Consider the following 72,089-nt stretch of genomic DNA (forward strand, 5'->3'; position numbering starts at 1 on the left):
GTCTACTCCTCTTCCGAAAAAGTAATTTGTTGGCTATTTGGGGGCCCGGCCTGTGGGTCCCCCCTTTTTTAAACTTTTTATTTGTTTTTGGTGGTGTTTGAACAATTTGCTTTTGGTCTTATAAGGCCGTAAACAAAATATTTAAAATACCCTTTTTTAATAAGGGTTTAAGTTAACAAAAAATAAATACCCCTTCTTGGATAAAGGTTTAATGCTAATAAATACCCTTTTTTGGATAAGGGTTTAAGTTACCTTATGCGTGCATGCTTTAGTGATTTTTCGAACTCCCCCTGATCTTTTCTGAAAAACCTTTTCTCTGGCTTGTTTGTCTTTCTGAACCTTTTTGTTTTAAGGATTTTTAGGACAGCTTTCTAATCTTTTCCTGGGTTTTTCCGATCTATTTTGTTATTCCTCGTACTCAATTTTGTTTTATTGAGTTTTTATGACTTAGGCTACTTTTGTGATTCATTTTTGTTTTACTCGGTTTCCCATTTTGACTTATGAGTCGGAATGTTTCCGAGTTTATCATGATCAACCTCTGTAACCTCTTTACACCGACTTGTACCTCGTCGTTTTATCCTGACGACCATCTAGGTCGGTTCATGGGATTTTCACGTTTTGTCAAGCTTAAGTCGGCGCGTTTCGTCGAAAGAAAGAGAAAACGAAGAAGGAATTTATAAGATATATTTGCAAGATGAAAAAGATCTTTGTTAATTGGGGAGGTACCTTATTGCTACTAAGGGTTTTTGACAATCTATTTCCCTTAGCCTCTACTATGATGCCTCGTTAAAAACCCTTCTCCAGAAAAAACCCTTTGATTTTTGGGAAAAAATCATGAAGTTGGGAAAAGAGTACATCAGGGAGTAGAGTTCGCTTTTAACTGTAGTACCTTTTCATATTACAAGCATGCCACGACCTCGGTAACTCGGTTCCGTTCAGGTCGGTTACTTTATAATAACCTTTTCCTAAGACCTCATTGACTTTGTATGGTCCCTTCCAATTTGCAGCGAGTTTTCCTTCCCCTGATTTGTTGACTCCAATGTCGTTTCTGATCAAGATCAAGTCATTCGGGGCGAATGCTCTTCGAATGACTTTTTTGTTGTACCTTGTAGTCATCCTTTGCTTCAACGCTGCTTCTCTTATCTGGGCTTCTTCTCGGACTTCGGGGAGCAAGTCGAGCTCCTCTTTGTGCCCCTGTATGTTTTCGATCTCGTCATGGAGAATTATTCTTGGGCTTTGTTCGTTGACTTCTATTGGTATCATGGCTTCTACGCCATAGACTAGTCGGAAGGGCGTTTCTCCAGTGGCGGACTAGGGGTTGTCCTGTAAGCCCATAGCACTTGTGGGAGCTCCACTGGCTACTAGGTTTCTAAAGGTAGAGTCGGTGAACTGGGTTCCATTATCTGTAATAATGGAATAGGGCATCCCATATCTTGTGATGATATTTTTGTAGAGGAACCTCCGACTTCTCTGTGCGATGATGGTGGCCAATGGTTCTGCTTCTATCCATTTTGTGAAGTAATATATTCCCACTATCAGATATTTGACTTGTCCTGGCGCCTGGGGAAAAGGACCTAACAAATCCATTCCCCATTTCGCAAAGGGCCATGGAGAAGTGATGCTGATGAGCTCCTCCGGGGGTGCCACGTGGAAATTTGCATGCATCTAGCATGGTTGACACTTTTTCACAAATTCGGTCGCATCTTTCTGCAAGGTCGGCCAGTAGAATTCAGCTCGGATCACTTTCCTGGCTAATGACCTTGCTCCGAGATGATTTCCGCAGATCCCACTATGAACTTCCTCTAACACCTCGGTGGTTTTTGAGGTCGGTACACACTTTAACAATGGCGTTGATATCCCCCTCCTGTAGAGGATATTTTTCACCAAGGTGTAGTGTTGTGCTTCCCTCCGGATTTTCTTAGCCTCTTTTTCCTCCTTCGGGAGGATGTCGAATTTCATGTATTCGACTAAGGGGTTCATCCATCCGAGGCTTAATCCGACTACCTCAAGGACCTCTTGTTTGTCTTTTTCTTTTACTACGGAGGGTTCCTGGAGAGTTTCCTGGATCAGGCTTCTGTTATTCCCTCCTGTCTTGGTGCTTGCTAACTTGGATAGGGCATCTGCTCTGCTATTTAGATCCCGAGTTATGTGTTTGACCTCGGTTTCTGTAAAGCGCCCAAGGTGTTCTAGAGTTTTTTCCAAGTACCTCTTCATATTTGGGTCCTTTGCCTGATACTCTCCACTTATCTGGGAGGTCACCACTTGCGAGTCGCTGTATATCATCACCTTTGTAGCACCGACTTCTTCCGCCAGCTTCAATCCAGCAATCAAGGCTTCATACTCTGCCTGATTATTTGAAGCTGGGAATTCAAATTTGAGGGAAACCTCTATCTGAGTTCCTCTTTCATCCACCAATATTATGCCTGCACCGCTTCCTGTTTTGTTTGAGGATCCATCTACATAGAGTTCCCATGTAGTTGGTTTTTCCTCTTGGTCTCCTGCGTATTCTGCAATGAAGTCGGTGAGGCATTGGGCTTTAATCGCCGTCCGAGTTTCATACTTCAAGTCGAACTCGGAGAGCTCTATTGCCCATTGAACCATTCTCCCCGCAACATCCGTCTTTTGGAGGATTTGCTTCATGGGTTGGTTCGTGCGAACTCTTATTGTGTGAGCTTGAAAGTAAGGTCGTAGCCTTCGTGAGGCTACTACTAAGGAGTAGGCAAACTTCTCTAGTTTGTGGTACCTTAGCTCAGGGCCTTGTAGGACTTTACTGATGAAATATATCGGGTGCTGACCGGCCTCGTCTTCTCTTATCAGGGCCGATGAGACGGCCTTGTCCGCTACAGATAAGTATAGGACGAGGTCTTCTCTAGCTATAGGTCGGGTCAGAATAGGAGGTTGGCTCAAGAATCTTTTGAACTCCTGGAACGCCTCCTCGCATTCAGGAGTCCATTCGAACTGACATTCCTTTCTCAATAAGGAGAGCAGTGGAAGGGATTTTAGTGCTGATCCTACCAAAAATTTGGAGAGGGTTGCAAGTCGGCCATTCAGTTGTTGGACCTCTCTTAAACAAGTCGGGCTTTTCATCTCCAAGATAGCTCTACACTTATCGGGATTTGCTTCGATCCCTCTTTGTGTCAGCATAAACCCTAGAAATTTTCCTGCCTCTACCGCGAAGGCACACTTTGCGGGATTTAATCTCATCCCGTGTAACCTTATGGTGTCAAAGACTCGTGAGAGATCTGACAAGAGGTCGACTTCTTTTTCGGTTTTCACCAGCATGTCGTCGACGTATACTTCCATTAGGCTTCCAAGGTGAGAGGCGAACACCTTATTCATCAACCTCTGGTATGTGGCTCCTGCATTTTTCAATCCAAATGGCATGACCACATAGCAGAAGTTAGCTCTGGGCGTGATGAATGATGTCTTCTCCTGGTCTGGCTCATGCATCGGGATTTGGTTGTATCCCGAGTAGGCATCCATGAATGACAAGTATTGATACCCCGAGCTAGAGTCTACAAGGGTGTCAATGCTTGGGAGTGGATAAGGGTCCTTAGGACATGCCTTATTTAGGTCGGTGTAGTCGACACACATTCTCCATTTGCCATTTTGCTTTTTGACTAGCACTACATTGGCTAGCCATGTTGGGTATTTGACTTCTCTGATGAAGCCGGCTTCTAGAAGTGCCTGCACTTGCTCTTCCACTACTAGACACTTGCTCTTCCACTACTAGAGCTCGTTCTGGGCCGAGCTTACACCTTCTCTGTTGCACAGGTCGGGACCCCGGGTAGACCGAAAGCTTGTGAGACATGAGCTCGGGGTCTATCCCAGGCATGTCGGAGGCCTTCCAGGCGAAGAGATCGGAGTTATCTCTTAGGAGCTTAGTCAATCCTTGTTTTAGGGTTTCCCCTAGGTTGGCTCCTATGTGAGTATTTTTCCCTTCCTCTTCGCCTACCTGTATCTCCTCGGTTTTTCCTCCCGGCTGTGGTCGTAGCTCTTCTCTAGCCCTTGCCCCTCTGAGCTCTATTGTGTGGACTTCTCGGCCTTTCCTTCTCAGGTTTAGGCTTTCATTGTAGCATTTCCTTGCCAATTTCTGGTCTCCCCTTACCGTTGCTATCCCCGCTGAGGTCGGGAATTTCATACAAAGGTGGGGAGTGGATACCACCGCTCCGAGTCGATTAAGGGTAGCTCTGCCGATTAAAGCATTATATGCTGACCCTACATCGATGACTATGAAGTCTATACTCAGAGTCTTTGATTTTTCCCCTTTTCCAAAAGTGGTGTGAAGGGGCAAAAATCCCAGTGGTTTTATTGGCGTGTCACCTAATCCGTACAAGGTGTCGGGGTAGGCTCTTAACTCTTTTTCATCCAACCCTAGTTTGTCGAAAGCGGGCTTGAAAAGAATGTCCGTTGAGCTTTCTTGGTCTACTAGGGTTCTATGGAGATGGGCATTTGCTAGGATCATAGTTATTACCACTGGATCATCGTGTCCAGGGATTATTCCTTGCCCATCTTCTTTTGTGAATGAAATGGTAGGGAGGTCGGATGACTCTCCTCTGACCTGGTAGACTCTCTTGAGATGCCTTTTGTGAGAGGATTTGGTGAGTCCCCCTCCCGCGAACCCCCTTGAGATCATATGGATATGTCTCTCCGGAGTCTGCGGTGGTGGGTCTCTTCTATCCATATCATCTCGCTTTCTCTTCCCATGACTGTCCGATCTTTCTATGAGATATCTGTCAAGCCGACCTTCTCTAGCCAGCTTTTCTATTACATTTTTAAGGTCGTAGTAGTCGTTTGTGGAGTGACCATATATTTTATGGTACTCACAGTAGTCGCTGCGGCTCCCCCCTTTTTTATTTTTAATGGGTCTGGGGGGTGGCAGCCTTTCAGTATTACAAATCTCTCTGTATACATCTACTATAGAGACCTTTAGAGGAGTATAAGAGTGATATTTTCTTGGTCTATCGAGACCGAGTTCTTCCTTCTTTTTGGGTTCCCTCTCCCTCTCTTTTGTTGAGGGGAGATGCCCAGGTCGCAACTCGAGTCTCTCAGCCTAGCATTCTCCTCCATGTTGATGTACTTTTCAGCTCTTTCATGTACATCACTTAAGGAGGTGGGGTGTCTTTTTGATATGGACTGTGAGAAGGGACCTTCTCTAAGCCCATTGACTAACCCCATTATGACTGCCTTGGTGGGCAGGTCTTGGATTTCCAAACATGCTTTGTTGAACCTTTTCATATAGGCTCGTAAGGATTCTCCGACCTCCTGCTTTATTCCCAGGAGGCTTGGCGCATGTTTTACTTTGTCTTTTTGGATAGAGAACCTCATCAAGAACTTCCTTGAGAGGTCTTCAAAACTGGTGACCGACCTCGGGGGGAGGCTGTCGAACCACTTCATTGCCGCTTTCGACAAGGTTGTCGGGAAAGCTTTGCATCGCGTAGCATCAGAAGCATCAGCCAGATACATCCGACTTTTAAAGTTGCTTAAGTGATGCTTTGGATCTGTGGTTCCATCATAGAGGTCCATATCGGGGCTTTTAAAGTTTCTTGGAACCTTTGCCCTCATTATGTCCTCACTAAAAGGATCCTCCCCTCCTAGGGGCGACTCTTCTCTATCGTCACGGGAGTTCCGACCTTTGAGGGAGGATTCTAACTTTAAGAGTTTTTTCTCTAACTCTTTTTGTCGATCCATCTCCTCTCTTAGGTGCTTTTCTATCTCCCTTTGTCGCTCCCGTTCCTGTTCTAGCTGTTCCAAGCGGCTTTGGTGGACATGGACTAATCCCATGAGTTCAATTGCGTGAGACTGTCCGTCCTTCTCCGATTCACGGCCTTCAGAGGAATTCACCTTCGGGGTTTTGACTCCGGAGGTACCCTCTCTGTGTTGATCGTTGGTTTCCTGGCAGAGGGTTAGGTCCACGTCGTTATTTCCGGTATCCAGATTCTCTTGTTCGGAATCTGTTTCTACATGACCCTCCTCAGGGGATCTGTCTGCCATCACTGGTTGATCTCTCGGGTCCCCGGCAACGGCGCCAATGTTACGATGGGTAACCGAAGATTAATGAGCTAGATGGTATTGGTTGGCCCAAACGTATGAAAGAGGAGACCTGCAAGTGGGTTGACACCTTGGGGGCCCCCGTCCGACTAGATTGTGAGAAGTGAGGGGGGTGGTACCTGCAAAGACACTCCGATGCCAAAGTCAGCAAAGGGAGCAAAACAGGTCTAGAGAGTATTGGAACTTGAGATACCTGAGGAGCGTCAGGGTATTTATAGTGGTGATTCAATAACCACCGTTGGAGTAGTGCCACCTTTTTAGGTGGATAACCGTCCCTTTATCTTAGGGAGGTTAAGATATGGCTCCTGGAAGTGGTTAGAGAGATTCTGGGGGCAGTTATCCTCTTGAGGGAGGGTTTATCTGCCAGCTAATCCTCGTACCGACTTCCTTAGAGCAAGTCGTGAAGATAGCCGACTTCGTGGTATCTGGTCGGTGTAGTGAAAGGCTTAACTCTTTTGTGTTGGGCCTTTTTTCTTGGATCCTGGGCCTTAGTGTTGGGTCAGGGTATGAACACCTTTATTAGTTAATTAAGAAATATCAGAAATAATGTTGAATAATTAATCAAATTAATTAGATACTTATTTCAATTTTTATTTATGTTTCTGTTAGAGCTAGTATTATTCAAGTGAAATAATAAATTTTAGAAAATCTTTAAAATTTATGTGAAACTATTTCATCAATTGGAGTTCATTTAAATTAAAGAATAATTATACTTCATAGTGTATATCATAGTTATAGACTCAAAAAAATATTGAAAGGGCCGTTAAAAAAGTAATGTATATTATTAAAACGGTTTAATTAGAAAAAAAAAAAGCACGTGACAACTTTCAATATATATAATCTCTTGGTAATAAAATATAGTTTGTGAAAATCATAAAAAAAATATAATTACAAAGAGAATTAATATTATATATATAAAAAATATACTGTAGTATATGAAAAGTGAAAATAAAAGAATATATGATAAATTTCTCTTTTAAAAAATTATGTAATTATTAAATAAAATTTTTTAATGTAATTAATGTAAATTAATAAATCTATTCTATTATATAAAAATCGGATTTCTACACTTAATCATGTAGTTGATGTGGCATGCTTCTGAAAATATTTTTCGATTTATTTCTTTTAACGCATTAAATACAAGTTATTACGATAAACTAACTATAGCAACTCATTGATTTGATTAGATATTTAAATATTATATAATTTATTATAATTTATATCAATTTGATTTGGTAGTATTTTTTAATTTATTTATTTTAATATTCTGTTAGTATTTTTTAATTTATTTCTTTTAATTTATTAAACTAAATTTATTGTGTGTACTAATTAATTAATTTGATTAATTTATTAGTCATTAAAATAAATAAATTTATGAATAAAATAGGCAACTGAGATCTTTTCAACTAATAATCAAATCAAATCATATATATTGAGCTAAATTCAGATCATATGAATTAAGGACTAAATTAAAATAAGATAATTTCTTACTTATTCAAGTTAAGTGCAATAAATACAAATTAATTTTGTTAGATAATCATAGTTGTCTGGTCTACTATATATAGATGGCCACACAATATTATAAGAATCGTAATTTTTATCGCTCTTGCTATTTCAACTCTTCTTTTCTTCTTTTTTTTTCTTTTATGTATAATTTATTTTATATATAAATGTATCCAAAATGAGAAAGTACGGATGAGTGTTTTATTGATTCTTTATTTGATGAATATATCTCAATTTAAGTATTCTACTACTGTGGATAGAAGTTGACCTATAGCAATTCAAAGTGGCCAATGTATTTTTTTTATAGTATTAGATAGAAGATATTTATTAAAATGAATATACTAATTGTAATAAATTATTTTTCAATTGTTATATTTTTATGTCAGTCGTGTAAATTCTTTGAAGGCACAAAATAATAAAACAGGTTGACTTTAAATTATTAGAAGCTAAATTTAAGGGTAAATGTGTAACACCCTACCACACTAAGCTTTACGCTTAAGTCGTAAAACAGAGGTGGTGTGGTATTACGACCTCTAAAATAAAATGAGTACATATAATAGTAGAAGAATTATAATATGCTAGGAGCCTTGAAGAATAGAGGAAACAAAAATCGCGACAAAAAAGCACAACGCTCAAGGAACGAGTTAACTTGCGTGCTAAGGAAACCATAACTATAGAACATATGATAACAGAAGTAGGAATAGAGTGCCAAAGATACAAAGTAACAAGCTCCTAACTCAGCCTGCGAAGTCAAGACTGGCCGGATAATATTTACACATATATACATACATATCCAAAACCCAAAAATACATATACACAATCCTGCCTCTCCATAAACCTCTAGGAGGATCAAAAGAACAAGTTATGCGGAGAGAAATTAAGTACATATATATACATCATATCATAACAAAATAACCCTGTAACCACTCCGCTTCAAGAGTCTAGATGCCTAACGAGATGCCTCTCGACCTGCAGCTGAAAAATAACAACATAGTATGGAATGAGAACCAGAGGTTCCCAGTATGGTAGAGGTGCTACACACATAATATATAAGGTCCTGGAAATGCCAGAGGCAATCCTAGAAGGCCACAGTCAGATTATAGAGCTTAAAGTATTAAACAGAAGCCATAAAAGGTGGTTTTCTAAAAATATTTAATCCTAACTTAACTTAACCTTAAATCTAAGTCCCATACTACCATTCCTCCATACCTCCAACTCCTTCATGCATTTTCACAGACAAATAGACAGATAAGACAAACACAGGAAGGTTACAGTTATTACGGGTAACAAATACACATTTAGCATGGCAAGTACATATAGGCACACCCAATTAAAGCACAAGCAAATAATTCAAGTATGCATATGATGCATGCCTGTCCTATGGCTGATGAAGCTCATCTGTCGATTATCCAGCCAACCTGACAAGTTTGAATTGTCCTTAGACTGTCCCCCGACGTGCATCCCCAAGAGTCTATGCATAGCTTTTTCTCAAGTAATCAATATTGCTCAATGGGGGTAACATTCTCGGGAATTTATATAGTGCCCGGTCACACTTACGTCGTAGGGTCAACAAAGTATCGAGTTTTCAACCTGGTACACGTGGTGGCAAGCCACGACACTTTGTCCAGGGAATCTCGTATCTCAGATTATTCAAATTCATAAGCCATATAAATAATTCAATTATAATTCATCAACATCCACATCATTCTCAATCGCATCTCATTCATCATTATACGTCAATCATATTCAATCCTCATCCTTCATTATCACACCTCCCATTCCGTCCATCAATAGTTCCAATTCAAAACATAATTTATTTTTTTCTAAATGAATCAAACTTAAAACATGCTCATTTTCTTAATAACTCTAAATCAAACCATATAACCTTTGAATCTAAATCTTTTAGATAATCATATAAACAAAATCTCTAATTTTTATAAAATTTCGGCAGCATCTCCTCTAAAACTCGGATTTTGCCACCCTTTTCGGGTCCAAACCTGCATTCTTTTCAATTCAACATACCCTTCCTCATCATCATAACATTCACCACAATAAATCTACCTCAGATCAACAATTAAACTCATACAATATTTAAATCCAACAACCAAAATTCAACTAAGAATCATAGTTCACAAATCATAGGCTTTTAACACAAAATACCTCATTATCACAACAACCTCAACAATAGTTATACCTCAAATCAATAATTCACCAAATCATTAGTTAATCAACAAGCACTAAACCAACCATGTTCATCAACAGTAACATTCAACCATAATTTTCTCCAAATTAACATAACAACATTCACCATCCAAAATTAATAACTAATTACCCAATAAACTTCAACCAAATATATTCATCGACAAATTACTAAATATTAAACATACACCTGCATTCCAACTTATCCTATGGTCGTCTAGCCTAAGTTTTTACAGAACATTATATATTAAATGCAAGAAACCTAAACCATACCTTGGCCAATTTCCACGTAATAACCAAAGCTATTTATTCAAAACCAAGGCAGCCCCTCAAAACTCAACTAATCCGCTTCCTCCAAGTTCCAGTATTCACAATTTCAAGCTCCAATTATTTATTCACAACCTAATACACATTCATAACACATATATATCCAATTTAATACTAAAATCTCAAATTAAATGAAAATAAAATAGAATTATCGTATCCTCACCTTACCCAAGTTTCACATAAGCAAGAGTGAACGTTTTCCTTAAGCTAATTGGATCCTAAAACATCAAAAATCAAAGAAATTTAACAAACTCGAAAATTAGGGGAAATGAAGGCTGAGTATAAAATAACGAGTTACCTATGAAATTGTTCTGGTAGAAACGTAGAGCTCAACGCGGTGAACGCGTGGCCGCAAACGATGTGGCAATCGGAGCTCAGACGGAGAAGTTACGGGAGTTGGAAATTAACGTAAGGGTTACGGGATATTTCTCGTTCTTAGCTCCCCTGGAAGCTGAAAGCTTCGTTTCTGTTGGAATGAAGGGAATAAAGGGCTTGGGTTCACTTAAAAGGGCTGGTCCGGTTGAAGTGACAGTCCGGTTTGGGTCCGGTTCAACCGGTTCGGTCCTTTCGGTCCAATTTTGGACCTTTTTTTTCGAAATTAGTGTCAAAATTCTCGTTTCGATGAGCTCTATCCTAATTTAATATAATATTCACATTTCTAATCCTCCTTATTAAAAACTAATTTATTGACTAATTATCTACTAATTTAACCGGGGTTTACATCCTACCCACCTAATAAAGAATTTTGCCCTCAAAATTCAAATCTAGTTACCTGAAAAGAGATGTGGATAGTCTTTTCGCATATCTGATTTGAGTTCCCAGGTATGTTCCTCAATACCAGCTCGACTCTAAGCTACTTTTACCAATGATACTTCCTTTTCGCGTAATCGTTTAATATTAGTATCATCAATTCTCACTGGAATTATTGGAAGTGTTAGATCTTCTCTTACTTGGATTGGTTCTGGTTCCAGAACATGACTTGCGTCAGGAGTATACTTCCGAAGCTGTGACACATGAAACACATTGTGCAAATTTGAAAGATACGGCGGTAAGGCAATTCTATAAGCCACTGGTCCAATTTTCTTCAGAATCTCAAATGGTCCAATATAACGGGGATTCAATTTCTTAGTCTTATAGCTCTTCCCACTCCAGTGGTTGGTGTAACTTTCAAAAAAACATGCTCCCCTTCCTCAAATTTCAAAGGCTTTCGCCTCTGATCAGCATAATTCTTCTGGCGGCTCTGGGCTATAAGCATTCGACTACGAATCTTCTTTATCTGTTCAGTCGTTTCAGCTATCACCTCAGGCCCTAATAAACTCCTTTCTCTAGTTTCATACCAACACAACGCAGACTAAAATTTCCTGCCATACAGAGCCTCATATGGAGCCATTCCGATGCTCGCATGATAGCTATTATTATAAGCAAACTCTACTAATAGCATATACCGGTCCCAGCTCGCCGGCTGGTCCAAAACACAAGCTCTTAGCATATCTTCCAAGGTCTGAATAGTTCTTTCTGACTGATCATCTGTCTAAGGGCAATACGCAATACTCAAGCTTAATTGAGTTTCAAATGCACGCTGAAAAGCTCCCCAGAACCTTGATGTGAAACGAGGATCTCTATCAGATATGATAGTAGAAGGCACACCATGTAACCTGACAATCTCTTTGATATACATTCGAGCCAATTCCTCCATTGTGCAGCTTATTCGGATAGGAAGAAAGTGAACTGATTTTGTCAGTCGATCCACAACCACCCAAATAGCATCACAACCAGATCGGGTTCTAGGCAAACCTATCACAAAATCCATTGTGATACTCTCCCATTTCCATTGTGGAATCTCCAAAGGCTGAAGGGTCCCTGATGTCTCTAATGCTCAATCTTAACCTTCTGACACGTTAAACATTTAGATATATGCAATGCCACATCATTCTTCATACCTGGCCACCAGAACATCACCTTCAGATCCTGATACATTTTAGTGCTCCCTGGGTGAATTGAAAACCCACTCTTATGAGCTTCCTTTAAGATTCTCTGTCGCAGGTCTCCAATATCTGGCACAACAATTCGGTTCTTGAACCTCCACAAACCATCCTGTCCTTCTGACACTCTCCACTGTTTCCCCTGTTCGACTGCTGGTAATACCTTACGTAACGCTTCACTGTCTCGATGAGCCCTCAGAAGTTCTGATTTAAAATCACTTGAAATCTGCAACTGACTCAAACACAAAATTCCAGATTCTTCTCTAACTCCTAAATTCAAACCTTGAAATGCCTTCAGTAACTCTTCCTCCCGTAGCATCATCCAAGCTGCATATAAAGACTTTCGACTCAAAGCGTCCGCCACAACGTTCGCTTTTCCTGGATGATAATTCAATTCAAAATCATAATCTTTCAGAAGCTCCATCCACCTTCTCTGACGTATATTCAACTCTTTCTGCTCAAAAAGATACTTCAAACTCTTATGGTCTGAGAAAACAAGGAACTTAACGCCATAGAGGTAGTGCCTCCAAATCTTTAAAGCAAACACAACAGCAGCAAGTTCCAAATCATGTGTCGAGTAGTTCATTTCATGCGGTCTTAATTGCCGTGAGGCGTATGCTACAACATTCTGGTGCTGCATCAGAACACACCCCAACCCTTTCAGAGATGCATCACAATACACTTCAAACGATTCACTTGGTTCAGGTAATACCAATACAGGTGCATTAGTCAACCTGTGCTTCAATGCTTGGAAACTCTCTTCACATTCCGAAGTCCAGACAAAAGGCGTATCCTTAATAGTCAATTTAGTTAAAGGTAAGGCGAGCTGTGAAAATCCCTTAATGAATCTGCAATAATACCCCGCCAAACCTAAGAAACTCCTGATCTCTGTTACGGAAGTTGGTCGCTCCCAATTCATCACTGCTTCCACCTTAGCAGGATCCACAGCTATCCCCTGCTTACTCACCATGTGGCCGAGAAACTTCACTTCACTCTTCCAAAACTCACATTTAGATAACTTAGCATACAGCTTCCTGTCTCTTAGAATTTGCAGCACAGTTCGCAAGTGATCAGCATGCTCCTCTTCAGTCTTAGAATAAACAAGAATGTCATCAATGAAGACAATAACAAACTTGTTCAGATACGGTCAGAAAATCCTGTTCATATAATCCATAAATACTGCCGGGGTATTAGTTAACCCAAAAGACATAACTGTATACTCATAATGACCATAACACGTCCTGAAAGCAGTTTTCGGAATATCCTCATCTCTAACCCTTATCTGGTGATAACCAGATCGCAGATCAATCTTAGAAAATCCATCGGCACCCTGTAATTGATCCATTAGATCGTTGATTCTAGGCAACAGATATTTATTCTTCACAATGATCTTATTCAATTACCGATAATCGACACACAACCGCATACTCCCATCCTTCTTCTTTACCAGTAACACTGGCGCTCCCCACGGAGAAACACTTGGTCGGATAAAATACTTACCCAACAGATCTTCCAACTGAGCTTTCAGTTCAGCCATTTCGAAAGGTGACATCCTATAAGGTGTAATTGAAATCGGACCGGCTCCAGGCACTAACTCAATTGCGAATTCAACTTCCCGGTTAGGTGAAAATTCATTAATATCATCTGGAAACACATCTGGAAATTCACATACAACGAGAATCTACTCTAAACTCTGATCATCACCTGATACTCCCGTAGTTAATAACATAATACCCTGACATTTGATTCCAGAATAATTTACTATCATAGAATTCAAATAGTAACTATTCACCACAACCGGTACTTCTGACCCTTCCGGCATAAACTGTACTGACTTCTCAGAATAATCAAGCAAAACATGATTCTTGGATAACCAATCCAATCCCAAGATGAGATCAAGACCAGTCATAGGCAAACAAATCAAATCATGCACAAATTCACGTTGTTGTACTCGAAAGGGAACTTGTGGACATCCTATCCTAGTCACCATAGCTTCATGAGTAGCATTATATACTTTCAAATCATAACCTAAAACCACCATTCTCAATCCTAACTCATTGGCCTTTTCAAATGCAATAAATGAATGACTTGCTCCTGAATCAAATAAAGCATTTAAGATTTTACCAGCCATTTCACAATTACCTCTAATCAGTGTCTCAGATCCCTCAACACCGATGGTAGAAGTGGTGTATACTCTCCCCGGCTACTGCACTTTACCAGTCTCATACTTCTTCTCCAGGAAATTACTGGCTATATGTCCGGGCTGTCCACAAGAATAGCACACTTCAAGTCCTAATCTGCACGGAACTCCAGGATGATATTTTCCACACTTCTGACAATTCAGATCCTGTTGTGGCTGCTTCCCAAACCTTTTTCCTTGATTAGTAGTAATATTCGGCCTTCTGTAATTACCTTGACCCTGAGTCTGCTGTGGAACAAAGCCTCCACGCTTGAAATTCCTACCTCTCAGAGCAAAGTTCCTCCCTGAAGGCCTCTGAAAAGGCACCCTCAAACTTTCTTTCTCTGTTGCCGCCTTCCTCACACAATCCTCAGCCACCCTACTCTTATTCACTAATTCAGAAAATACCCTAATCTCCATTGGGGCAACGAAGCTCAGAATATCACTCCGAAGACCTCCCTCATATTTAATACACTTCCATTCAGCAAAATCTTCAGGTGCACCTTGATAGATACGAGAAAAGCGACATAACTCTTCAAATTTACTAGTATACTCAGCAACAGTCATCTGTCCCTGCTTTAACTGCATTAATTCAAGTTCCTTGGCATTTATAGCTGAATTAGGAAAGTATTTCTTATAGAACTCTGTCCGAAAAACCTCCCAAGGAATCGCAGCACCATCAGGCTGCAGGATACGTCGTGTTCCCTGCCACCAATACTGAGCTTCACCTTGCAACTGATAAGTTCCAAATTCAACCCATTGCTCTTCAGGAACTTGTTGTGCCTGTAACGCCCTTTCCATAGCCTGAATCCAATTATCTGTATCAGTGGGATTTGAGGTTCCCCTGAAGGTCGGAGGATGAACTTTCAGAAATGTAGCAAGTGTCATTGAACCAACCTCATCATTATTGTTCCCATGATTACCCTGATTTATCTGATTACCCAATGCCTCGGCTGTCGCCTGCATAGCTGCAGCCATATTTCCTAGGGCAGCCATAAAGTCTACTGGATCAGTCCCTATGGGAGCAAGAGTAACGGTGCCTGTCCTACCTCTACCTCGCCCGCGACCGCGTTCGCGAGTCGACATCTGGTCCCTATACACACCAAACAAGTGATATTAAGTTGATCAGTCTCAATATCACAGGTCTAATGCTTTAAGTTCCAAATGCATGCTCACAAATGTTTATGCCATATATATCAATCAGATATCCTAATAGCACATACACACATATATAGAGAATGCACAGAAGTACAATCAGTCCATCTTTCAGGCTCTATAGGAATGAACTGCTTTGATACCATAATGTAACACCCTACCACACTAAGCTTTACGCTTAAGTCGTAAAACAGAGGTGGTGTGGTATTACGACCTCTAAAATAAAATGAGTACATATAATAGCAGAAGAATTATAATATGCTAGGAGCCTTGAAGAATAGAGGAAACAAAAATCGCGACAAAAAAGCGCAACGCTCAAGGAATGAGTTAACTTGCGTGCTAAGGAAACCATAACTATAGAACATATGATAACAGAAGTAGGAATAGAGTGCCAAAGATACAAAATAACAAGCTCCTAACTCAGCCTGCGAAGTCAAGACTGGCCGGAGAATATTTACACATATATACATACATATCCAAAACTCAAAAGTACATATACACAATCCTGCCTCTCCATAAACCTCTAGGAGGATCAAAAGAACAAGTTATGTGGAGAGAAAATTAAGTACATATATATACATCATAGCATAACAAAATAACCCTGTAACCACTCCGCTTCAAGAGTCTAGACGCCTAACGAGATGCCTCTCGACCTGCATCTGAAAAACAACAACATAGTATGGAATGAGAACCGGAGGTTCCCAGTATGGTAGAGGTGCCACACACATAATATATAAGGTCCTGGGAATGCCAGAGGCAATCCTAGAACGCCGACACTCAGATTATAGAGCTTAAAGTATTAAACAGAAGCCATAAAAGGTGGTTTTCTAAAAATATTTAATCCTAACTTAACTTAACCTTAAATCTAAGTCCCATACTGCCATTCCTCCATACCTCCAACTCCTTCATGCATTTTCACAGACAAATAGACAGATAAGGCAAACACAGGAATGTTACAGTTATTACAGGTAATAAATACACATTTAGCATGGCAAGTACATATAGGCACACCCAATTAAAGCACAAGCAAATAATTCAAGTAATATGCATATGATGCATGCCTGTCCTATGGCTGATGAGGCTCATCTGTCGGTTATCCAGCCAACCCGACAAGTCTGAATTGTCCTTAGACTGTCCCCCGACGTGCATCCCCAAGAGTCTATGTATAGCTTTTTCTCAAATAATCAATATTGCTCAACGGGGGTAACATTCCCAGGAATTTATATAGTGCCCGGTCACACTTACGTCGAAGGGTCAACAGAGTATCGAGTTTTCAACCTGGTACACGTGGTGGCAAGCCACGGCACTTTATCCAGGGAATCTCATATCTCAGATTATTCAAATTCATAAGCCATATAAATAATTCAATTATAATTCATCAACATCCACATCATTCTCAATCGCATCTCATTCATCATTATACGTCAATCATATTCAATCCTTATCCTTATCCTTCATTATCACACCTCCCATTCCGTCCATCAATAGTTCCAATTCAAAACATAATTCATTCTTTTCTAAATGAATCAAACTTAAAACATTCTCATTTTCTTAATAACTCTAAATCAAACCATATAACCTTTGAATCTAAATCTTTTTAGATAATCATATAAACAAAATCTCTAATTTTTATAAAATTTCGGCAGCATCTCCTCTAAAACTCGGACTTTGCCACCCTTTTCGGGTCCAAACCTGCATTCTTTTCAATTCAACATACCCTTCCTCATCATCATAACAATCACCACAATAAATCTACCTCAGATCAACAATTAAACTCATACAATATTCAAATCCAACAACCAAAATTCAACTAAGAATCATAGTTCACAAATCCTAGGCTTTTAACACAAAATACCTCATTATCACAACAACCTCAACAATAGTTATACCTCAAATCAATAATTCACCAAATCATTAGTTAATCAACAAGCACTAAACCAACCATGTTCATCAACAATAACATTCAACCATAATTCTCTCCAAATTAACATAACAACATTCACCATCCAAAATTAATAACTAATTACCCAATAAACTTCAACCAAATATATTCATCGACAAATTACTAAATATTAAACATACACCTGCATTCCAACTTATCCTATGGTCGTCTAGCCTAAGTTTTCACAAAACATTATATATTAAATGCAAGAAACCTAAACCATACCTTGGCTGATTTCTACGTAACGACCAAAGCTATTTATTCAAAACCAAGGCAGCCCCTCAAAACTCAACTAATCCGCTTCCTCCAAGTTCCAGTATTCACAATTTCAAGCTCTAATTATTTATTCACAACCTAATACACATTCATAACGCATATATATCTAATTTAATACTAAAAGCTCAAATTCAATGAAAATAAAATAGAATTATCGTATTCTCATCTTACCCAAGCTTAACATAAGCAAGAGTGAACGTTTTCCTCAAGCTAATTGGATCCTAAAACTTCAAAAATTAAATAAATTCAACAAACTTGAAAATTGGGGGAAATGAAGGCTGAGTATAAAATAACGAGTTACCTATGAAATTGTTCTGGTAGAAACGTAGAGCTCAACGCGGTGAACGCGTGGCCGCAAACGATGTGGCAATCGGAGCTCAGACGGAGAAGTTACGGGAGTTGGAAATTAACGTAAGGGTTACGGGATATTTCTCGTTCTACGGGATATTTCTCGTTCTTCCCTACCCTGGAAGCTGAAAGCTTCGTTTCTGTTGGAATGAAGGGGACGAAGGGCTTGGGTTCACTTAAAAGGGCTGGTCCGGTTGAACCGATAGTCTGGTTTGGGTCCGGTTCAACCGGTTCGGTCCTTTCGGTCCAATTTTGGACCTTTTTTTTTTCGAAATTAGTGTCAAAATTCTCGTTTCGATGAGCTATATCCTAATTTAATATAATATTCACATTTCTAATCCTCCTTATTAAAAACTAATTTATTGACTAATTTAATCCGGGTTTACAAAATGACAGTATTAAGCTAGTTTGTATGAGATTTTACATGATTAAGCTAAACGAAAAAATGAGACATGGATCAACCAAAAGCATGTCTCTATGTAATTCGAATCAACCTCATTCGAACTAAAATGCTTAATAATTCGAATCAAACCTCTTCGAATTAGTGAGGGAATTTGCAGTCTTAGTAGTTCGAATCAAACTGATTCGAATTATGCATGGGGAAGTTCGAATCAACCTTATTCGAATTATGCATAGGAAATTTGAATCTAGCTTTTTCGAATTAGTGCTTGAAGAATTTGAATCATAGTTCTTTTGATTTACTGGCAAATTGAGTTCTATCTATAAATAAAATTTGGACTATTAAATTTAATGCAAAATCAACCTATATAAATATTAATAAAAATTTTGTAATAAAAAAGAGTACTTAACTTATCAATTTTTATATGTTATTTTTAAATTAATAAATAAATAAATATTAATTTTATTATAATAATAAAAAAAATTATAGCATACTAAAATAGGATACTAAAAAAAATACTATATAATATAAAAAATATATAAAAAAAATATAAAAAATTATTATACCAAATTTAAAAAGATAATATTATAATTTAATATTATATTTTTTTAGTAATTATCTATCTAAAAATGATTTTAATTAATATTATCCAAACAATATTTATTTTATTAAAATTAATTTTAATATAAAATGGTCAAATATAAGTTAATTTTAACTCTTATTAATAAATTAAATTAAAAATAATATATAAAAATGGACATATTTATTAAATTTTAATAACATATAAATATTTAACAACTTTTTAAATACTTTTTTAATAATATATTTATTAAATATTCTTTTTATAAAGTATTTAAATATTCTTTTTATAAAGTATTTAAAGTATATAAAAATGTATTCCTATTATAAAAAGAGTATTTAAAAAGTCATTAAATTTTTATATGTTATTAAAATTTAATAAATATGTCTATTTTTATATGTTGTTTTTAATTCAATTTATTAATAGGAGTACATTTAATTTAAGAGTACATTTATATTATTTTTAAATTAATATTTTTTAAATAAATGTACTCTTATTATTTTAATTTTTTAATTTAAATAAACATATTTGTATTATTCTTCATTGATACATTAGTCCTTGTAATTTTGTTAACCTTTTTACTAATTTTTATTTTTCTCTCTTTTTCATGGCCTTTTTGGTTCACTTATTTTGTTTTCTAATTAGTTGCAAATTTACAATTTTAAGAGCAATTCAATATGTTAAGCTGTTATATATGATTTGGTCATTGATAATCGTTTTCTGCTTTCTAGGTTAGGAAACTTGAGGGACAAGGATTATCCACAAAACAGGCTGAGGCGATAATTGCTGCATAACGGAAGTTTTGAATGACAGCATGAAGAAAAATGTATCAGAATCATTAGTATCAAAAGCAAAGATGTAAAGAGTGAGGTCCATGTTTATATTATTCTTTATTTGATTCCTTTGTGAAGTTTCTTGGAATCTAAGATACTGTTTTGTGGGCAATCTTTGCCCCTCAAATTTTTTAACCTAGAAAGCAAAAAAACGATTACCAATGACCAAACCACTTATAACAGCTTAACATACTGAATTGCTCTTAAAATTACAAATTTGCAGCTAGTTAGAAAACAAAATAAGTGAATAAAAAAAGCCAGGAAAAGAGAAAAAAATAAAAATTGGTAAAAAGGTTAACAAAATTACAAGGGTTAATGTATCAACGAGGAATAATACAAATATATTTATTTAAATTAAAAAATTAAAATAATAAGAATACATTTATTTAAAAAATATTAATTTAAAAATAATATAGATGTACTCTTAAATTAAATGTACTTCTATTAATAAATTGAATTAAAAATAACATATAAAAATGGACATATTTATTAAATTTTAATAATATATAAAAATTTAACGACTTTTTAAATACTCTTTTTATAATAGGAGTACATTTTTATATACTTTAAATACTTTATAAAAAAATATTTAATAAATATATTATTAAAAAATATTTAAAAAGTTGTTAAATATTTATATGTTATTAAAATTTAATAAATATGTCCATTTTTATATATTATTTTTAATTTAATTTATTAATAAAAGTTAAAATTGTCAATGAGTAATAGCTCAAATGGCATAGTCTCCCCATACTCAATTAAGAAGTTGCGGGTTCGAGTCTCCTATCTTTGGTAAAAATAAATAAATAAAAGTTAAAATTAACTTATATTTGATCATTTTATATTAAAATTAATTTTAATAAAATAAATATTATTTAGATAATATTAGTTAAAATCATTTTTAGATAGATAATTACTAAAAAAATGATATTAAATTATAATATTATCATTTTAAATTTGGTATAATAATTTTTTATACTTTTTTTTGATATATTTTTTATATTATATAGTATTTTTTCTAGTATCCTATTTTAGTATGTTATAATTTTTTATTATTATAATAAAAATTAATATTTATTTATTTATTAATTTAAAAATAATATATAAAAATTGATAAGTTAATTACTCTTTTTTATTACAAATTTTTATTAATATTTATATAGGTTGATTTTGTATTAAATTTAATAGTCCAAATTTTATTTATAGATAGAACTCAATTTGCCAGTAAATCAAAACAGACTCATTCGAATTAGCTAGATTCGACTATAATTCGAATTCCTCAAGCACTAATTCGAATCAGCTAGATTCAAATTTCCTATGCATAATTCGAATCAGGAACTTCCCATGCATAATTCGAATCAGTCTGATTCGAACTACTAAGACTGAAAACTCCCTCACTAATTCGAAGTGGTTTGATTCGAATTATACAGAGACATGCTTTTGGTTGATCCATATCTTATTTTTTCGTTTGGCTTAATCATGTAAAATCTCATGCAAACTGGCTTAATACTGTTATTTACCCTAAATTTAATGGTTCAAATAAGTACCACTAATTATATTAAAAAAGTAATTTTGTAATAATAATGTGATTTACATATTAATTTTTTCGGGTAAATTCATTTCAAAATGTAGAAATTAGACTCAATTACGCTAAAATTTTAAAGGTAATATAGAATTTGACAACAAAATTAACATTCATTAAGAAAATAAATTTATTTATGGCTATTTTCTAATTATAAATAATAACAAGACTTATGAAAAAATATTAATGTCATAATTTTTATTAATTAAATCATAATATTAGGTAGTTGATAGTTTTATAGGCAAAAATTATTAAGTAATTATGTAAAAATTAGTAACAAATAAGCAATAAGAATTCAGAAAAAATCTATTATATAATACCAATTTCATAATTAAAATATGTCACATATTATATTCTCCTATATTCTATTTATTATCTATTCTATTATATAAAAATTAGGTTTCTGCACTTAATGATGGAATTGACGTGACACGCTTACGAGGGTGTTTAGCAATTTGTTTATTTTAACTCATTAAATACAATTTATTATGATAAATTAACTATATCAACTAATTAATTTGATTAGATATTTAAATATCACATAATGTATATCAATTTGATTTGGTAGTATTTTTTAAGTTATTTCTTTTAATATTCTATTAGTATTTTTTAATTTATTTTTTTAATTTATTAAATCAAATTAATTATACTAATTATCTGTATTAATTAATTAGATTAGATTAGATTAATTAATTAATCATTAAAATAATAAATCTATGAATAAAATAGGTTCTCGAGATATTTTTTACTAATAATTAAATCAAATCAAATCATATTTGTTGAGCTAAATTTAAATCATATGAATTAAGGATTAAACTAAAATAAGATGATTTTTTAATTATTTAAATTGAATGCAATAAATAAAATTAATTTTGTTAGATAATCATGGTCTTCTGGTGTTTTATATATAGATAGCCACATAAAATTATAAAAATTATCATTTTATTATTTTTGCTATTTCAACTTTTTTTTTGGAAAAAGATATATACGTCCCTGATTTTTTAAATTTTTGACAAATATATCCCTGACAAAATTTAAATACAAAAAGTCCCTGACTTTAACAAACGGAGGACAATTTAGTCCTTCCGTCTATTTGCCTCTCATACACCAAACGGAATTGGTTGACGTGGCTGAAACGGTGTCCAGGTGTCCGTTACGGTGCCACGCTGGAAGGAGAATAAAGTTCGAAGGACAAATAAGTCCTTGGCGTCATTTTGCAAATAAAGTTCTAAGGACAAATAGGTCCTTGAGAATTTAGTTCATTATGCTTCTATATGTATCATATATTACTATCTAATTGAATTATACCTATATTATGTATCATATATTACTATCTAATTTAATAATCAAATGTGTCACATGACACTCTTATTAAAATTGAGAGAAAATATTTTTTTTTCAAAATTAATAAACTCCTTTCCTAAATTCTCTCATCTACCTCTCTCCATTTTTCTATTTCTCTCTACTATTTTAACTCTATATATAATTATATTTTATATTAGTAATTTGACAAATCAAAATATGTCATCCGATATTTTTTTACAATTAAAATATTTTAAATGTAAAAGTATACACATTAAATTATTTTAAATTTTAGATAACGAATGTTAAAATTAATTATTAATAAAAAATTAGACTTTTTCATATAAAAATAATAATTAAAAACATTATTATTTTAATTTTTTTATTTACAGATATCTTGGTCTTTTTAGCCAGAGACTTTTGTCAACTTACGACTTTTTTGTAAAAGTAGTTTGATTTTATAAATCTTTTGTGCCATGCATAGTTTATACTATTAGAACAAAGTGAACTATAATTTAAAAAAAAATATTCTCGTAATGTTAGTATAGATAAAAATACTAGTTCTAATATAATACACAAATGCACTAATGCTAACTTAATACATGAATGATGCACAAATGAACTAATGCTAACTTGATGCATAAATGAACTCATGCTAACTAATGTCACTGGTACGATGAATATTGAACTAATGCAATTTAACAAATTTTAATATAATACACAAATGCACTAAAACTGAACTAATGCAATTTAAGGAAAAAAAAAGTAGAAACAGAACAAGCCCAATTTCTGTGATTTTAATACAAATAATTTAAATTGTAGAATATAACAAGTTAACTAGATTTCAAAATACAAGCATAATTTTATAAACTAAATTCTCAGGATAGAAGCATAATAGAAGTATAATGAACTAAATTCTCAAGGACCTATTTGTCCTTCGAACTTTATTTGCAAAATGACGTTAATGACTTATTTGTCCTTCGAACTTTATTCCCCTTCCATCGTGGCACCATAACAGACACCTGGACACCGTTTCAGCCACATCAGCTAGTTTCGTTTGGTGTATGAGATGCAAATAGACGGAAGGACTAAATTTTCCTCCGTTTGTTAAAGTCGGAAACTTTTTTATATTTAAATTTTGTCAGGAATGTATTTGTCAAAAATTTAAAAAGTCAGGGACCTATCTATCTTTTTCCCTTTTTTTTATGTATAAATATACTCAAAATGAGAAGGTATGGATGAGTGTTTCATTAATTGTTTGTTTGATAAATATTACAGTCTGAAAATGTCTCAATTTAGGCATTCTACCGTTGTCGATGGAAGTTGAACCTCTAATAATTCAGGGTGACCATGATATTTTTTATAGTATTACATAAAAAATATTTTTTAAAATGAATATACCCATTGTAATTAATTTTCTTTGTCAATATGTTATCTTTTACCTAACAAACAATATCCATGTTGTATTATTTTTATCAGAAGTCATACATAATTGATTGATAATTCTATATATAAAAATATTCATGTAGTAACTAAATACCATATTGTTATCTCGTTAAAGTTAATTCTCCTATGATTATGCGAATGTATAGCACTGTAAGAGGAAAATTGATTGGATTACATTTATTTCCAACGAGGTAGATGATCTTTTAGGCCTAATCACGGTCCGAGTTGATGAAAAATTAAAAAATACTAACAATACAAATACTTTTAATTTTTAATACCCAATAATAAATATATAAATTAAAACTAATATTATTTCGTACAAAATTATAAAATGTATAGTATACTCAAGACATATATAATCCGTATTAACTGTCATTATTTATCCATTACGTTATGACAAATTTGGTTATTAAAAAAGATTAAAATTAACTTAAATATACACAATATTATTTCATACTTTTTATTTTTAATTTATTATCATAAAAAGTCATACAGATTATAAGAGAACTTCATCTTTTTATCAACGGTTCTTCCATTCAATGGTTTCTATAAAAAAAAAAAGACATAATAATATTGTGTTTGGCAAGAATATATAGAATTTTGAAAGGTTGAAGTATAAATTTAATTCTTAACATATTCGTAAATAAAGGGAAGAGTAAATAAAAAGACAGCTAATAAAAGAATAAATGGTTAAAGCTTCCTCAATACTAACAATCGTAGTGTATGATAGGTGTTCTATAACTTTTTTGGATTTGATTGTTTCTTTATTATTATATGTTGTTCTGTTTAATTTATGCTAAAAGGACTTATGATAATCATCTTATCGTGGTAGTGTAAAAGTTGTAGATATTATATTTACTTTATATGCTCTTAAATCTCATGTTCTTGATAAATATTTGTGACTAAGTAATTATCTATTTTATATTTTATTTAAATTATAATAGTGAGTAAATATTTTTTTCAAAATAAATAATACAATTTTTTCATAAAAACAACGTTTAAATAATTGTGAAATTAGATTATACCACAGATAATGATAAATATTTTGGCGTTAAATCTGTTATAAAACAAATTTTTAGGAATAGAATATTGTATTATATAATTTAGTTATATTTTTCTTATCTTCAATCTATATTATTTAAATTGGTATATTTCTAAAAATGGTTATTCAATTTTTTTTTAAATTATTAAATCAAATCAGTTACAAACTAATTAATTAGGTTGATTAAATATCTAGATATCTTATAATTTAATATAATTTAATTTATATAGATACATGACTTTTACAGTTTTATTATTTATTGTAATAAATTCTAGAGATAATTTTTGCAAGTTATAATTTATTTTTTTACCTGCATATTCAACTTTTAAGAATAATTTTTTTAATTTTATATTTATAAATAAATTGTTTTCTGCTTTAATATATGAATTTTTTTATGATTTTTTTATTGCGCAATTCAATTTATCAAAAATAAATTAATTTATGAAAATTTAAACTTGAGTGCTTGCTATTGTTAAACTCAAACTTTAATTTATTTTATTATATTATTATATAAATATTCAATTCTTTGATTAAATACTTATTTGATTACGAAATGATATTATATGTTACTTTTATATTGACAATTAAATTTTAGTTTCTATACAAATATTATATTTTAGGTAATTATATATTTTTTGTTATTTTAAAAATTATTATATAATTTTAAGATAATTTAATTATGTTTATTTTTTTAAAAGTATTGTCATTATTGAAGAGTAACTAATGTTTGTGATAATCTAAAATTGAGACATAAAAATACAAAATATTAATATATTGAGTTTTCAAAGTATAAATATTGAAGTAAATATATGTGATTATAATTAATGATCATAATTAAAAGTCTTTATTTTATTTCAATTTGTTCAGTACATGTTTATCTTAAATTTTATTTCTTTATTAATTAGTATTTTTTTTTTTACATTTAATTGTCATTATAATTTTATCAGGATATATTTTTTTTGTTAGTAAAAATTTATATCGCTTTAGATTTTTTTTTTTGGCATCATATCTTATATTTTTATTATAATTAAAAGTTAGAAGTAAATTATTAAATATAAATTAGTAAAAAAAATATAATACTTAATAAATTATCATAATCACATTTAAAGATATTTAAGTTATTTTCATATAATAAAAGTGATATGCTTCAAAAAATATTTATATATAATTTACTAACAAATATATGAGATATTTATCATAATTTTTATTTTTGATAAAAATATCATTGTATTAAAGTGATGCATTTTAAAAATGTATAAATGAGATTTTTATTAAAAAAAATTATAAGATAGCAAATGCAACTTTATTTTAATTTTACCTTTAGAGTTTTAATATGTTTCAATTATACCATCAGGGTGAACAACATTAATTATAACTAATCAATTATATTATCTGATTTGACTAAAATTAAATAAACACTAAATTATTTAATAAATAATAAATAAAAAATAAAATAAATGAATTTAATTTAAATCATTCTCTTATTATTTTCTATATCTATGAATTAGAATGTACTTTTATGTATTTTGATTAATAGTTCTTAAAGGAGTTACTATTTTATTTACTAACATTTTAAATTTTTTATAATATTTTCATAAAAATTGATTAATTAATAGGTTCTTCTTCACAATGTTTTTCTTGAATTTTTTAATAAAAACATATCCTAATTTTTATCTTTCATATATTCATTGATTATACTAATTTATTTTACAGTGTATTTTTATCAACTACATGCATTATTTTTTTGTCTTTTTTACTTTTTTTTAATTATTTTATTATCTTATTTTTAATTATTTATTTTACTTTTACTCCTCATATGTTTATTGTATTTCAATTCATCTTTGTTTCAATTTCATAGTTAACTTTTAATTATATAAAATTCAATAGTTTCTTTCAAAACATGCTTAAATATATTATCTATTATAGATAATCATTAGGATAAACAAACAAATATAAATAATTTAATTTTAATTTAAACTAATAAATAAATAAATTATCAGAAAAATAGCAACTAATTTTATTTTTAATTTCTCTATAATTATTTAAAGGTAAAAATCTCTTTATAACCACTAATATCACCAATAACAAAATTATATGTCTCTATTAAATAAAAAAAATATAAAATAAATAACATATATATAATTTTAAAGTTATTAATCATAGACTATGGACAAATTTAAAAAAAAAAATTTGAGTCAAACATGTAATTTTTTGATATTTTTTTTTCTAAAATTTTTCAGACTTATCAACATTTAAGTTGTCTATACATCACTTCTCAAAATATTATGATTTCACAAGTTATAATATGTGGGGTAAATCACCTTTATAAACCATTTACAAACCAATTTTACATAGTAATGTACAGTGCCGAATTATATCTTTGAATTGTAATAGTCATATCACTACTAATTCGAATGAAGGAGATTCGATTTACAATGAGCTGGATTGCTACTAAGTGAGTATAAATTGAATCTTATTGCTTTGATTTAGCATGAACTATATAAATCAAAATTTATAGATTCGATTTAGTAGGAGATGACATAATTCGAATTCTTTGAATTCAATTTACTTTCGAATCACAATGTCAAGTAATTCGAATCCTATAGATTTGATTTACTACTTATTACCCTAATTCGAATTCATTAAATTCAATTTATATAGAAACGTAAATGGAGACAACCAGGTAATGTTTTTGAGTTTGGGAGATTCAAATAATTTTGGGGTGGCTTTGGTTTATCAACATAAATTAACCTAATATGTGATATTAGTTATTGTTATATATATGAAAATATAACTTATTTATGCATTGTTTGGATTAGAAGAATTTGTAGAAAAATAAATGCTGGAGAAGAAAATGGACAAAAAAATTAATTTTTTATTGTTTGGATCAACAAAGAAATTGAATGGAAAACATAAAGTATATGTGGAGCTCATGTAAATTTTTTCTCTTCAAAGTTGCGAAGAAAACTGATGCAGAAGTGCACACATGGATAAAAATATAAAGTTACCATTTGAATTATAATTTATATATAATATATAAAAACATTAATATAATTTTACTCTATTATAATTTTTTCTCTTCTTACTTTTCCTTCCATCTAAGCAAAAGAAAATTTTTTCTCTATTTTCTTTTCATTCATTTTTTCTTCATCTAACCAACACAATACTTTTCTTTCCATTTTCTTTTCTCTTATTTTCTTTCTTTCCATTATCTTTTCTCTTATTTTCCATCTTATATCCAAACAATAGCTTAGTGTTTATCCATTTATCTTCTATTAATATTGTTATAACAAGGATATATGTGACTTTATAAAAATGATATAACCTTAACTTTAGTTATCTGAGAATTTATTGAGTTACTAGAATATTTTCACATCGCGAACCAATGAATGTTTACAATAGGGATGATTACAAAAATAGCCGAAACGGGTATTTGCAGGGATTACTCGCGTTTTGGGACTAGATGGGGACTAGGGGTGGTAAACGAGTCGAAACCCATTGGGTTGGCTCGCATAACCCCCCAAAAGGCGGGTTGGGCTGGAAATTTAAGATTGCTAAAGTTGAAAAGCCTGCCTACCCCGCACTGCCTAATCCATGGGATTTGGCGGGCTTTGGCGGGACAGGGCAGGCTTCCCCGCTGGCCCAAGCTTTTATTTTGTCAGGACTACTTTTTTACAAATTTTTATGATGTTATTGATCTACAAGATGATGAAGATGATAATTAAAGATGTTCTAAATTATATTTTGGATTATGTTTTATGTTTGATTGATTATAAACTTGAAAATGTTTAATTATATATTTTGGACAATATTTATTTTGCTTTGGACAATATTAATTTTATTATTTTGTTTGAGTAAAGTACCATTTCTACCCATGAAAGTTGAAAACGCTGATAAATCTACCCACGAAAGAAAGAAACTACTAAATGTAACCATCAATCGTGACATCCGTGGGACGAAACTAACCAAGCCTTATTCCGGCGTTGACTCTGTTAGTAATGCTATCTACGTGGCACTTCACGGCGTGACAAGGCTTCATACGTGGAAATTGTAATTACAATTATCTAAAAATATAATTGGATTTCAAAATTTTATTTATTTTAAAAAAAAGGGAAATTAGAATTGAACAGTTATCAAAGGTACACCTCTTCGCGCGTTTCACAGAACAGAGGGTAGAGCCCTAAGAATAAACTGTTCATCTTCTCCACTCACAAAAAACCTTCGGTGCCGACGATAATCTCCGTGTTAAAGAGAGGGTGCTTATTGGTGTGGATCGTGTCAGCTGTTGGAGTTGCGTGGTGTCATCCATAGGTAAGTAGTAACCTTTGATCTCTCTACCTCATGGTTTTCTAGATTTTCGGTGCATGATTTTGGATATGAGGTTTTTATTAAGGTGTCTTTGTAGTGGCTATGATGTGGTTGTGAATTAGTTTTGTTTTCTGTATATGTGTGTTTGCAGATGACAACTATTCACATTACGTTAGTCATTAGTCACAGAAGAAAATTTGAAAAGGGTGATGATGGCAAGCTGGCATATGTTGGGGGTGAGAAAACAGAGATTGAACGAGTGAATGTGGATACCCTTAATAAGTTTTTCATGAATGACTTAGTAAAGGATATAGGGTACACTGATGTGAGCGAGTTTTACTGGCTTGAACCTAGGAAGGAGTTGGATGGTGGGTTGAAGTTACTTAGACTAGACATGGATGTGGTGACTATGTACGAAGCAGCCATTGCTAATGGGAGGAGAGTTGAGGTGTTCACTGAGCATCCAGTTAACCTTCCTGAGTTCGTAGAAGAAAACAATGAACCTGAACCAGAGGTTGAAATATTAACTGTTAATAGGACCCCAGTCAAGTACAGAACCAAATAGTGTGTTAGGAGACCCCAACCCCAAAGAAGAAGGGAAAGAGACTGGTGAAATCGAGTGAGACTGTAGGAGGTACGCCTGGACCGGATGCTCAAACAGAGGATGATGAGCAAGACAAAGACGTCCATCCTACCACAAGAAATACACAACAACCAGATATAAGCAATGATCAACCAAATATACCCACCCATTCACCAAAGGTAACCTTCGAAGAGGCACCCAAGATCATTCAGCTCACAAATGCACCCACCGAACCTAATTTACCTCCATATCAACCGCTGGAGAAGACTCCTCCACACCCTGAATAACCAAATGTGTCAGCTGCAAGTGAAGAAACTGGACACCAAATTCCAGTTTCTGCGGAGTCAGTGGCTCCCACTGTTGATAAAGAGCCTGTAGAATCTATTGAAGTTTTCACACAGTACATCCCACAGCCTTGTCAAGAACCAGAGTCTCAGGAGCAGAGCATTCAAAATAAAAAGAAAACACCCGGTAGTGGTAGTCAACCCAGCAGTTCACAGCCCAAAACAGATATAAATCCAGATGTGGGTGGTGGTAGTCAAAAGAAGAGGAAGAGATGATCAACAGTCAGGCCTCCATCTTCAGGGCAAACCTTCATACCTAACCAGGATCCAAACAAGCATCCATCATTTTTTATACCTGTGGAGGGTGAAGATATGTCGGAGGCAAGTGCAGAGTTGCATTGTCACGAGTCGGAAGAGCTGGATTCTATTGCAAGTGATGATGAAGAAAGTCAGCAGGCAGCATTTTCTCAAGCGAATCCAGATGCTCCAGTAAGGGAAGTAAGGTTGGAGCTTGGCATGGAGTTTGAAAATCTGGACCATTTCAAGAAGGCAGTTAAGAAGTTCAACATCAACATAGGGCGAATCATATTCTTTTCAAGAGTGGATTCAACTAGGTGCAAGGCCATATGTTATGACGAGAGTTGTCCGTGGCAGATATACTGTGCAAAATGGTCGTATCCATTAAGCTTTCAAGTGAAGACGTTTGTGAATGAACATACCTGCAGCAGAGTTAATAAGAATAAATCTGCAGATGATAAATGGGTTGTAGAGGAGCTTGAGAAAAAGATCCGTGATCATCCAGACATGACTCAAAGGCAGTCACAAGATTTTTTCAAGAAGGAGTATGACGTGATTGTGAACGAGAGGAAGATATACAGGGCTATGATGAAGGCGAAAGAACTAATAGAAGGGTCAGAAATAGCTCAGTATGCAGTTCTTAGGGACTATGCTAATGAAATTATGAGGACCAACCCTGGCTCCACTGTGAGGATTAGTACTGATTATGTTGAAGAGACTGGGAATAAATTCAAAAAGATATATATATGCTTGGAAGGGTGTAAAAAGAGGTTTTTCGGTTGGCTGCATGCCTTTTATAGGGTTAGATGGAACTTTTCTAAAGGGATACTACCCTGACCAGTTGTTGACTGCAATCGGCCATGATGCCAATAACCACATATACCCTATATCGTATGCTGTTGTGGAGTGCGAATGCAAGGATAGTTGGGAGTGGTTTCTCGAACTCCTCCAAGAAGACTTAGGTGACGCTGCAATCAATGTAATCAACTTCATGTCAGACATGCAGAAGGTAATGACTGAATTCTTATTCTCTATGTATGTCTTCATTATTAGTTTTTTTACAATGTATTGTGCATACCTACTACTTCATAGTTACTGTCCTTCATAGGGTATAATCATATAGTTGCTTTACTTTTCTCAACCAGGGCCTCATCTCTGCTATGCATGAGGTGAATCCAGGAGCACATCATAGATTTTGTGCTATGCACATATGGCAGAACTTTAGAAAACAGTAGGGGAGATATAGAATTGAACATGGCAATGTGGAGATGTGCCAAGGCCACAACCTCTCAAGAGTTCAATGCTGTACTGGATAGGATCAAACGGGTTAATCCACATACTTGGGAGTATCCGAACAGGATCCTTCCAAGTCAATGGAGTAGGAGTAGTTTTAGCGAATACCCAAAGTCTGACAATTACACGAACAACAACTAAAAATCATTCAATTTTAGGATCAAGAAAATGAGAGGAAAGCCTATTATAACTATGCTGGAAGAGGTGAGGTGTTATATGATGAGAATTATTGCAAGAAACAAGAAGGTGTTGGTGGGATATAACGGAGTAATCACTCCTGTACAGCAGAGTAGGCTAAAAAAAGAGAAAAGGGAGAGCAATAAGTGGCGGCCGTTTCTCACCGGAGATGATCCTGGAAATGTGTATGAAGTACAGTGCCTCCCACATAAGGTTATGGTGGATATAAGAAAGAGGACTTATTCCTGCAGGTTTTGGCAACTGATTGGCTTGCCGTGCAGGCATGCATGTGCTGCCCTTGCATACCAGAACAGGAGGCCAGAGGATCATGCACACAACTGGCTCTCTATGGGGCATATAATAGCACATACCAGTTCGTCATCCAGCCTATTCCTAGTTAAGAATACTGGCAGCATGTTGATCTACTTCCTATATTGCCCCCAGTATATAAGAAGCAGATTGGAAGACCAAAGTTGAAAAGAGACAAAAAGAACGACGCCCCAAAAGAACCCACCCCAGATCCTCATAGAGCCCCCAGAAAGTATGACCCCATCACATGCAAGTATTGCCTAAAGGTAAACCATAATCCATATGCTTACATTACTTGTGCTTTGAATGTCCACGTTTATTTCATGATATATATATTGCAGACTGGACACAACAGTCGTAGCTGTTCCAAGAAGAAGGAGGCAATGGCTGGGAGTGCTGGGGGACAAAGTTCAAGTCAACACCCAGTTGCTGAGGATGATAAAGAGGAGGCGGCAAGACTGGAGGAGATGTTCTGGGAGGAAAATTTGGAAGCTGTTGAAGCAGCTGAAGCAGCAGTCTCTCAGCCACCACATGTAAGTCTAGTGATGTATTTTACAACTTCATTTTATAAGTTTTTTTAATCAAATCACTCATATGTGTCTACTGTTGTAGGAGACCACCCCAGTTCCTCAACCCGTTCCTAATCCAGTCAGGTCTCCTTCAACTAGGCCACCAACTACAAAAAAGACACCAAAGAAGAAGAAGAATCTGCGAAGACCACCACCAACTACTCAGCAACTGATGAGCGGATAATTTATACCCTTTTTGGCATTGCTTTTACATAGTTTTTAGTATGATTTAGTTACTTTTTATTATATTTTTATTAGTTTTTATTCAAAAATCACATTTCTGGACTTTACTATGAGTTTGTGTGTTTTTCTGTGATTTTAGGTATTTTCTGGCTGAAATTGAGGGACTTGAGCAAAAAAATCTAATTCAGAGGCTGAAAAAGGACTGCAGATGCTGTTGGATTCTGACCCTCCTGCACTCAAAGTGGATTTTCTGGAGATACAGAAGCCCAATTAGCGCGATCTCAATTGCGTTAGAAAGTAGACATCTTGGGCTTTCCAACAATATATAATAGTCCATACTTTCCTCGAGATTTGATGGCCCAAACTGGCGTCCAAAGCCAGCCTAAAACTTTCTGGCGTAAAACGCCAGAACTGGCATAATTCTTGGCGTTAAACGCCCATTTTGGCACCCAGGGTGGCGTTTAACTCCAACTTTGGGTATATGCACGTGAAAGCTTGAAAGCTCAGCCCAGACATACACCAAGTGGGTTCTGAAAGTGGATTTCTGCACTATCTGCACTTAGTTATTCATTTTCTGTAAACCTAAGTTACTAGTTTAGTATAAAAACTACTTTTAGAGATTCATTTTGTAACTTATGACATTTCACACTTCATATTGTATCTTCTACGGCATGAGTCTCTAAACCCCATAGGTGATGGTGAGGAGCTCTGCTGTGTTTCAATGGATTAATGCAATTACTACTGTTTTCTATTCAATCACGCTTGATTCTATTCTAAGATACTCACTCGTACTTCAATCTAGAGAATGATATGATCCGTGACACTCATCATTATTCTCAATTCTTTGAACGCGTGCCCGACAACCACTTTCGTTCTACCTGAGCTCAACGTAGTCATTGGGCGACAGCTTGAGTGTGTATCTCTTGGGTTTCTAATCCACGGACCGAGTCCGGAGGTTAGAACCTTCGTGGTATAGGCTAGAACCAATTGGCAGCATTCCTGGGATCCGGAAAGTCTAAACCTTGTCTGTGGTATTCCGAGTAGGATCTGGGAAGGGATGACTGTGACGAGTTTCAAACCTGCGAATGTTGGGCACAGTGACAGTGTGCAAAAGGACAAGGGTCCTATTCCGACGCTAGTGGGAACTGACAGATGATTAGCCGTGCGGTAGCTGTACATGGTATTTTTCATCCGAGATGAGAAATCCAACAGTTGATTAGCCGTGCAGAGATCGTACTGGTATTTTTCATCCGAGAGGATCATAAAGCTTGCTATTGAAGGAAACCATGCATGTTTGGAGAAGAAGACAGTAGGAAAGCAGAGATTCAGACGACAGAGCATCTTCAGAACCTCAGCCTCTCTCTCATTACTGAATTACAAGTACTATTTATTTTATGTTATTTATTTTTCATAAATATAATCACTCTTATCATTAATCTCTTGACTAAGATTTACAAAATAACCATAGCTTGCTTCAAGCCGACAATCTCCGTGGGATCGACCCTTACTCACGTAAGGTATTACTTGGACGACCCAGTGCACTTGCTGGTTAGTTATGCGAAGTTGTGAAAAGTGTAATCACAATTTCGTGCACCAAGTTTTTGACGCCGTTGCTGGGGATTGTTCGAGTTTGGGCAACTGACGGTTTATTTTGTTGCTTAGATTAGGAAAAATTTATCTTTTTGGTTTAGAGTCACTAAAATTGCGTCTTCTATTATTGTTTTTGTTTAAAATTTCAAAATCATTATTTTCTTTTTCTAAAATTTTTTCAAAATTTTTTAATAAACTGATAATTGATTTTCTGTTTGAGTTTAGTTTCATGCTTTAAGTTTGGTGTCAATTGCATGTTTTAATTTCTCTTTAATTTTTGAAAACATATGCATTGTGTTCTTCATTGATCTTCAAGCTGTTCTTTTTTATTTTTCTTGTTTGATCTTTAGTTTTTCTTATTTTATGTTTTTCCTTGTTTTTCTTGTGCAATTTCGAATTATTAGTGTTTAAAATATACAAATTTTTAAGTTTGGTGTCCTTATTTCCTTAAAAATTTTCAAAAATTTGTTCTTGGTGTTCATCTTGATCTTCAAAGTGTTCTTGGTGTTCATCTTGACATTCAAAGTTTTCTTATTTGTTTTCTTTGTTTTGATCTAAAAATTCTAAGTTTTGTGTCATTTTATTGTTTTTCTCTTTCCTCATTAAACTCAAAAATTCAAAAAAAAAATATTTTCCTTTATTTGCTCATTATTTTCGAATTTCTTAGGTTGATTTAGTCAAAATTTTTAAAATTTGGTAATTTCTTGTTAGGCAAGTTAAAATTTTAATTTTAAAAATTTATCTTCTTAAATCTTTTTCAAAACAAATTCCTATTTTTAAATTTTTTTATATTTTTCAAAAATCATTTATAAAATTTTTCAATTTTTTTTTCTTTTCTTATTCATAATTTTCGAATTACTTGTCCCATTTTATTATTTTGATTGAAAAATTTTAAGTTTGGTGTGATTTGTTGAGAAAGTTTCAATCTTCAAATTTTAAAATCATATCTTTTTCAAAACTCCCTAACCACTTTCTCTCCCTTCTTTTTTCGAAAATCATATCTAAAATTTTTTCAAATCTTTTTAATTAATTAGCCACTTTAGTATTCGAATTTTTCATTTTATTTTACTTTACTTTATTTTTTTCTTTTAGTTTTCGAAAATTATATTCTATTTTCCAGTTATTTTATTTTATTTTATCTTATTTCTTTTTAATTTGGTTTATTCTTAATTAAATAAAATAAAAACAAAAATATATTTTATTTGCAATCCACACCATCTCCCTTTTTCCATTATGGACCTAAGTGGAAATGAACAGTCCAGAAGAACTTTGGGGTCATATGCCAACCCCACTACTGCTGCATATGGGAGTAGTATCTGTATACCCCCCATAAGAGCCAACAATTTTGAGCTAAACCCCCATCTCATTATCATGGTGCAGCAAAATTGCCAGTATTCCGGTCTTTCACAGGAAGAACCTACTGAGTTTCTGGCACAGTTCTTACAAATTGCTGACACAGTACGTGATAAGGAAGTAGATCAGGATGTCTACAGATTATTACTGTTTCCATTTGCTATAAAAGATCAAGCTAAGAGGTGGTTAAATAACCAACCTATAGCAAGCATAAGAACATGGAAACAGTTATCAGACAAATTTCTGAATCAATATTTCCCTCCAAAAAGGATGACACAGCTAAGGCTGAACATCCAAGGCTTTAAACAAGAGGATAACGAATCCCTTTATAATACCTGGGAGAGGTAGAGAGGGATGCTAAGGAAATACCCCTCTGAAATATTTTCAGAATGGGTGCAGTTGGATATCTTTTACTATGGGCTTACAGAAAAGGTCCAAATATCTCTAGAACACTCAGCTGGTGGGTCTATACATATGAGAAAGACAATTGAAGAGGCTCAAGAGCTCATTGATACAGTTGCTAAAAATCAATATCTATACTTAAGTAGTGGGTCCTCCATGAAAGAAGAAGCTAAAGCAGTATCCACTGAACTTAGTCCTCAAGAACAAGTTGCTGAACTCAATCAGCAATTGCTTATTATAACAAAACAGTTTATAGAATTCAAAGAGATGCTCCAAGACACTAAAAATGCTAACCAGAATATGGAAGCACAATTGGATCAGACAAGACAGCAGCTATCTAAACAGATAACAGAAGAATGCCAAGCTGTTCAATTAAGGAGTGGAAAGATATTGAATGTCTCAATTCAAAGCAGCAGAAAGCCAAGAAAGGAACAAATGACAGAGGATGACCAACCCACTGCCCAAAATCCCTCTGAGGACAGTAAGAGCCCAGAGAGGAATGATTCTGGCGTTCAAATGCCAGAAAAGGGTAAGAAAGTGGCGTTAAACGCCCAAGGGATGGCCAGTTCTGGCGTCCAAAAGCCAGAAAAGGGTGGCAATCTGGCGTTAAACACCCATGCAGCACCCAATTCTGGCGTTCAAACGCCAATAAGGGATCAAACACCTGCAAGTGCTGATAACAATCCCCTTAAGCAGGCTTCTCCAACCATTTCTGTAGGAAATAAACCTGCAGCAACTAAGGTTGACGAATACAAAGCCAAGATGCCTTATCCTCAGAAACTCCGCCGAGCGGAATAGGATAAACAATTTGCCCACTTTGCAGACTATCTCAGGACTCTTGAAATAAAGATTTCATTTGCAGAGGCACTTGAGCAAATACCCTCTTATGCTAAGTTCATGAAAGAGATCTTAAGTCATAAGAAGGATTGGAGAGAAACTGAAAAAGTTTTTCTCATTGAAGAATGTAGTGCAGTCATTCTGAAAAGCTTACCAGAGAAGCGTAAAGATCCCAGAAGCTTTATGATACCATGCACATTAGAGGGTGCTTGTACCAAGACAACTCTATGTGATCTTGGGGCAAGTATCAACCTAATACCTGCATCCACTATCAAAAATCTTGGTTTGACTGATGAGGTTAAACCAACCCGGATATGCCTCTAACTTGCTGATGGCTCCATTAAGATTCCATCAAGCATAATTGAGGACATGATTGTCAAGGTTGGGCCATTTACCTTTTCCACTGACTTTGTAGTACTGAAAATGGAGGAGCACAAGAGTGCAACTCTCATTCTAGGAAGACCTTTCCTAGCAACTGGATGAACCCTCATTGACATCCAAAAAGGGGAGATAACCCTGAGAGTCAATGAGGATGAGTTTAAGTTGAATGCTGTCAAAGCTATGCAGCATCCAGACACATCAAAAGACTGCATGAGCACTGATATTATTGACTCCCTGGTAGAAGAGATCAATATGACTGAGAGTCTCGAATCAGAGCTAGAGGACATTTTTAAAGATGTTCAGCTTGATCTGGAGGAACCAGAGAAAACAGAAGAACCTCTGAAAACTCCTCAGGAAGAGGAGAAGCCTCCTAAACCCGAGCTCAAACCACTACCACCATCCCTGAAATATGCATTTCTGGGAGAAGATGACACTTTTTCCGTGATCATAAGCTCTGCTTTAGAGCCAAGGGAAGAGGAAGTAGTACTGCAGGTGCTAAGGACACACAAGATAGCTCTTGGGTGGTCCATAAGTGATCTTAAGGGTATTAGCCCAGCCAGATGCATGCACAAGATCCTATTGGAGGATGATGCTAAGCCAGTAGTTCAACCACAAAGGCGGCTGAATCCAGCCATGAAGGAGACGGTGCAAAAAGAGGTCACTAAGTTACTAGAGGCTGGGATTATTTATCATATTTCTGATAGCCCCTGGGTGAGCCCTATCCAAGTTGTCCCCAAGAAGGGAGGCATGACAGTGGTTCATAATGAAAAAAAAGAACTGGTTCCTACAAGAACAGTTACAGGGTGGTGTATGTGTATTGACTACAGAAGACTCAATACAGCTACCAGAAAGGATCATTTTGCTTTACCATTCATAGACCAGATGCTAGAGAGACTAGCAGATCATGAATACTACTGCTTTTTGGATGGCTATTCAGGTTATAACCAAATTGCAGTAGATCCTCAGGACCAAGAGAAAACAACATTCACATGTCCTTCTGGACTATTTGCCTACAGAAGGATGCCATTTGGTCTGTGCAATACACCTGCAACCTTTCAGAGGTGCATGCTCTCTATCTTCTCTGATATGGTAGAGAAATTTCTAGAAGTCTTCATGGATGACTTCTCAGTGTTTGGAGACTCATTCAACTCCTGTCTTGACCATCTAGCACTTGTTTTGAAAAGGTGGCAAGAGACTAACCTGGTTTTAAACTGGAAAAAATATCACTTTATGGCGACTGAAGGAATTGTCCTTGGGCACAAAATTTCAAACAAGGGGATAGAGGTGGATCAAGCTAAGGTAGAGTTAATTGAAAAATTACCACCACCTGCCAATGTTAAGGCAATCAGAAGCTTTCTAGGGCATGCAGGATTCTATAGGAGGTTTATAAAGGATTTTTCAAAAATTGCAAAACCTCTGAGCAATCTGCTAGCTGCTAACACGCCATTTATCTTTGACACAGAGTGTCTGCAGGCGTTTGAGATTCTGAAAGCTAAGCTGGTCACAGCACCAGTCATTTCAGCACCAGACTGGACATTACCATTTGAACTAATGTGTGATGCCAGTGACCATGCCATTGGTGCAGTATTGGGACAGAGGCATAACAAGCTTCTGCATGTCATTTATTATGCTAGCCATGTTTTAAATGATGCGCAGAAGAATTACACAACCACAGAAAATGAGTTACTCGCAGTGGTTTATGCCATTGACAAGTTTAGATCTTATTTAGTGGGATCAAAAGTGATTGTATACACTGACCATGCTGCTCTAAAATATCTCCTCACAAAGCAGGAATCAAAACCCACACTCATCAGATGGGTGTTGCTTCTGCAAGAGTTTGATATAGAAATAAGAGACAGAAAAGGGACAGAAAACCAGGTAGCAGATCACCTGTCCCGGATAGAACCAGTAGCAGGGGCGTCCCTCCCTCCTACTGAGATCTCTGAAACTTTTTTGGATGAGCAACTCTTTGCCATTCAGGAATTACCATGGTTTGCAGACATTGTAAACTATAAAGCTGTGAGATTTATACCCAAAGAGTACAGTAAGCAACAAATGAAAAAATTGATTTCTGATGCAAAGTACTACTTGTGGGATGAACCATATCTCTTTAAGAGGTGTGCAGACAGAGTAATCCGTAGATGTGTGCCTAGAGAAGAGGCACAGAAGATCCTATGGCATTGCCATGGATCACAATATGGAGGACACTTTGGAGGTGAGCGAACAGCCATAAAGGTTCTCCAATGTGGTTTCTGCTGACCTACTCTCTATAGAGACTCCCGAGAGTTTGTACGTAACTATGATAGTTGCCAGAGAGCTGGTAATTTGCCTCACGGTTATGCCATACCTCAGCAAGGGATCCTAGAGATTGAGCTGTTTGATGTGTGGGGTATTGACTTCATGGGGCCTTTTCCACCATCATACTCAAACACTTATATTCTGGTGGCAGTAGACTATGTATCTAAATGGGTAGAGGCAATTACAACACCCACTAATGATACTAAGACAGTGATGAAGTTCCTTGATGAGCGGATAATTTATACGCTTTTTGGCATTGTTTTTATTATGTTTTTAGTAGAATCTAGTTACTTTTAGGGATGTTTTCATTAGTTTTTATGTTAAATTCACATTTCTGGACTTTACTATGAGTTTTTGTGTTTTTCTGTGATTTCAGGTATTTTCTGGCTGAAATTGAGGGACTTGAGCAAAAATCAGATTCAGAGGTTGAAGAAGGACTACTGATACTATTGGATTCTGACCTCCCTGCACTCAAAGTGGATTTTCTAGAGCTACAGAACTTAAAATGGTGCGCTTCTAATTGTGTTGAAAAGTAGACATCCAGGGCTTTCCAGCAATATATAATAGTCCATACTTTGGCCTAGACGACGCAAAATGGCATAGAACGCCAATTCTACGCTGCAGTCTGGAGTTAAACGCCAGAAACACGTCACAAACCAGAGTTGAACGCCAGAAACACGTTACAAACTGGTGTTCAACTCCAAGAATGACCTCTCCATGTGTAAACTTCAAGCTCAACCCAAGCACACACCAAGTGGGCCCCGGAAGTGGATTTATGCATCAATTACTTACTTCTGTAAACCCTAGTAGCTAGTTTAGTATAAATAGGACTTTTACTATTGTATTTAGAACATCTTATGATTTTTAGTTCATCTTTGGATCATATTGATCACGTTTGGGGGCTAGCCACTCGGCCATGCCTGAACATTTCACTTATGTATTTTTCAACGGTAGAGTTTCTACACTCCATAGATTAAGGTGTGGAGCTCTGCTGTTCCTCATGAATTAATGCAAAGTACTACTGTTTCTCTATTCAATTCAACTTATTCCGCTTCTAAGATATTCATTCGCACTTCAATATGAATGTGATGAACGTGACAATCATCATCATTCCCTTACGAACGCGTGCCTGACAACCACTTCCGTTCCACCTTAAATTGAATGAATATCTCTTGGATCTCTTAATCAGAATCTTCGTGGTATAAGCTAGATTGATGGCCGCATTCATGAGAGTCCGGAAAGTCTAAACCTTGTCTGTGGTATTCCGAGTAGGATTCAGGGATTGAATGACTGTGACAAACTTCAAACTCGCGAGTGCTGGGCGTAGTGACAGACGCAAAAGGAGGGTGAATCCTATTCCAGTATGATCGAGAACCTCAGATGATTAGCCGTGCTGTGACAGAGCATTTAGACCTTTTTCACAAGAGGATGGGATGTAGCCATTGACAACGGTGATGCCCTTACATAAATCTTGCCATGGAAAGGAGTAGGACTGATAGGATGAAGACAGCATGAAAGCAGAAGTTCAGAAGAACGAAAGCATCTCTATACGCTTATCTGAAATTCTCACCAATGAATTACATAAGTATTTCTATCTTTATCTTCTATTTAATTATTATTTATTTTCGAAAACTCTATAACCATTTGATATCCGCCTAACTGAGATTTACAAGGTGACCATAGCTTGCTTCATACCAACAATCTCCGTGGGATCGACCTTTACTCACGTAAGGTTTTATTACTTGGACGACCCAGTGCACTTGTTGGTTAGTTGTATCGAAGTTGTGACAAATTATGAATTAAGATTATAGCACCAAGTCTTTGGAGCCATCACCAGGGATTGTTCGAGTAACAATTTCACCCAGGGATCACAATTTCGTGCACCATTCCTCCAGAAGCATATCTTCAGCAGGTTCGGTGTCCCTAGGATACTGATCAGTAATGGAGGCACTCATTTCTGTAATAAACAACTTGACTCTGCTCTGGTCCGATATGGAATTAACCATAAAGTGGCCACTCCATATCCTCCACAGACAAATAGGCAGGCTGAAGTCTCAAATAGAGAACTAAAACGAATCCTGGAACGGGCTGTAAGTACCCGTAGAAGGGATTGGGCAAGAAGTCTAGATGATGCTCTGTGGGCATACAGAACAGCATTTAAGACTCCTATAGGGACTTCTCCATACCAGCTTGTGTATGGAAAAGCTTGTCATCTGCCAGTGGAACTGAAACACAAGGCCTACTGGGCAATCAGGTTCCTAAACATTGATGCTAAGGTAGCTAGAAAGAAAAGATTACTCCAGTTAAATGAGCTGGAGGAGTTCAGACTCAATGCTTTCGAAAATGCTAAAATTTATAAAGAGAAAGCAAAAAGATGGCATGACAAAAGGCTATCATCTAGAGCCTTTGAGAAAGGACAGAAGGTCCTGCTGTTTAACTCTAGGCTCAGATTGTTCCCTGGGAAATTGAAATTCCGGTGGAGGGGACCGTATGTGATTACAAGCGTGTCACCATATGGCTATGTAGAGCTTCAAGATGTTGATTCTGACAAAAAGTTCATTGTTAATGGATAGAGAATCAAACATTATCTTGAAGGTGATGTTAAGTAAGAATGCTCAAAACTGAGACTAAATTAAAAAGCTCAGTAAAATTCCAGCTAAAGACAATAAAGAAGCGCTTACTGGGAGGCAACCCAGCCATTATCAAAATTTAGATGTTTATAACAATTATATAAGTCCATTTAATTTTGTTGTTCATGTTTATTAATGCTGTTCAGTGAAAAAGTCAGGGAAATGAAGGTTCAGAACATAAAGCAGAAGAATCACAGAGAAAAAGAGCTCACTGGCATTAAAACGCAAGTAAAGGGGCAATTTGAGCATTAAACGCCAGAATGGCTACCATTCTGGGCGTTTAACGCCAGTAAAGGTATCATTCTGGGCGTTAAATGCCAAAATGGGCAGAATGGGCAGCATTCTGGGCATTTAACGCCAGAACTGGCAACATTCTGGGCGTTCAGAAAAACGCCCAGTAAAGAAGGATTTCTGGCGTTTAACGCCAGTTAGGGTACCTGGCTGGGCGTTAAACGCCCAAAATGGCCACCAGATGGGCGTTAAATGCCAAAATGCCTATCATTCTGAGCGTTTAACGCCAAAACAGCTAGGGGAGACGTAATTTTCTTTCCAATCCAATTTTTTTCGAATTTTCATGTTTTAAATCAAAATTTTTTTGCATCCCAACATTACAAACATTCATTTTTTTTTAATTTCCATTCACAAAAATTTATAATCTTATAAATTCTTCTTAATTATTTTTCAATTCTTTTCAATTCCTTTTCAAAAACTCATTCATATTTCCAATTTCTTTTCAAATCTTTTTAACTCATATCATCTTTTATTTCTTAGATGCATAAACGAAAATTCAGATCTAAATTCCTCATATCTTTTTCATATCTCTTAAATTTTGAAAACAATCTTCTCTTTTTCATATCATGTTTATCTTTTATCAATCATATCTTTCAAATCATATCATTTTCTAAAAATTTCGAATCCCTTCCCCCCTCCCCTTTATTTATAAATTCGGCCATCCCCTTTACTCCATCATTCAAATCCTTCCCTCCCTCTATTCCTCTTCTTTCTTTTTATTTTGCTTGAGGGCAAGCAAATCTCTAAGTTTGGTGTGATTTCCGTGATCTCTGAGATAAAACAAACCAATCTCATGGCACCCAAAGGAAGACAAAATGCTTCAAAAGAGAAGAAAGAAAGCAATCCAAAATCACGTTGGAAGCATGAGAACTTCTGCACCAAAGAACATGCAGACCATTACTTCAAAATTGTGTGCAGAAGATCAGTGATCCCGGAAGTTAGGTTCAATCTGAAAGAAGATGAATACCCGGAGATCCAAGAGCAGATTCAAAACAGGGTCTGGAAAGTCCTGGCTAGTCCTGAGATACATGTTGGAAGAAACATGGTCCAGGAATTTTATGCAAATATGTGGATGACAGAAAAGCAAAGATTAGAGGGAACTGCTTTCTACTCCTTTCGGACTATAGTCAAAGGGAAGGTTATTTACTTCCACTTTGATAAAGTGAGATAAGTTTTCAAACTTCCTCAACTACAAGATAATCCAGAGTCCTTTAACAGGAGAATGGCTAAGGATAAAAGGCTAGATCAAGTTCTAGAGGACATATGCCTCCCTGGAACCAAGTGGATTACCAATTTAAAAGGTGTCCCAAACATGTTAAAGAGAGGAGATCACAAACCAGTTGCTAGAGGGTGGCTGGATTTCATTGGGTGCTCTATACTCCCAACCAGCAACCGATCTGAAGTCACTGTCAAGAGGGCAGTAATGATCCACTGTATTATGTTGGGGAAGGAGGTAGAGATTCATTAGCTGATCCCTGTTGAAATTTACATGTTTGCAAACAAGGAATCCACTAGAGTACAAATGGGTGTGGATGAATATATCACAGTTGAACGCCCAATCACCAAAAAAGTGATGGATGGACCTCAAATTCAAGATAACCTCATCAAGAGGGGGGGCACATGAGCTCCTCCCAGAAATTCTTCAATTTGACTATTGGGCCCACTTAGAAGCATCTGTCACCAAGCTGCAGGAAGCTGTGAATCAACTCAAAGAAGAGCAGCAGAATCAAAACAGCATGCTCTACAAAATGCTCATAGAACAACAGAAACAAGGGCGTGAGATACAGGAGCTAAAGCGTCAGAAGCTGTCCCTTGAATAGTTGGACGTCCCATATATTGAAGGAGCACCTACCCCTCAAAATCAAGGTTGTTGAGTCCTAATTCTGTGATAACTTTTATTATTAGAAACCTATTTTAAAAGTTACATAAGCATTAATATTAGAGTCATTTGTTTTTGTGTCTTTAATTTCCTTTCTTTTATTATTATTTGTCAGCTTTTATGTTTATCTTATGTCTTATTTTTATTTCATGATCAATAAAGTTTAAAGTCTATATCTTGAAGCTATGAATGATTCCATGAATCCCTCACCTTTCTTAAATGAATAATATTTTTAATTGCAAAAGAACAAGAAGTACATGGGTTTCGAAATTTATCTTGAAATTAGTTTAATTATTTTGATGTGGTAGCAATACTTTTTGTTTTCTGAATGAATGCTTGAACAGTACATATTTTTGATATTGTTGTTTATGAATGTTAAAATTGTTGGCTCTTGAAAGAATAATGAAAAAGAAGAAATGTTATTGATAATCTGAAAAATCATATAATTGATTCTTGAAGCAAGAAAAAGCAGTGAAAAGCTTGCAGAAAAAAAAAGTGGCGAAAAAAATAAAGAAAAAGAAAGAAAAAAAAAAGAAAAAGCAAGCAAAAAAAGCCAATAACCCTTTAAATCAAAAGGCAAGGGTAAAAAGGATCCAAGGCTTTGAGCATTAATGGATAGGAGGGCCCAAGGGAATAAAATCCTGGCCTAAGCGGCTAAACCAAGCTATCCCTAACCATGTGCTTGTGGCGTGAAGGTGTCAAGTGAAAAGGTTGAGACTGAGCGGTTAAAGTCGTGGTCCCAAGCAAAAAGAGTGTGCTTAAGAGCTCTGAGCACCTCTAACTGGGGACTTTAGCAAAGCTGAGACACAATCTAAAAAGGTTCACCCATTTATGTGTCTGTGGCATTTATGTATCCGGTGGTAATACTGGAAAACAAAATGCTTAGGGTCACAGCCAAGACTCATGAAGTAGCTGTGTTCAAGAAGCAACATACTGAACTAGGAGAATCAATAACACTATCTGAATTCTGAGTTCTTATGGATGCCAATCATTCTGAACTTCAAAGGATAAAGTGAGATGTCAAAACTGTTCAGAAGCAAAAAGCTACTAGCCCCGCTCATCTAATTAAGATTAATCTTCATTGATAATTTTGGAATTTATTGTATTTTCTCTTCTTTTTATCCTATTTTATTTTTAGTTTCTTTGGGACAAGTAACAATTTAAGTTTGGTGTTGTGATGAGCGGATAATTTATACCCTTTTTGGCATTGCTTTTACATAGTTTTTAGTATGATTTAGTTACTTTTATTATATTTTTATTAGTTTTTATTCAAAAATCACATTTCTGGACTTTACTATGTGTTTGTGTGTTTTTCTGTGATTTCAGGTATTTTCTGGCTGAAATTGAGGGACCTGAGCAAAAAAATCTGATTCAGAGGCTGAAAAAGGACTGCAGATGCTGTTGGATTCTGACCCTCCTGCACTCGAAGTATATTTTCTGGAGCTACAGATACTTAATTGGCGTGTTCTCAATTGCGTTAGAAAGTAGACATCTTGGGCTTTCCAGCAATATATAATAGTCTATACTTTGCCCGAGATTTAATGGCCCAAACTGGCATCCAAAGCCAGCCTAAAACTTTCTGGCTTAAAACGCCAGAACTGGCATAATTCTTGGCGTTAAACGCCCATTTTGGCACCCAGGGTGGCGTTTAACTCCAACTTTGGGCATATGCACGTGAAATCTTGAAAGCTCAGCCCAGACACACACCAAGTGGATCCCGAAAGTGGATTTTTGCTATCTGCACTTAGTTACTCATTTTCTGTAAACATAAGTGACTAGTTTAGTATAAAAACTACTTTTAGAGATTCATTTTGTAACTTATGACATTTCACACTTTATATTGTATCTTCTACGGCATGAGTCTCTAAACCCCATAGGTGATGGTGAGGAGCTCTGCTGTGTTTCAATGGATTAATACAATTACTACTGTTTTCTATTTAATCACGCTTGATTCTATTCTAAGATACTCACTCGTACTTCAATCTAGAGAATGATATGATCCGTGACACTCATCATTATTCTCAATTCTATGAACGTGTGCCTGACAACCACTTCCGTTCTACCTGAGCTCAACGTAGTCAATGGGCGACAGCTTGAGTATGTATCTCTTGAGTTTCTAATCCACGGACCGAGTCCGGAGGTTAGAACTTTCGTGGTATAGGCTAGAACCAATTGGCAGCATTCCTAGGATACGGAAAGTCTAAACCTTGTCTGTGGTATTCCAAGTAAGATCTGGGAAGGGATGACTGTGACGAGCTTCAAACCTGTGAATGTTGGGATAGTGACAGTGTACAAAAGGACAAGGGTCCTATTCCGACGCTAGTGGGAACCGACAGATGATTAGCCGTGCGGTAGCTGTACATGGTATTTTTCATCCGAGACGAGAAATCCGACAGTTGATTAGACGTGCAGAGATCGTACCTGGTATTTTTCATCCAAGAGGATCATAAAGCTTGCCATTGAAGGAAGCCATGCGTGTTTGGAGATGAAGACAATAGGAAAGCAGCGATTCAGACGACAGAGCATCTCCGGAACCTCAGCTTGTCTCTCATTACTGAATCACAAGTACTATTTATTTTCTGTTATTTATTTTTCATAAATACAATCACTCTTATCATTAATCTCTTGACTAAGATTTACAAAATAACCATAGCTTGCTTCAAGCCGACAATCTCCGTGGGATCGACCCTTACTAACGTAAGGTATTACTTGGACGACCCAGTGCACTTGCTGGTTAGTTGTGCAGAGTTGTGAAAAGTGTAATCACAATTTCGTGCACCAGCAACCACGATCTGCTTCAGCTATTGTTAGGCCAATAACACCAACTACTACTAGTCCATCACCCCCGGCCTCTGATGTGCCTCCCACTGTGACACTTCAAACCATGCAAGTTGCCTCCCAGGGCACTACTTCCAGGTTCATGGAATTCATGCCAACTCCTGCAGTGAGAGGATCAAGCTCAAGTAGGTGGCCGCAGTCTGCCTTCCGTCCACCACCAAAAAAGGGGTCAACAACTGCACACTTGAAAGAAAGGTCAAGCAAAAGTAGCAACTCCACTCCAAATCCATGAAGCAAGAGTCTTTATATTATATTTTTTTGTACTGTCCATGGCAGTTTATCTTACAATTGTTGGATATGTCACATACTATACCTTCAATTGCTTATGTTTTGATTTTCGGTATGGGTGCATACTCGTAGTTGATAACTCATACCTATAACTTGAACAATTCAATAACTCAATTACTGCGTATTTTTTAGGTTATTTTTCCTGTATTTCATGTTATTTTGGAGCAGAAAGTAAACAAGAATTATAATTAGTAATAGATAATTTTTGCAAGTTACATATCTTATAAGACTCTATTTGCCATTTTCTGGATTCCATATGTCTACAAATGACATATTCAGAATCGAGCATGGGTATTTTTGTCCTTATCTAACACTAACAACTACTTAGGCTCAAAACCTCTTGAGAATCAGATACAAAGTGCACACAACGTTACATACCACCACCATTGACATAATCACAAGCCAAAACCTAAGTTTACTAACTTCAGCTTTAAACCTCCCTAACTTAATGAGCATCTTCACTTCAGCCTCAGCCTCATTTATGTTTTCCTGCATCTTTTTTTCTGACAGTGCTCTCCTCAAACCCTCCTACTGCCCTTCGATTTCGTCTACCCATGTAAAGAAGTTACAATCCGAGTTCTATCCATGGCAAAAGAACTAAAATCAGATACACATTCAACTCACACAAAACAGGGTGTACAACGGGTTACCTTCCTATTGGGACAACGGACGAACCACCTCCCAGGATTCATTGTCGTTCATGACTGTAACAGTGTCACCCCCAACCCACAGAAACATCTGCCATTGAACTTCCTATCATGCACCCGCTTTGAAATTGAGCTTCCAGACATACTACCACTGTCATTCGAAGGTGGAGTAAAGAGTTTTCACCTCGACATTGATATAATTTCGAAGATTTTTGTGAATCTAGGGCTAGGGTTCGTGTTTGGGATGGAAGAAGGTTTGAATTTGGGAAATTTTGGGGTTTAGGATACATTATAACGGTCACACAGCTCAGCAGTTCACGTGTGAAGCCCTCCAAGCCATGTCACGCCGTCAAGTGCCACGTAGGTAGTGTTACTAACGAAGCCAATGCCGGAATAAGGCTTGGTTAGTTTCGTCCCACGGATGTCACGATTGATGGTTACATTTGGTAGTTTCTTTCTTTCATGAGTAGATTTGTCAGCGTTTTTAACTTCCATGGGTAGAAATAGTACTTTACTCATTTTGTTTCAATAAATTTGGTTTATAATTATGTTTATTACATATTTATAATTATAAAGACTTTAATGTGTATGAATTTAAAAATTATAATTTTTTTTATGTTTTTAGAAATTATAAATTTATTAAAATTTTTGTGAAATTATATATATTGTTTAATATTTAATAGTTTATAAAAAAAGGAGAACCCGCCAACCCGCCAGCGTAGCATTAGGCGGGGCGGGAGAGAAATTCAGGACCACCTTACTAAGCGAGGCGGGGCAGGCCAGCCCACCAGATGGCGGGCTTTTGACAAGACAGGGCGGACTTTTCTATTTGTCACCCTAATGGAGACATAGACATAAGTACCTGTTCCATAGAACCTATTAAATATACGCAAATATAAAATTATTAATTTATCTTAATTTATATATGCATAAATCAATTTCTTGAATTTAATAACCCTAATTTCTGCCTCCAATTCAAATTCTTCCTTTTTCTTCCAGACTCATTCTTAGCCTCGATTCTCTCTCTCTCTAACTCACTTTCTCTGCCTCTCAAATCCGTAACTACGTCGCTCAGTATCATCCCAAAAAATTATGTTATGTTATTATGTTGGAATATATTTTTATGTTTTCTCCTTTTGAAATGTTATTTTTCATAACGAATATTTATAAATTGTGTTGAATTATATTGAATCAATTATTTTATGATTATTATATTATGTCTTTTTGTGTTAATCTTTTTTCAAAAGTTTTCAAAGAATATTCGTAAATACCCGAGAAGATCTGCATTCTCTAAGGGGTAATTAAATAGGAACTTGCAATGATAGAGAAGAAACGGAACATTTTTTTTAATAGGAGTGAGGGATGGGAAGGGGGTTTCTCACGCTCCCCTGAGTACTCATTACCATATCTAATTAGCAACGGGATCCAATTTGAGCCGATTTAAGAGGGGACGCGTGGACTTCATCTGCGTTAGGCATTTAACGTAATGAACTTAAGTCGGATTTGGGATCCTAACAATGGATTTTAGTTGATCTTGCTTGCATTGAGGTCTTACTAGGCCCAAATATATCTTGGATTAATATTTTAAGTCATTGTTATAGCAAATACTATACTATTTAATATTATAACACTTAGTATATATAAAAGTTAGATATTTTTTAATTCAAATTAAAAAAAATTAATTATCTTTTTTTTAGTTTTAAATATTATTTTCTAATGTAACGAAAAAGTGAAAATAACAATAATTACTCATATAATTAAAATAGATAATCTTAATATATATATGACACTATATATATCAAGGATTATTATATATGATATATAATTTTTTTTCTTTTCTGTAGTGACTATTTATATAATTTATTGAACAATTTTTTTTACCTTAATATTTAAAAAATTTAACATATAAAATATTATTTAACATACAAAATAAGTAATTTAAGTCATTATCTAGGACAATAAGTATAATAGTGCAAATACTTATTTATTTATTAGTAGTGAAAATATATATATATATAATATAATATAAATTGATATTCTTTTTAGTATAAAAGTAATAATAAAGGTTATGAATTAAGTTAATTACATAATTAAAAAATTATGAAGAATTTCTTAAATAATAATAAAAAATAAAAACACTATTTTCATATATTACAAAGTTTATGAAAAAAATTTTGGATAATAAATCAATTCTCAATAAATTATACATTAATTCTATCAAAAAAATAAATAATTAATATATTGGATATTATTATTTACGTACTAATATAATATAATATATATTATCGATTATTAAGTTTATAATTAATTTTTAATCCAATTTTTGGTAATTAAAATTTAAATGATTGAAATTATTAAATACTCAATATTTTGTATCGAACCAATTTATTTTTTAAATGTTTTATCTCACTAACCAGAATTAATTTCAAGATAAGAAATTACTTTGTACATCATATATATTGTAAAATAATATAATTATTTGCTATTTTTTTATAGTAAATATTGTCAAATAAAATAGTGTAAGAAATTAGAAAAAATGTATTTACAAGTTTAGAAAATATTAATTTATTTTTCAATAGAATAAATTATATATTGAATAACAAAAGTTGTTATTGATTTCTCTTCACACTAACTAATACTCAACAATGATGTTTCGGTACACTATGTTACCAAGAAATATTAATCGATCGATCTAATAACTTTTGTAATGACATAAGTTTATGAATTTAAAAATTTAGAAATCATTTCATAAAATGTGAAGTTTTAACAAGTAACAATGCTGATCATATTGTTTTGACTTCAAGAATAAATATGATACCAACAAATAAAATTGTCCCAAGTAAATTTCAACAAAACAAAAGTCCATAAGTATTGCTATTCAAGGAAAATTAATCTATTTTAAAGACAAATACAATTTTTTTTCTACGGATTTTCTAATTCGGCAAGTCGATGACTAATCCACCACATATTAATGCTCTATTTATTAAGGGTCTGTCGCTAATTAATGGATTGTTATACACAAAAGGTAAGATTCAAATTCTAAATACTTGCTTAAACGGACAAATGAGATGACCATTCACCTAATCTAAATTGATTAAAATAAATATTAATTGTTTTTAATATTTTTAAGTTGTAAAATATTTATAATAATAATAATTACTATAGATATTTTTCATTTAAATGTTAATAAAATTTTTTTATATAATTTTATGTATTATCCTATGCAGAACATGGGAACATATACTAATGTATAAATAAATAATGTGAGAAAATAAAGCTTTACATGATATTGTATTGTGAAATTTTAATACTAGTGAATTTTAGTAAACAAATTCGTAATATAATATGTGAAAAAATATATATTCAATTGCTCCATAATATATTACACTAAAAGTATATAAAATTTTAATAGAATTCGATAATATTACACTATGCATAAGATATATTACATTTACAATTAGCTTTGTTTTAAGAAAAATGCTAGAGAATGATCATAATTTATTATTTTTCTATCACTTAATTATTAATATTTAAAAATATATAATAAAATATGTTGATAAATTATTAGATTAAAAGAATTATATTAAAAAAATTAAATTAATAATTAAATAATAACAAAAAATAATAAATTTTAGTGATCCTTAACATTTCTCTTGTTTTAATACCTTTTAAATGATTTTTGAGATATCAACAAAAAGAGTTACATTTTTTAAGAATATAATATTTTTTTTGTTGTCTACTTAAGAATATAAATTGTACTATGGAACCCACTGATATAGTCTATTAGTAGCAATGACAAAATGTAATCAAATAAATAAGGAATCAAAGAGAAAAAATAATAATAATAAATTTCAACAAATAAATAGGAACTAAAAAGTTCTATTAAACCATAATAAATCTACTAAAATATAGAAATCTTTACTCTTTATGAAATTCTCTTATTTCTTTAGCTGTGTTGGAAGTTTTCTCAACTTTTGATATATATTATTTATCAACTTTATATAAAATCTGCTTGTTTAGCATAAACATTACACAAAACATAGAAATTCTTACTACTTGAACATAGAAATTTCGAGACACAAAAAATTTAACTTAATATATGACCTAAACTAAAATAAACACGAAAAATGAGCTAATTATTTCTAACATTATGCATAAATAAAAATGAAATATCTAAAAATTACAATAAATCAGATTTAACCAAATCCAAACTTTTTTATGTTTAAATTGTTTTAGAAAATGGAACCAAGACTTTAATTGTTTAATTTATTTTGCAAAACAATTATTCATTATTAGAGAGAATCTGAAAATTGATGATGATGATGATGATGATGAAATCTAAAAAAAAAAAAATATTACTTGAGAAACGATTAGGATAAAGAAAGATAACAGGGTACAAACAAGAATTTTCTTGAAAAAAAATAAAATAAAAGGGAGAGTGGCAAAATTACGAAGAGAGAGTAGCGAAATAAGAGATCTTGATCCAATATTTGGATGAAAACATGAAAAGGTTAGGATTAGAGAAGGTCTCAACTCTCAATAGCGCTGATATTTGGTTTCAGTTCAATTTTATTTCGAATTTTATAAAATATTACATAAATATTTATGAAATTATATATTATAAAAATTAATTTAAAATTTAATATAAAATTTATTATTCTAATATTTAATATTAATTTAATTTAAAATTTTATGAATAACTAAAAAAAGAATTTACATTATATATATATATATATATATATATTAAATTAATAAAAAAAGTAATAAAATACAAGAATACAGTTGAGTACATCTTATTTATTTTCATTGAGTCTTTCTCACAATATTACAATAACAACCTCAAATGTTCGTTTAATAGGTTATATAAAGAGTAAAAGTTATTTTCGATCTCTAACTATTTATGTACTCAATGGACATTATACTTTTTAATAATTATAGAACAATCCCGCTAGATAATTAAGACGGGTTCTGCCAACTCTTACAAAATTTTATTGGGCTAGACTCTAGAACTCATTAAAAAAAATGTCCAATTATTTATGATAAACCTAATTTACTTTTAAGAATAAATGACTATTTGTACCCATAAAAGATGATAACGCTGACATATGTACCCATGATAGATCAAAACTAATCTTGTACCCACGAAAGTTGCTCTTTGTGTGACAAAAATACCCTGTTTCGGTTAAGTGCTTGCTTGTTATTATCCAAACCTACGTGGCACCCAACCCTCCAAAACCCTATCCCTCTTCAATTTCATTTCTAATTTCAACCACCCATCCCTATTTCATGGCGGCAGCTTCCTCCTCCTCTGCCGCCACCACCGCTCTTCCGTCCCTTTGCACCTTCATCTCATTCTCACGCTCTCTTTCCCAACTCTCCCTCTTTTTCAAACCCTTCTCCATCGGGCTTGACTTTCCGCAAAATCAACACCATCTATCAACCCTATTACGCGCTTGTATCTCTGCCACGGATTCTTCTCATCCCTCCCATGGACCATGCCAGCTCTAAAACGGAATAGTCTAGAAGCTCCTTACAGTCTTCTATGTCTAGTTGCTCGCGGTTGCTCACGGAGAACGTGGTGAACTTTGCTCACCGAGTGCGGCGTTCAATACGAAAGTGGGGCTTGGGGGCTGATCTTGACTAGCTCATTTTGGATGTTGGCGAGGCCTGAGTTTTGGTTTTCGATGTTCATGTAGGCTTGTGCAATCATGGAGTTCAGGTCTTGGGTTTCGATGCTGATGAAAGTGAAGCCTCAAATGATGAGGGTAAAAGCATGAAGATGGAAAAGAGATTAAGCAAAGCCATTATTATTTGCTAGAGTAGTGAAAAAGTAGTAGGATATGTGTTCGTATTTATGTTGTTCAGAACCAGCTTTTATTTATACACAAGTTTTTGCTTTCGGAGTTCAAGTGCTTTTCTTGAGAGTAATATTATTCACATTCACTTTGTGCTTTTTTTTTCTCTGGACAAAAGTGCCAAGTAATTTCAAAGCTTGCTTTTGATGGAGGCATGGCATGGTATTTCCCATCCCCATAGATGTTTTGTGATTGTTTGGAGCTTCTCACTGTTTGATGAAAGGGGTTTGGAAAAGAGGGAGAGTTGAAATTTGGGAAGGAAAGCGCGAGGATGAAGCGATAGTGCCAAGTAACGGAAGAGCAGCAGTGGCGGCAGAGGAGGAGGAAGCTGCCGTCATGAAAGAGGAATAGATTGATTGAAATTAGAAATGGAATTGAAGAAGGATAGGGTTTTGGAGGATTGGGGTGCCACGTAGGTTCGGATAATAACGAAGCAAGTACTTAACCAAAATAGGGTATTTTTGTCACACGGAGGGCAACTCTCGTGGGTATAAGATCAGTTTCGATCTATCATGGGTACATATGTCAGCGTTGTTATCTTTCATGGGTAAAAATGGTCATTTATTCTTACTTTCAATTACCACTAGTAAACATAAGAAACCCTATCTTTCACCGTTCAAGTCCGGCCTCATCCTCCAACCCCGACGGCTGCCCCTTCCCGACCTTCCTCCTCCATTAGAAGACACATCCATAAAAAAATCTCCATTAGAAGACACATGTATAAAAGGACACTTCCTAAAGACACATACATAAAAAGACACCTCCAATAGAAGAACATTCATAACCCACATCAATGGATGATGTATTCGTTCTTTCTTCTCCAAATATACGTTCCATCAACAAAGCCGTCGAAGGATGCAGGATTTATGTTCACAGCTTTAGGATGACGTTGAGGGATACACGTTCGATGCGGGTGATGGAACAAGCACGAATTTTTGCGATAACAGGTTTCACTGTCACAAAACAGCGGCACACTAATGAACCGGGGACGCAATGGTTATTGGGCTAGAACGGCAGCGCATCGCAGCGGCGGCGAATCAGCACCTGAGTCACAAGCTCAGCGTACTTAACCTTTATAGGGAGGGCTAGGATGCTAAAGTCATTGTTACGGAGCATGGCATATCTGAGCATCAGGCGCATGATAGCAGGCTGCACCGAGCCGGAAGTATTAATATGTTGACTAGAACGATAATCTGGATGGAACGCGAACGAGAACGAGGTCATCCTCTCCATGTCGCAAGAAAACAGAGCAGCGAAACCTTGAAGGCCATGAATAACTGATGAGCCACTATTTTATGGTTTATTTTGTACTGATTTGAGTGGATTTTGTCAATTATTCTACACTTATTCATATAAATTGCATGATTTTATAAATCCTTCTGAATTTGTGCTATGATTGAAACATACTTCTTTGGCTTTAAAATTGCTAATTTTTAATCCTCTCTTATTACCATTCGATGCCGTGATATGTTTGTTAAGTGTTTTCAGGGTTTATAGGGCAGGAATGGCTTAGAGGATGGAAAGGAAGCATGTAAAAATGGAAGGAACACAAGAAATTGAGAATTTCAGAAGCTGGTAGTGACGCGTACGTATGAGCTACGCGTACGCTGGATGACGCGTACGTGTGACCAGGAATTCGTTCAGCGACACGTACGCGTGACGAGTGTCATGTGCCTCAGTAAAGCGAATTCGCTGGGGACGATTTCTGGGCTGCTTTTGACCCAGTTTCAAGCCCGAAAATGAAGATTAGAGGCTGCAGAGTGAAGTTGGAAGGGGATCAATCATTCACTCTTCATTCATACACATTTTTAGGTTTAGATGTAGTTTTCTAGAGAGAGAGGCTTGTTCCTTCTCAAATTCAGATTTCTACCTTACTTTAATTTAGTTTTCTTCTACTTTTATTTGTTCTAATACTTTGGTTTATCTACTTCTCTTGTTGATTTCCTTATGTTGCCAATTTAATTTATGAATTCTTCTTGTTTCCTTTAATCCATATTAATGCAATTTATGTTTTTATGTTTATGATTTCTTTCTTTAATTTGTTGTTATTGTTTCCTCTTGCAATTGCTAGCCTTAGATTTTGCTATGTCTTATTAGTTTTCTATGTTTTTATTTTGTGCCTTCCAAGTGTTTAAAAAAAATGCTTGGTTGGATTTTAAATTAGATTTTTATGTTCTTGACTTGGATTGATTAATTAGAGACTCTTGAGTTGTCAAAGTCTCTTGTTGATTGGTAATTGAAGATTGCCAGTTAGCTTGAATTTCACTAAGTCTAATCTCTCACTATGAGTTGACTAGGATTTGTGAACTCAAGTTGATTGTATGCACTTGACTTTTCTTTATTGGTTAGAGGTTAACTAAGTGAAGGCAATTCACATTTACCATCACAATTGACGATGATAATGAGGATAGGACTTCTAATTCTCTTTCCTTGCTAAGAGCTTACTTAGTTATTAGTTTATTGTCTTGTCATTTACATTCCTTCTTCAACATTTAAAACCCCAAAAATACTTTTCCATAACCAATAATAAACACACTTTCCTGTAATTTCTTGAGAGACGACTCGAGATTTAAATACTTTGGTTAATTTTATTGGGTTTGCTTTTGTGACACACAATCTAAACGTTGATTAAGGTTTAATTGTCGATTTAGAACAATACTTACAATGCAATATTTTTGTGAAAATCTTTACCGACATTTTTCTTCTGTCAATAACTACCATGCCATTGTTGAAGAGATCAAGTTGCATGATTTCCACCCCTCCGAAAGAAAATGTCGCAATGATAGGAGGACGACGGACGCTGATTACAGTGACTTTGTGAGCAGTTATTCAACATAATCCTTATTATTCAAATTTCTTATTAATGTCATTTTTTGAAATTCAAATTTATTAAAATAATTTAAAATTATTAATTATTAATTGAGTTGTCAAAAGTTGACAGTTTCACTCTTGGTACCCAATACTTTTCCATTATAAAAACACAAATCAGTCCCACTTATCTGTGTATTTGTTCAATCTAATCCTTGCAACCGGTTGGCAGTAGCAAGTCCCACACTAACGTATCAAGTAACGTGTCTACGTGACCATCCAGCGTGATTCCTCCTCCGCTTCTTCTGATCCCTCTCCACCACCGCCTCCTCCCTCTTTCTCTGAAACACTCTCTCTCCCTCTTCCTCTCCTCCCTCTTCGCCACTGCCTCCCTCAGCTCTAAAATCCTAACCCCAACACTCCCAATCTGCCTCACCTCCTCTTCAGAATCATCATCAAAATCATCACCATCGCACTCACACTCCTCCTCATCCTCATCACACTCATCATCATCATCAATAATACCATCATCAGAACTGAAAATCCAAAGTTATGCAATGAAGTCACAGAATTAGAACCGTTTCTCGCAATCAAGAAAGATAAAGGAATATTGATACGTGCTTCAAGTGTTCGTGATACGAAGAGTTCATGTGTTATTTAGAAGATAGTAGTTTATATTTTTAGAATATTTTAATTTAATTTGATATATATTTAATTTTGTTTATTTAATTACTAGATTGAATCTTATGTTTATGGACTTTAGTGTTTTCTTTGTTTTAACCTAATATGAGGTTATAAATACCTCTTTAGCTATTGTAGTCGTAGTAGAGAATGATTTAGAGGTTTGAAAATCCATTTTTGGTTTCGTGATGAAACCATGGTGTGGACAATTGAGGTTGAGGAGTCCCTCTCTTGTTGCATCGGGGAATTGGGTAGAAGGTTGAGGAGTCCCTTCGATTCAATTCCCAAGCTATGGTGTTGACAAGTTAGGTTGAGGAGTCCCTTCCTTGTTGTGTCAAGAAATTAGGTAGAAAGTAGAGTGATTCTCTTTGTATTCAATTTCAATCTATCCTTTTTGTTTTTTATTTCAATTTCAATGTATCTTTTCTATTCAATTTCAATTCTTGTATTGTTTATCTTTTTATTTTTTATAAGAAAATAAGGATTCAAACGGAGTAAAAAGATACATTGAAATTAAAATAGAAACAAAAAAGATAGATTGAAATTGAGTACAAAGAGAATCACTCTACTTTCTACCCAATTTATTGACGCAACAAGAAAGAGATTCCTCAACCTAACTTGTCAACGCCATAGTGTGGGAATCGAATCGAAGGGACTCCTTAACCTTCTACCCAATTTTCCGATGCAACAAGAGAGGGACTCCTCAACCTCAATTTTTCACATCATGGTTTCATCACGAAACTAAAAAAGGAGTTTTCAAACCTCTAAATCATTCTACGTTACGCCTACCCTAGTTTATGAGGTATTTATAGCCTCTTATTAGGTTAAAATATAGAAAATCATAAACCCACAAACATAAGGCCCAATCTAGTAATTAAATAAACAAAATCAAAATACATTAAATTAAATTAAATTATTCTAAAAATATAAACTAATATCTTCTAAATAACACTTGAACTCTTCATATGATGAACATTTGAAGCACGTATCATTCTCCTCCTCTTCAAAAAAGATTCGTCCTCGAATCTTGTAGGTGAAAAAATGGTATATGAAAAGGACAATAATTATAAGAAAGATAATTTCTTTTTTTTCCTTTTTGTTTTTTTTTTTTTTGTTTGTGTACTGTATACTTTTTTTATTTTTTAAACAATAAATAAAAAATAATGACAAAACAATAATGAAATACAAACGAAAACAAGAACACAAGAACTTAAAAAAAAAGAAGCGACAAACATTAGACTTTTTTTTATGATAAAAGAAGAACAAATATAGATTAATAAGAATTAATCTAATACTTGAAATATGATACCAAATGATAAAGAAATAAAAGATAAACAAGAAGATAAGGATTCAAACTAAATAAAAAAAAAGATACATTGAAATTGAATATAAACAAAAAGGATAGATTGAAATTGAGTACAAAGAGAATCACTCTACTTTCTACCCAATTTCTTGGCGCAACAAAAAAATGACTCTTCAACCTAACTTGTCAACGTCATAGTTTGAGAATTGAATGGAAGGGACTCCTCAACCTTCTACTCAATTCCCCGATGCAACAAGAGAGGGACTCCTCAACCTCAATTGTCCACATCATGGTTTTATCACGAAACCAAAAAAGGGGTTTTCAAACCTCTAAATCATTCTATGTTACGACTACCCTAGTTTATGAGGTATTTATAGCCTCTTATTAGGTTAAAATATAGAAAACCCTGAACCCACAAACATAAGGTCCAATCTAGTAATTAAATAAACAAAATTAAAATACATCAAATTAAATTAAAATATTCTAAAAATATAAACTAATATATATCTTCTAAATAATACTTGAACTCTTCATATGACGAACATTTGAAGCACGTATCAAATATCCTCGAAGACTTCTTTGTGATAAAGAAAATTCATTCTCCCGATGATTGAGATTATCGAATCAATTGAAAGATTGAAACGAGAGAGCTTGGATCTTCTGCTTGATGTTAAGGTACTGGTGGCACATGTTCTGAATCTTTATGTAGATGTTGCGCCATGATCATGTGAAAGGGAAGGCGGAGGGATCGTGATGGTGGCGGAGGAATCGCGGTGGTCGACGACAGGTTTAAACTTCTTCCTACAGGTCTTGAGTTTAGTGAGAGATTTAGGTGGAGAGAGAGAGAGTTTTAGAGGGAAAAGGACGAGGCAGCAGTGGAAGAGAGGGAAAGAGAAACAATAAAGAGATCATACTAGACGGTTGAGAAATTGAGGGACTCAGGGGCGATTTGTTCCTATTACGAAAGAGACCGCCACGTAGACACGTCAGCGTGTGAGCTAACCGGTTACAGAGACTAAATTGAACAAATATAAAAATAGGTAGGAATCAATTTGTGTTTTTTATAATTGTTAAGAGACATAATGTCTATCGGGTGATTAATTAGAAATCGAAAAGGACTTTTACTCTAATACAAATGACTGTATTAATTGTTCGTTCTTTAAAATAATTGTCCCTCTTTATTAATAACGATCCCATTTCAAATTTGTATCCAATTTAAATTTCATTTTAAATCAGTTCAATTACAATAAATATAAAAAAATATTCTATTAAAGTTGCTCTTAAAAATTTCTATTAAAAATATTTAGAAAGAATATAAAAGAAAATATATAGATAAATAAATTAAATAAAACAATTAGAAGTGATTATTTTAACTTAGATTATAAATTTAACTATTAAAATATATTTTATTTGATAAATAAATTAATTATATATTAGTATATAAATAAATTAACTAAATGTTTGATTTAATTTATTAAATAAAATATATCTTTATCATTTTATCATTTATATATTTTAAAATCTATTTTATCAAAATTGTAATCTTTTTTATACTTGCTCTTTTAATTTCTCTTGGCCCTATTCGGTGTAGAAGTGGGGGTGTTGTATTCACTATTCAGATAATCAGATCACACGCTTCGGTAACAATGTAGCTGATTCTGGACAAAGCTACAATGTCTTCTCCTTTTTTTTGTTTTTTTCTTTTTTTTCCCTTTTTTCCTGTGATATGGACGCTTAATATTTAATTACTTATTTTTAATTTGTGGATTCACGTTTATTTCCTTATCCTAATTTATGGCTATAATGAGCAGACAACCACCGTGCTCATGTCAACTACATAATATTTAAAAGTAAAAAAAATTTAAAAATTGAATTTGTGGTTCACAATTTTTACCGAAAAAAATCTCTTAAGCTACGTTTGATTTTAAAAACAAGACAAGATAAGATACTAAAAATAAGATAAGATATTAAAAATAAAACATAAAAGGAAGAGATACAAAAATTAATATTTTTATATTTTATTTAATAATAAATTAGAATAAATTATGAAAATTTAATTTATTTTATTTTTTATTCAAAAAATTTTAAAAAAATATAATAATAAAAAATATAATTATAAAAAAATAAAATAATAATAAAAAAATAAAAAATAAATTGTATTTTTTATTAATATCTCTATGTCTTTTATGTCAAGCTAGAAATAAAATATACTAATTAAGTATTTTTAAAAATAATATCTTTATCTAAGTATCTATCAAAGTATCAAACACAATTTTATATCTCTCTATCCTTATTTTAGTATATTCTGTACTTATAAACAAAAGCAGTCTTATTTCACATAAAGTGATAGAACATTTCATTCATGTATTTAATATATAAAATGGCATAAATAATTAAATATATAAGATATATTTGATCATTTATATTAATTAAAAAATGCTTCAAACACAACTCGAGTACAATGGAAAAGTTAAAAAATGTTAATGAAAAAATATTTCATAAATTATTTAAATTAATATATACAATAATAACATGCATGATGCATTTACATAAATGACATAATCTTTTATAATTTGTTAATAGAGTAGCCTAATGAGAAATAATGAAATATTAATAGAGCCTATGTTTTATAAATAACATATATCAACTTAAAATTCTTACAAATATATGGACATATAATCATATATTTTTAGGTTTGGCCAGGGACTAATTTGAAAAATTATTAGAATGTTTTCATGTTCTCGATATTTTCTTTTTTTATACAATATTAGAGACTCAATTGTTGAATGTGTTTATTCCCGTAGTCACGTTAGATCTGCAGAGAGTGCCGTCCATACCAATTTTGGATAGGATAAGGGTACTCTTATGACGTGGTAGTGGCACAATTATACTGAAAGAGACAAAATATTATAATGTGAATTGACCGATTAATAAACATGATTAATTTTATATAATTTTATATACGATTAAGAAAAACGTGAAAAAAATTTATATAGCAAGTAAAATTTTATGTGACCAATATCTTATAAAATCAATTAAGATAAAAAAAATTGAAAACATTCTTTTGACGAACTAATATTCTATATCTCTTCTGCATTTCAATATTCAAACTGTGAATAAGTATAGTCATAATAAATTAATTAAGAAAAGCAATCAATCATAACTTTTTGTAGAATTTTATTATCATACTAAAACGATAATATTGATTTTTAGATAAATAAACAAATTTCTTCAATATATATTAAAAAATAAGCAGGTGTGCATGGATGTCGTGGGCATCGAGAAGCTTGCACGGCACCGCACTATATAAAAGGAATGAAGGATACAAAATTTTGTTTGGAATTTTAATTTTTTTTATTAGATCTAACTAATATGTACTTTTAAAATACATGATAAATTTATTATTAATAAATAATTTTAAATATTTTTATTTAATAAATATAAAAAATACATTAAAAATTTAATTTATAATCTTAACATATATTTTTAAGGTATAGATTAGCTAAATTCTTTTTTTATTTAATATTTTACAACAAACAACATTGCATTGATTGCATTCACACAAACCAAGAGGGACACAACACAACCTAAAGTACTGTGTTGTGTCTCCCTACACCCCAAATCAAATCTTAAAGACTAAATAATACCAATGGACCCGTCCCAAAAAAAAAAAAAAAAAAACCAATACCAATGGAGAAAAAGAATTAGAGAGAAAAAAAGGAGACGGTAGCAACTTCATGACTTGCTACTCAAAGCATTATATACATTGGTGGAAATGGCCATCACACTTGTTACTACAGCTAGTATAATCATAACTAGTGCTATAATTTTGTCCCTTCTCGTTGATACCTCATAAGCATCCCTGAAATTTGGAAACAAACAATGTTATCAACCAGTTTTATTCACTCATGCATGAAAAGTGTGCTTTTATGCATACAATTCTTGCATCCCAAACATGTTTGTATTGTAGGTCTCTCATTTTGTTGTCTCTATTTCAGATCTAACTTCTGTTTTCTTGTATTTAATGAAAAAATATTTTTTGTCACAAAAGTAGGACATCAATTCTAACACTTCCAGTAAAAATACTATGTGCATATAAAAAAATATTACCAAATCCATTATTATGTACATATATAAATATATATTATTTAACTCATTTTTAATAGATATTTTGTATTTCAATATGTATTTTATATTATAATTAATTTAATGGTTGTTTTTTAATGTACACATAGCATGATTACACATTGTAAATGTAAGTTCTTATTTTTGGTCCCATCGTATTTGTATAATAAGAAACAATAAGATAAAAATAGTTATATAATGACCCATTTTTCATATATTCATTTGAGACTTATCACCTTATTAGCTATTACTATAAAATGGAATATAGTTCTTACTTAAGTGTGTGGCCCACACTTCATCAGTTTATCCTATTCTATAGTGTGATAAGTGAACAAATCCAATAAGATAATGAGATAAAATACCTTAAAACAATAGCTCCTGGGAAAACAAAGGCAAGGCACAACGCAGTTGTGGATCCCAGAAACTGAAAGAAGTACCAAATATCCGGAATAGCTATGGCAGCAAGGTAGCTGACGACTAGAAGCACCAGAGTAAGGATCACAAATCTTTTGTTGTCATTGGCAAGCATAGGCTTCTTGGGGAAGAGGAGTTCATCTATGTTGGCTCTCAGGGAGAAGTTCAAAAGAGGAAACACCAGCATGATGTGTAATGCATAGCTTATGCGGACCACACCATTGAGCAAGGAACCAACTGCAGAACCAGCATTCTGATCGAAATTGATCAGAATGTCCGATTGTGTCGAGTCTCCGAATAAGAGGTACCCGAATAGACCGATTGCAAAGTATATGACAGCACAGAGCATCAAGGCTAGTCGAACCGCTTTGGTCATGTGGGATGCCTTGGCAAGCTCAAACCCAATTGGATGCACTGCAAGTTAAATCAACTAACTAAATTATATGCATACATTGCCTAACTAATAAAATTGCAAAGAAATGTCAAATCAGTATACATCAATTACACCAAATAGGCCAATACCAAATAATCAGCAAGGTAAATATTTCAAGCTTGTTCTAAATAAAAAACAAAAGATCAAATTTGGCAACTATCAAAACCAAATATCACATGCTAAGTAGTGAATCGGGCATGTAACTAATTAAGTACCATTGAAATGAAATGTGAAGGCCGTAACTACAACTGGAACTGCCGTGAAGAGATCAAAGAAGGATGTTTGGTAATCTAAGCGAGGAAACAATCTTGGGGTTTGTGTTTTTCCTTGCAAGACTGCAACAACTGCCATCCCAGAACATATTGCAACAAACACCACTGCCAGAAAAGTTGACACTGCTGAACTGTACTTCAAGGATTCTGCAAATTTCAAAACACCAATAACATCAAAAAATTATGTTATAACTAAGTTTTTGAAAGATTAATTTAATACTGACCTACACGTTTGTACAAGACCAATGGAAGCATAACAAAGACCAAGGTTATGAACAAAGCAAATTCCCTGGAATTCCACCAATGAATCCCAAACCACTGCTGCAGAAGGCCCAAGTGCACTTCTCCACCTTCATTTCCCTTTCCAGATAGCACATCCCCTGTTTCACCACTCCAAATTTCACCCACAAACATTAATAATAATGATAATAAATGATAAAATGAAAAACAATTACTACTCATTACTCATAAAATCCTTTCTTTGACCTAAAAACAACTAAATAAACAAGCCAAGCTTCTCTATACAAATATTCACCACTCAAACTAAGCTAGCTTAATATCATAACTTCATAATAAGTTATTAAAAAAAAACAAAGGTACAATTTTGGCACTTATTTTAGGACACTATTTTCATTCATAAACAACAAAAGCATAAGAGTTACTTTCATTCATTAATTAATTAAGTCAGAGTAATTAACACTCAATTTTCTTATCTTTTTTGATGAGAAAGGAATTAGATTGAATTAAATTCTGACCAATAATAATTAGGTATAGAATCAAGGCTCCAATGTTTGTGACGATGACACAAACTTGTACGGCAAGTGCTCCGAAGGTTCCGAACGCTTCTCTCATGACGCCGGCGTACGTCGTCGTTTTGCCGGAGTGCGTGAACCTCAACAGAAACTCAACTGACACTTCAGCGAGAACTGCGATCACTGCAATCATGGCGAACGCAGGTATAACGCCGAGGACCTTTAGGATCGCCGGGATCGACATGATTCCTGCTCCGACGATGGTCGTCGCCACGTTGAAGACGGCGCCAGAGACTGACGCCGGTTGAGTAGAGGATCCAGTGGATTCCGGCAGGAGGGGGACGTTGACACCCGCCGCCGGCGACATCTCGGCGGTGAAGTAGTGGTGGATAAGGTCCAAAATTGGTGGTGGAACCTAGCGACTAAGAAGTGAAATTATGCTTGAAATGGAACTATATGCGCAATTTAAACACGTTACTTAAAACGTGTTACTACTCTATTTTATATTTTATCATATTTTTAGCTTTTGTTCGTATGTCACTAAGATCAACTATTAAAATTAGTTATTAATATAATATATAAATATTAATTAAATTTGATTAATATAATAATTAATTTATTGGTCTATAAATATTAAAATTTAAATTTATATACAATAAATTATTAATTAACAATAAATTTTTAAATAAAATTTAATATTATAATAAATTAAGAGATAATTTATAAATTAAAATATAAAATATATATTAAAATATAAAATATATATTAAAATAAGTTAAATAAAATATATATTTATATATAAATATATAATAATTTATTTTAATAATTAATTTTAATATTTAAAATATTTTTATTATTTTATAATCATTATGATTTGCATAAAATAATTTAATTATCAAAATTAATTTTTAATATAAAATATATATTAAAAATAAATTAAATTATATATATTTATATATAAATATATAATAATTAATTTATAAATATATAATAATTAATTTGATGATTAATTTTTAATATGTACTGAAATTTTTTTATTTTAAAAATAGACTAAAATACTGTCAGTCATATGTTATTTTTAAATTTTTATTATTACAGAAAATAATATAACAAGAATAAAAATATTTTTAAAATTATTGAAATTTTGATAATATCAAATTTAAAAATAATAACATCTCTTTGAGAGAGAGAGAGAGAGAGAGAGAGAGAGAGAGAGAGAGAGAGAGAGAGAGAGAGAGAGAGAGAGAGAGAGAGAGAGAGAGAGAGAGAGAGAGAGAGATTCTTCACTTGCTTGACCAAGAAAAAGTGAAAGGAAAATAAAAATTAATAAAATAGCTAGCTGCAACTTGCAAGTGGTGAACTGGTGATAATTGGAAGGAAGTAAGGAACAAGGAAGGTAAGTTAATGAATTAATAATGAAACACCAATATTGAATTTATTATTTTGAACTTTTGGGTGAAAATTCGTACCAATTTTCCGGAGGTTGGAAACATTTGAATCGTTGGTGGTTTTTGACTGGAGATCATGATCAAATTTTTATTTTAAAAACATTTTTTTATTTTGGTGTACAAATTTTCAACAATTTTTTTTGTGACTTAAAAGAAAATAAACAAAAACTAAGAAAGAAAAAAAAAAACAAGAAACTGTTTAAGAAAGGCAGTCCCGCTGAATACTACTCTCAAACTCCTTCCAAGGCAATGGAAGCTCCACTTGGGGAGAAATAGTCCTCATTGCAGTCTTTGCCATGATGTCTGCTACTGTATTTGCATCTCTCAAGATCAACCGAAGATCAGCACGCCATTTCCAAGACATGATATCTCGGATTTTTAACACCAAAGGATTAATAAACCCAGAGCAATCTTGTAAATTATTGATAATAGTAAATGCCTCCACACAGTCTGTCTCACTCTGTTTGCTCAACTCGGTAGTGACTGCGATTCCTACTTATCGCATGCAAGTATCTCTCTTCCCTAAAGGGGTAACTAATAAGATAGAATCCATGATGCGAAACTTTCTATGGAAGGGTCAAGCTGATGGTAGAGGCCTGAATCTAGTTAACTGGAAAGTGTTGGTTACTCCTAAGAAGTTTGGAGGTCTGGAAATTAGAGATCCTTTTTGTGCCAATATTGCTCTTCTTGGAAAACTAATTTGGCAACTTTTTCACCATCCCGACAAGCTATGGGTTCAACTGTTGACGGAGAAATACCATTCTTCTAAGGCTGATTGTTTTAGTCGGTCTCGAGGAAGGGGATCTTATGTTTGGAAGAGTATATGTCGAGCTTGGGATATCCTGAAGGAAGGTTTTAGTTGGTGCATTGGGGATTTGGAACAGAACTTTTGGTTTTCTAAATGGAGAAGAGAGGGGCGACTATGTCAGGAGATGGATTATGTTCACATTTCTGATTCGGATCTCAGGATCTTGGACCTTTGGTCATCTGGACAGTGGAACCTTGAGAATATCTATTCTCATCTGAATCAGTCTCTGCAGAGCAACATTAACTCTTACAACCCAGATGTTCAAGCTGGTTCAGAGGTCGGTTGGTGTTGGACTGGTGTGGCCTCAAAGGTTTATGATGCTCATAGTGGTTATTTGTGGCTCAGTAAGAAGATGTTTAGTTGGGAGGATAGGGGTAATTGGCTTTGGCTTTGGCGTCAACATGTTCCAGAAAAGCACAAATTTTTGGCCTGGCTATGTCTTCGGGAGGCTCTTCCTACCGCTGCATTTCGTTTTAGGAGGGGCATTTCGCACACGGATAGCTGTCCACGATGTTTCTCAGGTCAGGAATCGGTTTTACATTGTATTCGGGATTGTCCAAAAGCCCAACTTGTTTGGCAAGCTTTAGGGATCTCCGATCAACCAGTGGATTTGATGAGTTGGTTCTTATATAATAGCAAACAGCGCCCTTTTAGATTCTTTTCTGGTCTCTGGTGGATTTGGTGTTCGAGAAATAACGAGATCTTTCATCCTCACGAGCATTGGACCACAGACAAGGTGATTGGTATGGCTTTGTCCTTAGAAAAGGAGCTCCGAAATATTTTTGAGTTGCAACGACTATCTATCCCCTCAACCATTAGTGACTCTTGGATTCCCCCCTCAGTGGGTACCTTTAAGATTAATTGTGATGCTAGCTATCCTGGCAGTGGTGCTCGAGTTAGTTTTGCTTGTGTTAGCAGAGATTGGAAGGGAAGGTGGCAACGAGGCTGTCTGGGAACAATTGAGAGTCGTAGCATTTTGCAAGGAGAGTTATTTGCTATTTGGAGAGGCTTTCATTTAGCATGGGACTCGGGACAAAGAGAACTTCCAACAATTAATTCATCGTTAATTTATACTTCTTAGATTTATTTATTGAATTTAGTTATGACGCATATTAAGGTTATTAATTTAAAATTATTATAAAAATATATAAAATTTAAATTTTTTTATTATATTTATTATGAATTTATTAAAAAATTATTAAATTTTCACTAACAATAACCTTAATATTTTAGTTGACCTTACTTTCATTTAAATTCTTTTTGTGTAAAATTTAATATTAAATTATTAATTATATTATTTTTATAAACTTATTAATTATATTATTATTATTATTATTATTATTATTATTATTATTATTATTATTATTATTATTATATGTAAAAAATTTTGAAAAATATTATCTATTTTATATATTTTCATTGATTACATGAAAGGACGGTAAGGATTATTTGTAGGAATTTTTTTAAATAAATAAACAAAATTTTTATTTACAAAAATATATATTTTGAAATGATTTTATTGATTTACATTCTATAATTTATCTTCTTTATCGTGTAAAGGAGATAAGACGCAATATGATGTAGTCGTGTGATGTTTGCACACGTCGTGTGTAAGGTCCTTATTTCGTTTATAGTGTAAACAAGATAAGTAATAATCACACCTATATATAGAACTCGTTTACAACACCGCTTGACTTCACTTTTTTTTTTTAAAGAAAAAGCTCAACACTCGGGGTGGAGCATACACGGAACAAGGTAAAACAAGACTAACTAGCTCTTATGTCATCTCCGGCATAGCCATCAACAATATAAGCTAGTTTTCACACCATTCCGCAGCACTAAGAAACGATTGTGTCACACACTCTACAACACCTACTGTCTTGTTTTGAAAGATTACATCATTTTTCCGTAACCAAATGTTTCATATCACTGAAAAGAACCCAACTAGCCAGAACTTGCGTACCTCCTGTCTCATAGGCATGGATCTCCAACTCTCAAAGTGATCTTTTAAGGTGCCAGGAGCTGTCCATTCCTGACCAAATTCCGAAATCCATCTACACCACACTTGCCAAAAAAACTCACAAGCAACCAACAGGTGATGAACATACACTTTCAACTGCTTTCTTACACAACACACACAGATTATCATGTGGTCCCAGAATACCCAACCTACTAAGCCGGTCCTTTGTGTTGATCCGACCAATCAGAGCAAACCATGAGTATAACTCAACTCTAGGCGGAACTAAACCTCTCCAAATCTCTTTTGTGAATCTGTACCTCAGAATCTCCTCATCCAGAGTCGCTTCCTGCAAAACCTGCACAAATGAGTTAGTCGTATAAACACCTTCCTTATCGAATTTCCACACCACTCTATCTTGCACTTCTGCTATCAGCCTAACAGATTGCAAGGCATGCAGCAGCTGATCTAAAGTCTCTAATTCCCACTGGCGGAGCTCCCGCCTCCACTGAAAATGCCAAACCCACTCTATCCCATCCCAGAACCCACAATCCCCAATTGGTGATCCTTTTTGGTTCGAAATCAAGAAGAGTCTCAGATAACAGTCTTTCAACTTTCCTATTTGTAGCCACGTATCCTCCCAAAATCTGGTAGTCCTGCCATCCCCTACCTCAATAGCGAGGCCATCGATCATCTTCTGCCTTACTTGTTGCTCCTTTATTTGTAGATGACATATATCACTCCATGGACCCCCTCTCACCGGTAAAGTCTGAGTAGATAGCAACTGATTTGGGTTCAATCTATTACAAGAACACACAATCTTCTTCCACAACGGACAGTCCTTCTTCGAGAAACGTCATCACCATTTAAACAGTAAAGTAGTGTTGCGAACCACTACATCACCTACTCCCAGCCCTCCTAACTTCTTTGGTGCCTGGATCATCTCCCACTTCACAAGAGCCATGCCAAGTCATCCGTCATCCTTCCCCCAGAAGAACCTCCTCTGCAAGGAAATGATTCTTCGAGCAACCGCATTTGGCATCTTATACAGACTCAGGTAGTAAATTGGTAGGCTGTTTATGACAGACTTGATGAGTACCAGCTTACCGGCCTTACTTAGAACCTTCACTTTCCACAGGCTGAGATTCTCTTCCACCTTCTCTATAACCGGCTTCCAAGTTTTTACTAACCGCGGATTTGCTCCTAGGCTAATACCAAGATACCTCACCGGCAGGGTTGCTTCCTGGCATCCAAGCAGCTGACACATCCAACTAGTCCACTCCTGACTGCAATTCACTGGTATCAAACTAGACTTTTCAAAGTTAATGCTCATCCCGACATAACCTCGAAACACCTCAGAAGTCTCTTATAATTCCTCACTATCCCCTCCTCTGGCGGGCAGAATAATATTGTGTCGTCCGCAAATTGTAAGTGTGATAACTCAATATCATCCCTACCGACCATCAGTGGGGAAATGCGACCGTTCCTCACTGCCTCGCCAATCATTCTGTTGAGCACATCCACCACCAAGACAAACAAAAAGGGCGATAATGGTTAGCCTTGACGGAGTCCCCTCTCCATTTTGAATGCTTTTGAAGGGGATCCATTGACCAGAATAGAGATGGATGCCGACCTTATACACTCCTTAATCCATGCCCTCCATGTACTGCCGAAACCCATCTTCTCTAATACGGTATCAACAAAGCACCATTTAAATCTATCATAGGCTTTATGGAAGTCCAGTTTGATAATTGCTGATGCCTTTCTTTGTCGTTTTAGCCAATGTACCGTTTCGCATGCAATTAAAGCTCCATCGTGTGTCTTCCTTCCTTTCACAAAGGCACTTTGGGACTCTCCCATTAATCCTGGCATTACACTCCTCATTCTTCGTGTCAACAATTTAGAGATAGCTTTATACACACAACTAACCATGCTAATTGGTCTAAGGTCTTTTATCTCCTTCGCCCCGACGAACTTTGGTGCCAATGCTACCCATGTGACATTGGAGTCTGCTGGTAGTCTTGCATGCTCAAAGAAGCTCAATACATCTTTAATGAATTTTGGTCCAATCTCCCCCCAACACTTTTTTATAAAATTCATGTTGTAGCCGTCATTCCCTGGTGCTTTCGAAGATTCACAGTCCCATACCGCCTCTTTCACTTCCTCTGCTGAAGGCATCACCTCTAAGGCTTCAGCTTCCTCCCTCTCCAGTCGGTTCACTAACCCATCTCTAAAGCTCACCGTTGGGGAAGCTTCCTGGTGGTACAAGCGCTTAAAAGTCTCGAATAGCCACCTTTATCCTTGCTTGGTTCCTTATTATTCTCCCATTAATCACCAATGACTCGATTCTGTTATTCTTTCTTCTTGCCGATGCGACATTGTGAAAAAATTTAGTATTCCTATCCATCTCCTTCGCATACCGGGCCCTAGACATTTGCTTCCAGTGGACATCCTGCCTAACATACTACTTCTCACAGCATCTCACTAGCGCCCTTCTCCTTGACTCCAACGTACCATCATGCAGCCCACTACTCACCATATCGTCCACCTTCTTGATCTCTTCTTCAAACTTCCTTATCTTCTCAGCTATATATCCAAAATGCTGCTTATGCCATCTCTGAACCAGAATAGACAGCGCTTTCATCTTGT

General features: G+C 34.4%; 2 protein-coding genes and 1 long non-coding RNA gene across 3 annotated transcripts; 1 reads left to right on the forward strand and 2 right to left on the reverse strand.

Annotated features, from left to right (window-relative positions):
- Positions 1-15,760: 15,760 nt before the first annotated feature.
- On the reverse strand, positions 15,761-18,113 carry LOC140182563 (uncharacterized). The gene is made up of 2 exons (XR_011878388.1): positions 17,916-18,113; positions 15,761-16,055 (listed from the first exon to the last, which is right to left on the reverse strand). It is a non-coding gene; the product is annotated as an uncharacterized lncRNA (long non-coding RNA).
- A 12,581-nt stretch (positions 18,114-30,694) lies between these two features.
- On the forward strand, positions 30,695-32,053 carry LOC112785633 (uncharacterized). The gene is made up of 4 exons (XM_025829084.1): positions 30,695-31,316; positions 31,420-31,628; positions 31,712-31,788; positions 31,837-32,053. The coding sequence occupies exons 1-4, from the start codon at positions 30,695-30,697 to the stop codon at positions 32,051-32,053; spliced, it is 1,125 nt and encodes a 374-aa protein (XP_025684869.1).
- Positions 32,054-62,729: 30,676 nt separating this feature from the next.
- On the reverse strand, positions 62,730-65,769 carry LOC112782856 (amino acid transporter AVT6C). Its single transcript, XM_025825490.2, has 5 exons — positions 65,231-65,769; positions 64,700-64,855; positions 64,419-64,622; positions 63,719-64,184; positions 62,730-63,093 (listed from the first exon to the last, which is right to left on the reverse strand). The coding sequence occupies exons 1-5, from the start codon at positions 65,592-65,594 to the stop codon at positions 62,967-62,969; spliced, it is 1,317 nt and encodes a 438-aa protein (XP_025681275.1). The 5' UTR covers positions 65,595-65,769; the 3' UTR covers positions 62,730-62,966.
- Between the last annotated feature and the right edge of the window lie 6,320 nt (positions 65,770-72,089).

The sequence above is a fragment of the Arachis hypogaea genome, chromosome 20, assembly GCF_003086295.3.
Source record: "Arachis hypogaea cultivar Tifrunner chromosome 20, arahy.Tifrunner.gnm2.J5K5, whole genome shotgun sequence".
Lineage (NCBI taxonomy): Eukaryota > Viridiplantae > Streptophyta > Magnoliopsida > Fabales > Fabaceae > Arachis > Arachis hypogaea.

What these genes read in the sequence shown, in the direction of transcription:
- LOC112785633 (XM_025829084.1), top strand. Translation starts at nt 30,695, where the DNA reads ATGTCGGAGGCAAGTGCAGAGTTGCATTGTCACGAGTCGGAAGAGCTG. An exon ending in TGGCTCCACTGTGAGGATTA is followed by an intron (nt 31,317 to 31,419) that starts GTACTGATTATG and finishes TGCCTTTTATAG; the next exon opens with GGTTAGATGGAACTTTTCTA. An exon ending in TCATCTCTGCTATGCATGAG is followed by an intron (nt 31,789 to 31,836) that starts GTGAATCCAGGA and finishes CACATATGGCAG; the next exon opens with AACTTTAGAAAACAGTAGGG.
- LOC112782856 (XM_025825490.2), bottom strand. Translation starts at nt 65,594, where the DNA reads ATGTCGCCGGCGGCGGGTGTCAACGTCCCCCTCCTGCCGGAATCCACT. An exon ending in TCTATACCTAATTATTATTG is followed by an intron (nt 64,856 to 65,230) that starts GTCAGAATTTAA and finishes GTGGTGAAACAG; the next exon opens with GGGATGTGCTATCTGGAAAG. An exon ending in CCAGGAGCTATTGTTTTAAG is followed by an intron (nt 63,094 to 63,718) that starts GTATTTTATCTC and finishes TCCAAATTTCAG; the next exon opens with GGATGCTTATGAGGTATCAA.